The sequence below is a fragment of the Ranitomeya variabilis genome, chromosome 5 (assembly GCF_051348905.1).
Source record: "Ranitomeya variabilis isolate aRanVar5 chromosome 5, aRanVar5.hap1, whole genome shotgun sequence".
Taxonomy (NCBI): Eukaryota; Metazoa; Chordata; class Amphibia; order Anura; family Dendrobatidae; genus Ranitomeya; species Ranitomeya variabilis.
In genome coordinates this window covers 370,330,086-370,402,174 of record NC_135236.1, presented here as the reverse complement: position 1 = coordinate 370,402,174, position 72,089 = coordinate 370,330,086, and positions in this window count along the sequence as shown.

Below are 72,089 nucleotides of genomic sequence, written 5' to 3'. Positions count from 1 at the left end.
CAGTTACAAAAAGTTTGGGTTCAGGTACCAGAACAGTACCCGGACCAGAAACACAACCTGGACCCGATTCACTTGAATGGGAGTCCCAAACATCCAGTGTTTGCTGCACTGTAATGTACAAGACAGTGTAGCAAACACTGCTTCTGATAGGCAGTGAAATTGTCCCACCAATCAGAGAGCCTCAGTTCCCACGCTGTCAAAAGTGTTATGATCCTAGTGGCAAGGATCGCAAATCTGACTAGCTACGAAACTGAACCGACGACTAGCTCTGGGGAAGTGGTAACTGAATTGACCGCAACCTGATCCTATCTGCAAACAACTATAAGTAGCCGTGGAACGTTACCTGGAAATCCTAGACGTCTCGTCACGGCCTGAGAAACTGACTATTCCTAGAGAGAAAGTAAGTCCTCATTTGCCTCAGAGAAATGACCCCCAAAGATATAGAAAAGCCCCCCACAAATATAAACGCTGAGTTAAGGGGAAAGCACATACGCAGAGATGAAATAGATTTAGCAAATGAGGCCCACTAACACTAGATAGCAGAAAATAGGAAGAGAACTGTGCGGTCAATGAAAAACCCTATTCAAAATATCCACGCAGAGATTGCTCGAGCCCCCGCACTGTTGTGAATTTGGATTCTGGGCTCCCCCGGTGGCTACTGGTGGAATTGAACTGGTGTCTTCATCTTCTCTGTTCACCTGTTCCCATCAAGATGTGGGAGTCGCTATATAACCTTGCTGCTCTGTTAGTTGCTTGCCGGTCAACAATGTTATCAGAAGCCTCTCTGTGCTTGTTCCTGCTCCTAGACAACTACTAGATAAGTTGGACTCTTGTCCATGTTTGTTTTTGCATTTTGTTCCAGTTCACAGCTGTAGTTTCGTTACTGTGTCTGGAAAGCTCTTGTGAACGGGAATTGCCACTCTGGTGTTATGAGTTAATGCCAGAGTTTTAAAGTAATTTCTGGATGGTGTTTTTGATAGGGTTTTCAGCTGACCATGAAAGTGTCCTTTCTGTCTTCTGCTATGTAGTAAGTGGACCTCAAATTTGCTAAACCTATTTTCATACTACGTTTGTTATTTCATCTCAACTCACCGCCAATACATGTGGGGGGCCTCTGTCTCCTTTCGGGGTATTTCTCTAGAGGTGAGCTAGGACTAATATTTTCCTCTGCTAGCTTTATTTAGTCCTCCGGCTGGGCTGGGCATCTAGAATCAACGTAGGCATGCTACCCGGCCACTGCTAGTTGTGCGTTAGGTTTAGTTCATGGTCAGCTCAGTTCCCATCTTCCAAGAGCTAGTTCCTATATATGCTTATGCTATGTTCTCTTGCCATTGAGATCATGACAGTTTGACCGGCCCGCAAAGTGTTAATTGTTTGGGCTGAAGCAGGAGAAGAAGAAGTGTTGAAGGGAAATTTTTTTTTTTTTTCCCCTCAGAGTTTTGCTGCCTAGCCCTTAATTGCTGTCTAGCTGCTTCTTACCTCCTCTTAACCCTTGAATGGCTCTGTGTCCACCTGTTTGTAATGGATCTTCAGAGTGTAACTGCAGGTTTGAATAATCTCGCCACGAAGGTACAAAATTTGCAAGATTTTGTTTGTCATGCACCTGTATCTGAGCCGAGAATTCCTTTGCCGGAATTTTTCTCGGGGAATAGATCCGGGTTTCAGAATTTTCGAAATAATTGCAAATTATTTTTGTCTCTGAAATCTCGCTCTGCCGGAGACCCTGCACAGCAGGTCAGGATTGTGATTTCCTTGCTCCGGGGCGACCCTCAAGACTGGGCTTTTTCATTGACACCAGGGGATCCTGCGTTGCTCAATGTGGATGCGTTTTTTCTGGCCTTGGGGTTGCTTTATGACGAACCTCATTTGGAGCTTCAGGCAAAAAAAACTTTGATGTCCCTATCTCAGGGGCAAGATGAAGCGGAAATTTACTGCCAAAGATTCCGTAAATGGTCTGTGCTTACTCAGTGGAATGAGTGCGCCCTGGCGGCGACTTTCAGAGAGGGTCTCTCTGATGCCATTAAGGATGTTATGGTGGGGTTCCCTGTGCCTGCGGGTCTGAATGAGTCCATGACAATGGCTATTCAGATCGATAGGCGTTTGCGGGAGCGCAAACCAGTGCACCATCTGGCGGTGTCCACTGAGAAGTCGCCAGAGAGTATGCAGTGTGATAGAATTCTGTCCCGAAGCGAGCGGCAGAATTTTAGACGGAAAAATGGGTTGTGTTTCTATTGTGGTGATTCTACTCATGTTATATCAGCATGCTCTAAGCGCACTAAAAAGCTTGGTAAATCTGTTTCCATTTGCACCTTACCGTCTAAATTTATTCTATCTGTGACCCTGATTTGCTCTTTGTCATCTATTACCACGGACGCCTATGTCGACTCTGGCGCCGCTTTGAGTCTTATGGATTGGTCCTTTGCCAAACGCTGTGGGTATGATTTAGAGCCTTTGGAGACTCCTATTCCTCTGAAGGGGATTGACTCCACCCCATTGGCTAATAATAAACCACAATACTGGACACAAGTAACTATGCGTATTAATCCGGATCACCAGGAGATTATTCGCTTTCTGGTGCTGTATAATCTACATGATGATTTGGTGCTAGGATTGCCTTGGCTGCAATCTCACAACCCAGTCCTCGACTGGAGAGCTATGTCTGTGTTGAGCTGGGGATGTAAGGGGGCTCATGGGGATGTACCTGTGGTTTCCATTTCATCATCCATTCCCTCTGAAATTCCTGAGTTCCTGTCTGACTATCGTGACGTCTTTGAAGAATCCAAGCTTGGTTCCTTACCTCCGCACCGAGAGTGCGATTGTGCCATAGATTTAATCCCGGGTAGTAAATACCCAAAGGGTCGTTTATTTAATCTGTCTGTGCCTGAACATGCTGCTATGCGAGAATATATAAAGGAGTCCTTGGAAAAGGGACATATTCGTCCATCGTCATCTCCCTTAGGAGCCGGTTTTTTCTTTGTGTCAAAAAAAGACGGCTCTTTGAGACCATGTATTGATTATCGGCTTTTGAATAAAATCACTGTTAAATATCAATACCCATTGCCGTTGCTGACTGATTTGTTTGCTCGCATAAAGGGGGCCAAGTGGTTCTCTAAGATTGACCTTCGTGGGGCGTATAATTTGGTGCGAATCAGGCAGGGGGATGAGTGGAAGACCGCATTTAATACGCCCGAGGGCCACTTTGAGTATTTAGTGATGCCTTTTGGTCTTTCTAATGCTCCGTCAGTTTTCCAGTCCTTTATGCATGATATTTTTCGCGATTATTTGGATAAATTTATGATTGTGTATCTGGATGATATTCTGATTTTTTCGGATGACTGGGACTCTCATGTCCAGCAAGTCAGGAGGGTTTTTCAGGTTTTGCGGTCTAATTCTTTGTGTGTGAAGGGTTCTAAGTGTGTTTTTGGGGTACAGAGGATTTCCTTTTTGGGATATATTTTTTCCCCCTCTTCCATTGAAATGGATCCTGTCAAGGTTCAAGCTATTTGTGATTGGACGCAGCCCTCTTCTCTTAAGAGTCTTCAGAAATTTTTGGGCTTTGCTAACTTTTATCGTCGATTTATTGCTGGTTTTTCGGATATTGCTAAGCCATTGACCGATTTGACTAAGAAGGGTGCTGATGTTGCTGATTGGTCCCCTGATGCTGTGGAGGCCTTTCGGGAGCTTAAGCGCCGTTTTTCCTCTGCCCCTGTGTTGCGTCAGCCTGATGTTGCTCTACCTTTTCAGGTTGAGGTCGACGCTTCTGAGATCGGAGCTGGGGCAGTGTTGTCGCAGAAAAGTTCTGACTGCTCCGTGATGAGGCCTTGTGCCTTCTTTTCCCGTAAATTTTCGCCCGCTGAGCGGAATTATGATGTTGGGAATCGGGAGCTTTTGGCCATGAAGTGGGCTTTTGAGGAGTGGCGCCATTGGCTTGAGGGGGCCAGACATCAGGTGGTGGTATTGACTGACCACAAAAATTTGATTTATCTTGAGACCGCCAGGCGCCTGAATCCTAGACAGGCGCGCTGGTCATTATTTTTCTCTCGGTTTAATTTTGTGGTGTCATACCTACCGGGTTCTAAGAATGTTAAGGCGGATGCCCTTTCTAGGAGTTTTGAGCCTGACTCGCCTGGTAACTCTGAGCCCACAGGTATCCTTAAGGATGGAGTGGTATTGTCAGCCGTTTCTCCAGACCTGCGGCGGGCCTTGCAGGAGTTTCAGGCGGAGAGACCTGATCGTTGCCCACCTGATAAACTGTTTGTTCCTGATGATTGGACCAGTAGAGTCATCTCTGAGGTTCATTCTTCTGCGTTGGCAGGTCATCCTGGCATTTTTGGTACCAGGGATTTGGTGGCAAGGTCCTTCTGGTGGCCTTCCCTGTCACGAGATGTGCGAGGCTTTGTGCAGTCTTGTGACGTTTGTGCTCGGGCCAAGCCTTGTTGTTCTCGGGCTAGTGGATTATTGTTGCCCTTGCCTATTCCTAAGAGGCCTTGGACGCACATCTCGATGGATTTTATTTCAGATCTGCCTGTTTCTCAGAAGATGTCTGTCATCTTGGTGGTGTGTGACCGTTTTTCTAAGATGGTCCATTTGGTTCCTCTGCCCAAGTTGCCTTCTTCTTCCGAGTTGGTTCCTCTGTTTTTTCAAAATGTTGTTCGTTTGCATGGTATTCCTGAGAATATCGTTTCTGACAGAGGGACCCAATTCGTGTCTAGATTTTGGCGGGCATTCTGTGCTAGGATGGGCATAGATTTATCTTTTTCGTCCGCTTTCCATCCTCAGTCGAATGGCCAGACCGAGCGGATTAATCAGACCCTGGAGACATATCTGAGGTGTTTTGTGTCTGCTGACCAGGATGATTGGGTTGCTTTTTTGCCATTGGCGGAGTTCGCTCTCAATAATCGGGCCAGCTCTGCCACTTTGGTGTCCCCGTTTTTCTGTAATTCGGGGTTTCATCCTCGATTTTCCTCTGGTCAGGTGGAATCTTCGGATTGTCCTGGAGTGGATGCTGTGGTGGAGAGATTGCATCAGATCTGGGGGCAGGTGGTGGACAATTTGAGGTTGTCCCAGGAGAAGACTCAGCTTTTTGCCAACCGCCACCGTCGTGTTGGTCCTCGGCTTTCTGTTGGGGATTTGGTGTGGTTGTCTTCTCGTTTTGTCCCTATGAGGGTCTCTTCTCCTAAGTTTAAGCCTCGGTTTATCGGCCCGTATAAGATATTGGAGATTCTTAACCCTGTTTCCTTCCGTTTGGACCTCCCTGCATCCTTTTCTATTCATAACGTTTTTCATCGGTCATTATTGCGCAGGTATGAGGTACCGGTTGTGCCTTCCGTTGAGCCTCCTGCTCCGGTGTTGGTTGAGGGTGAGTTGGAGTACGTTGTGGAGAAAATCTTGGACTCTCGTGTTTCCAGACGGAGACTCCAGTATCTGGTCAAGTGGAAGGGATACGGCCAGGAGGATAATTCTTGGGTGAATGCATCTGATGTTCATGCCTCCGATCTGGTTCGTGCCTTTCATAGGGCCCATCCTGATCGCCCTGGTGGTTCTGGTGAGGGTTCGGTGCCCCCTCCTTGAGGGGGGGGTACTGTTGTGAATTTGGATTCTGGGCTCCCCCGGTGGCTACTGGTGGAATTGAACTGGTGTCTTCATCTTCTCTGTTCACCTGTTCCCATCAAGATGTGGGAGTCGCTATATAACCTTGCTGCTCTGTTAGTTGCTTGCCGGTCAACAATGTTATCAGAAGCCTCTCTGTGCTTGTTCCTGCTCCTAGACAACTACTAGATAAGTTGGACTCTTGTCCATGTTTGTTTTTGCATTTTGTTCCAGTTCACAGCTGTAGTTTCGTTACTGTGTCTGGAAAGCTCTTGTGAACGGGAATTGCCACTCTGGTGTTATGAGTTAATGCCAGAGTTTTAAAGTAATTTCTGGATGGTGTTTTTGATAGGGTTTTCAGCTGACCATGAAAGTGTCCTTTCTGTCTTCTGCTATGTAGTAAGTGGACCTCAAATTTGCTAAACCTATTTTCATACTACGTTTGTTATTTCATCTCAACTCACCGCCAATACATGTGGGGGGCCTCTGTCTCCTTTCGGGGTATTTCTCTAGAGGTGAGCTAGGACTAATATTTTCCTCTGCTAGCTTTATTTAGTCCTCCGGCTGGGCTGGGCATCTAGAATCAACGTAGGCATGCTACCCGGCCACTGCTAGTTGTGCGTTAGGTTTAGTTCATGGTCAGCTCAGTTCCCATCTTCCAAGAGCTAGTTCCTATATATGCTTATGCTATGTTCTCTTGCCATTGAGATCATGACACCGCACCAACTAACGGTGCGGGGAAAGCAACTCCGTACCCCAGAGCTTACCAGCAGCAAGAAATCACATATTAGCAAGCTGGACTAAACTCATCATAAACAGAAATCATATTGCAGACAGATGAGCAAAAAATAATCAAACAGAACTTAGCTTCTCATGAAGAGACAGAAAACCAAGATAGTCAGGAGTAATCAGAATAGTACTGAATACATCGACAGCCGGCAACAAGTGGAGGTGAAGCAGAGCTAAATAGGAACCTCCCTAGAGAATAACGAGGCAGCTGATCCAGCCACAGACCCGCAAGATAATAAACAAAGCCACCAGGGGGAGCCCAAAAATAAAACTCACGCAATACCACCTGTGACCACAAGAGGGAGCCCGAAAACAGAGTTCACAACAGTACCCCCCCCTTGAGGAGGGGTCACCGAACCCTCATCAAAACCCCCAGGGCGATCAGGGTGAGCCACATGGAAGGCATGAACCAAATCGGCCGCATGAACATCAGAGGCGACAACCCAGGAATTATCCTCCTGACCATAGCCCTTCCACTTAACCAAATACTGAAGCCTCCGTCTAGAAACACGAGAATCCAAGATCTTCTCCACCACGTATTCCAATTCACCCTCAACCAGCACAGGGGCAGGAGGCTCAACCGAAGGAACCACAGGCACCACATACCTCCGCAACAACGACCGATGGAACACATTATGAATAGCAAACGATGCTGGGAGGTCCAGACGAAATGACACAGGGTTAAGGACTTCCAAAATCTTATAAGGACCGATAATCCGAGGCTTGAACTTAGGAGAGGAGACCTTCATAGGAACAAAGCGAGAAGACAACCACACCAAGTCCCCAACGTGAAGTCGGGGACCCACACAGCGACGACGGTTGGCAAAGCGCTGAGCCTTCTCTTGTGACAGCTTCAAATTGTCCACCACATGATCCCAAATCTGATGCAAACTATCCACCACAATATCCACTCCAGGACAGTCAGAAGGCTCCACCTGACCCGAGGAAAAACGAGGATGAAACCCCGAATTACAAAAAAAAGGAGAAACCAAAGTAGCAGAACTAGCCCGATTATTAAGGGCAAACTCGGCCAATGGCAAAAAAGTGACCCAGTCGTCCTGATCAGCAGAAACAAAACATCTTAAATAAGTTTCCAAGGTCTGATTAGTTAGCTCGGTTTGGCCATTCGTCTGAGGATGGAAGGCCGACGAAAAAGACAAATCAATGCCCATCTTAGCACAAAAGGTGTTATGACCCCAGTGGACAGGGTCTCAGAGGAACGTGTAAGTCTGCGAGATTCAAAAATCCAGCTCATAGGGCTGTGGTAACTAGGTTGACCAAATAGCTACTCCTAACGGCAACACTAGAAGTAGCCGGGGATCATGCCTACGGTGATCGCTAGATGACTCGCGCCAGCCGGAGAATCTAACTACCCCTAGGAGAAGAAAACAAAGACCTCTCTTGCCTCCAGAGAAAGGGACCCCAAAGCAAGATACAAGCCCCCCACAAATAATAACGGTGAGGTAAGAGGAAATGACAAACACAGAAATGAACCAGGTTCAGCAAAGAGAGGCCAGCTTACTAATAGCAGAATATAGCAAGATAACTTATCTGGTCAACAAAAACCCTATAAAAATCCACGCTGGAGATTCAAGAACCCCCGAACCGTCTAACGGTCCGGGGGGAGAACACCAGCCCCCTAGAGCTTCCAGCAAAGGTCAGGATACAGATTGGAACAAGCTGGACAAAAATACCAAACTAAACAAAAGCAAAAAGCAAGGAAGCAGACTTAGCTTGAAATACAGGAACCAGGATCATAGGACAAGAGCACAACAGATTAGCTCTGATTTCAACGATGCCAGGCATTGAACTGAAGGTCCAGGGAGCTTATATAGCAACGCCCCTGAACTAACGGCCCAGGTGAGGATATAGGAAAAGACAGAAGCTCCAGAGTCAAATCACTAATGACCACTAGAGGGAGCAAAAAGCAAAATCACAACAGTACCCCCCCCTTAGTGAGGGGTCACCGAACCCTCACCACGACCACCAGGGCGATCAGGACGAGCGGCGTGAAAAGCACGAACTAAATCGGCCGCATGAACATCAGAGGCGACCACCCAGGAATTATCTTCCGGACCATAGCCCTTCCACTTGACCAGGTACTGAAGCCCCCGCCTGGAGAGACGAGAATCCAAGATCTTCTCCACCACGTACTCCAACTCGCCCTCAACCAACACCGGAGCAGGAGGCTCAGCAGAAGGAACCACAGGCACAACGTACCGCCGCAACAAGGACCTATGAAACACGTTGTGGATAGCAAACGACACAGGAAGATCCAGGCGAAAGGATACAGGATTAAGGATTTCCAATATCTTGTAAGGACCAATAAAACGAGGTTTAAATTTGGGAGAGGAAACCTTCATAGGAACAAAGCGGGAAGAAAGCCACACCAAATCCCCAACACGTAGTCGGGGACCCACACCGCGGCGGCGGTTGGCAAAGCGCTGAGCCCTCTCCTGTGACAACTTCAAGTTGTCCACCACAAGATTCCAGATCCGCTGCAACCTATCCACCACAGAATCCACCCCAGGGCAGTCAGAAGGTTCCACATGACCCGAAGAAAAACGAGGGTGGAAACCAGAGTTGCAGAAAAACGGCGAAACCAAGGTGGCGGAACTAGCCCGATTATTAAGGGCAAACTCAGCCAACGGCAAGAAGGTCACCCAATCGTCCTGATCAGCAGAGACAAAACACCTCAAATAAGCCTCCAAAGTCTGATTAGTTCACTCCGTCTGTCCATTAGTCTGAGGATGGAAAGCAGACGAAAACGACAAGTCAATGCCCATCCTACTACAAAAGGATCGCCAGAATCTGGAAACGAACTGGGATCCTCTGTCTGACACAATATTCTCAGGGATGCCGTGCAAACGAACCACGTTCTGGAAAAACACAGGAACCAGATCGGAAGAGGAAGGCAGCTTAGGCAAAGGAACCAAATGGACCATCTTGGAGAAGCGATCACATATCACCCAGATAACAGACATGCCTTGAGACACCGGAAGATCAGAAATGAAATCCATGGAGATATGTGTCCAAGGTCTCTTAGGGACAGGCAAGGGCAAGAGCAACCCGCTGGCACGAGAACAGCAAGGCTTAGCTCGAGCACAAGTCCCACAGGACTGTACAAATGACCGCACATCCCTAGACAAGGAAGGCCACCAAAAGGATCTGGCCACCAGATCTCTGGTGCCAAAAATTCCTGGGTGACCTGCCAACACCGAGGAATGAACCTCGGAAATGACTCTGCTGGTCCACTTATCAGGCACAAACAGTCTGTCAGGTGGACAAGAATCAGGCCTATCAGCCTGAAATCTCTGCAACACACGTCGCAGATCTGGAGAAATAGCTGACAAGATAATACCATCCTTAAGAATACCAACAGGTTCAGCGACTCCAGGAGCATCAGGCACAAAGCTCCTGGAAAGAGCATCGGCCTTCACATTTTTTGAACCTGGTAAATACGAGACAACAAAGTCAAAACGGGAGAAAAACAATGACCAGCGGGCCTGTCTAGGATTCAGGCGTTTAGCAGACTCGAGATACATCAGATTTTTGTGATCAGTCAAGACCACCACACGATGCTTAGCACCCTCGAGCCAATGACGCCACTCCTCAAATGCCCATTTCATGGCCAACAACTCCCGATTGCCCACATCATAATTTCGCTCCGCAGGCGAAAACTTCCTAGAGAAAAAGGCGCAAGGTCTCATAACAGAGCAACCAGGGCCTCTCTGCGACAAAACGGCCCCTGCTCCAATCTCTGAAGCATCCACCTCAACCTGAAAGGGAAGCGAGACATCAGGCTGGCACAAAACAGGCGCCGAAGTAAACTGACGTTTCAACTCCTGGAAAGCCTCCACGGCAGCAGGAGCCCAATTAACCACATCGGAGCCCTTCTTGGTCATATCCGTCAAAGGTTTCACAATGCTAGAAAAGTTAGCAATAAAACGACGGTAGAAGTTAGCGAAACCCAAGAACTTCTGAAGACTCTTAACTGACGAGGGCTGAGTCCAATCAAGAATAGCTCGGACCTTGACTGGGTCCATCTCCACAGCAGAAGGGGAAAAAATGAACCCCAAAAAGGGAACCTTCTGTACACCAAAAAGACACTTTGAGCCCTTGACAAACAAAGAATTTTCACGCAAAATTTTAAAGACCATCCTGACCTGCTCCACATGCGAGTCCCAATTATCAGAAAAAACCAGAATATCATCCAGATAAACGATCAAAAATTTATCCAGATAGTTCCGGAAAATGTCATGCATAAAGGACTGAAAAACTGAAGGGGCGTTAGAGAGCCCCAGTACTCAAAATGACCTTCGGGCGTATTGAATGCGGTTTTCCATTCATCCCCTTGCTTAATGCGCACAAGGTTGTACGCACCACGAAGGTCTATCTTGGTAAACCACTTGGCACCTTTAATCCGGGCAAACAAGTCAGACAACAGCGGCAAAGGATACTGAAATTTGACAGTGATCTTATTTAAAAGCCGATAGTCAATACAAGGCCTCAAAGATCCGTCCTTTTTAGCCACAAAAAAGAATCCCGCACCAAGAGGGGAAGAAGACGGACGGATGTGTCCTTTCTCCAGAGACTCCTTGATATATGAACGCATAGCGGTATGTTCAGGTATCGACAGATTAAACAGTCTTCCCTTAGGAAATTTACTGCCTGGAATCAAATCTATTGCACAGTCACATTCCCTATGAGGAGGCAATGCACTGGACCTGGACTCGCTAAAGACATCCTGATAATCAGACAAATACTCCGGAACTTCCGAAGGCGTAGAAGAAGCAATAGACACAGGCAGGGAATCCTCATGAATACCACGACAGCCCCAACTAGACACTGACATAGCCTTCCAGTCAAGGACTGGATTATGGGTCTGTAACCATGGCAGCCCCAAAACAACCAAATCATGCATTTTATGTAGAACGAGAAAACGTATCACCTCGCGGTGTTCAGGAGTCATGCACATGGTAACCTGTGTCCAATACTGCGGTTTATTTTCTGCTAATGGCGTAGCATCAATACCCCTAAGAGGGATAGGATTTTCTAATGGTTCAAGAATAAAACCACAGCGCTTAGCAAATGAGAGATCCATAAGACTCAGGGCAGCACCTGAATCTACAAACGCCATGACAGGATAAGATGACAGTGAGCAAATCAAAGTTACAGACAGACTTAGACTGCAAATTACCAACGGTGACAGGACTAACAACCTTAGATATACGTTTAGAGCATGCTGAGATAACATGTGTAGAATCACCACAGTAGTAGCACAAGCCATTCCGGCGTCTATGAATTTTCCTCTCATTTCTAGTCAGGATTCTATCACATTGCATCAAATCAGGTGTCCGTTCAGACAACAACATGAGGGAATTTGCGGTTTTGCGCTCCCGCAACCGCCGGTCAATTTGAATAGCCAGGGACATGGTATCATTCAGACCTGTGGGAATGGGAAAACCCACCATAACATTCTTAATGGCCTCAGAAAGGCCATTTCTAAAATTAGCGGCCAGTGCACACTCGTTCCAATGTGTCAGCACGGACCATTTCCGAAATTTTTGGCAATACACCTCAGCCTCGTCCTGGCCCTGAGACATAGCCAGCAAGGCTTTCTCTGCCTGAATCTCAAGATTGGGTTCCTCATAAAGTAAACCGAGCGCCAGAAAAAACGCATCAATATCAGCCAATGCCGGATCTCCTGGCGCCAACGAAAAAGCCCAATCTTGAGGGTCACCCCGTAAGAATGAAATAACAATTTTTACTTGTTGAGCAGAGTCTCCAGACGAACAAGGTTTCAGGGACAAAAACAATTTACAATTATTCCTGAAATTCCTAAACTTAAATCGGTCTCCTGAAAACAGTTCAGGAATCGGAATCTTGGGTTCAGACCTAGGATTTCTGGTAACATAATCTTGTATACCCTGCACACGAGCGGCAAGCTGGTCCACACTTGTAATCAAGGTCTGGACATTCATGTCTGCAGCAAGCTTAAGCCACTCTGAGGTAAAGGGGAAAAGAAAAAAAAAAATGAGAGAGGGAAAAAAAAACCTCAAAATTTTCTTTCTTATAATCCCACTTCTGCAATGCATTAAACATTTAATACTGGCCTGGCATACTGTTATGACCCCAGTGGACAGGGTCTCAGAGGAACGTGTAAGTCTGCGAGATTCAAAAATCCAGCTCATAGGGCTGTGGTAACTAGGTTGACCAAATAGCTACTCCTAACGCCAACACTAGAAGTAGCCGGGGATCATGCCTACGGTGATCGCTAGATGACTCGCGCCAGCTGGAGAATCTAACTACCCCTAGGAGAAGAAAACAAAGACCTCTCTTGCCTCCAGAGAAAGGGACCCCAAAGCAAGATACAAGCCCCCCACAAATAATAACGGTGAGGTAAGAGGAAATGACAAACACAGAAATGAACCAGGTTCAGCAAAGAGAGGCCAGCTTACTAATAGCAGAATATAGCAAGATAACTTATCTGGTCAACAAAAACCCTATAAAAATCCACGCTGGAGATTCAAGAACCCCCGAACCGTCTAACGGTCCGGGGGGAGAACACCAGCCCCCTAGAGCTTCCAGCAAAGGTCAGGATACAGATTGGAACAAGCTGGACAAAAATACCAAACTAAACAAAAGCAAAAAGCAAGGAAGCAGACTTAGCTTGAAATACAGGAACCAGGATCATAGGACAAGAGCACAACAGATTAGCTCTGATTTCAACGATGCCAGTCATTGAACTGAAGGTCCAGGGAGCTTATATAGCAACGCCCCTGAACTAACGGCCCAGGTGAGGATATAGGAAAAGACAGAAGCTCCAGAGTCAAATCACTAATGACCACTAGAGGGAGCAAAAAGCAAAATCACAACAAAAAGGTCCGCCAAAATCTAGACACAAACTGGGATCCTCTGTCGGAAACAATATTTTCAGGGATCCCGTGCAAACGAACCACATTTTGAAAAAACAGTGGAACCAACTCGGAGGAGGAAGGCAACTTAGGCAAGGGCACCAAATGGACCATTTTAGAAAAACGATCACACACCACCCAGATGACAGACATTCTCTGAGAGACAGGGAGATCTGAAATAAAATCCATGGAAATGTGCGTCCAAGGCCTCTTCGGGACAGGCAAAGGTAACAACAAACCACTGGCACGAGAACAGCAAGGCTTAGCCCGAGCACAAATTCCACAAGACTGCACAAAGGAACGCACATCCCGCGACAAGGAAGGCCACCAAAAGGACCTGGCCACCAAATCTCTGGAACCAAATATTCCAGGATGGCCCGCCAACACCGAAGAATGAACCTCGGAAATGACTCTACTGGTCCATCTATCTGGGACAAACAGTCTATCCGGTGGACAACGGTCAGGTCTATCCGCCTGAAACTTCTGCAACACTCGACGCAAATCTGGGGAGATGGCGGACAAAATCACCCCTTCTCAGAGGATACAAGCCGGCTCTGAATCTCCAGGAGAGTCAGGCACAAAACTCCTAGAAAGAGCATCAGCCTTCACATTCTTCGAACCAGGCAGGTACGAGACCACGAAATCAAAACGAGAGAAAAACAACGACCAGCGAGCCTGTCTAGGATTCAGCTGCTTGGCCGACTCGAGATAAATCAGATTTTTGTGATCAGTCAAGACCACCACACGATGCTTAGCTCCCTCGAGCCAATGTCGCCACTCCTCAAATGCCCACTTCATAGCCAACAACTCCCGATTACCGACATCATAATTCCGCTCGGCAGGCGAAAACTTTCTTGAAAAGAAAGCACATGGCTTCATCACAGAGCCATCAGAGCTTCTCTGCGACAAAACAGCCCCCGCTCCAATCTCAGAAGCATCAACCTCGACCTGGAAAGGAAGAGAGACATCTGGCTGACATAAGACCGGAGCAGAAGAAAACCGGTGCTTCAGCTCCCGAAAGGCCTCCACAGCCGCAGGAGACCAATTAGTAACATCAGAACCCTTCTTGGTCAAATCCGTCAAAGGCTTAACAACACCAGAAAAATTAGCGATGAAGCGACGGTAAAAATTAGCAAAACCCAAGAACTTCTGAAGACTCTTAACAGATGTAGGCTGAGTCCAGTCATGAATAGCCTGAACCTTGACTGGGTCCATCTCAATAGTAGAAGGAGAAAAAATGAAACCCAAAAAAGAAACCTTCTGGACTCCAAAAAGACATTTTGAGCCCTTCACAAATAAATCATTGGCATGCAGGACCTGAAACACCATCCTGACCTGCTTAACATGGGACTCCCAATCATCAGAAAAAAACAGAATATCATCCAGATACACAATCATAAATTTATCCAGATATTCGCGGAAGATGTCGTGCATGAAGGACTGAAAGACAGAAGGAGCGTTAGAAAGTCCAAAAGGCATCACCAAGTACTCAAAGTGGCCTTCGGGCGTATTAAATGCAGTTTTCCATTCATCACCCTGCTTAATACGCACAAGGTTATAAGCACCACGAAGATCTATCTTGGTGAACCAACTAGACCCCCTAATGCGAGCAAACAGATCAGATAACAATGGCAAAGGATACTGAAATTTGACCGTGATCTTATTTAGAAGGCGATAATCAATACAAGGTCTCAGGGAACCATCCTTCTTAGCCACAAAAAAGAACCCCGCACCAAGAGGGGAGGAGGAGGGGCGAATAAGTCCTTTCTCCAAAGACTCCTTTATATAACTCCGCATAGCAGCATGCTCCGGCCCTGACAAATTGAAGAGTCGTCCCTTAGGAAACTTACTACCAGGAATCAAATTTATAGCACAATCACAATCCCTATGAGGAGGTAGAGAACTGAGTTTGGGCTCATCAAATACATCCTGGTAGTCCGAAAAAAACGCAGGGACTTCAGAAGGAGTGGATGAAGCAATTGACACCACAGGAGCGTCGCCATGAATTCCCTGGCAACCCCAACTTGACACAGACATTGCTTTCCAATCCAGGACTGGATTATGAGTGCAACCATGGCAGACCCAACACGACGACATCATGCAAATTATGCAGTACAAGAAAGCGAATCACCTCCTGATGAACAGGAGTCATGCACATGGTCACTTGCGTCCAGTACTGAGGTTTATTCATAGCCAATGGTGTAGCATCAATTCCCCTTAGTGGAATAGGGAATTTTAAAGGCTCCAAAACAAAACCACAGCGCCTGGCAAATGACAAATCCATCAGACTCAGGGCAGCACCTGAATCCACAAAAGCCATAACCGGGTAAGATGACAGAGAACAAATCAGGGTAACAGACAAAATGAACTTAGGCTGTAAAGTACCGATGGTGACAGACTTATCAATCTTTTTTGTGCGCTTAGAGCATGCTGAGATAACATGAGCTGAGTCACCACAGTAAAAGCACAACCCATTTTGCCGTCTATAATTTTGCCGTTCACTTCTGGTCAGAATTCTATCACATTGCATAGACTCAGGTGTCTGTTCAAAAGACACCGCCAAATGGTGCGCAGGTTTGCGCTCCCACAAACGCCGATCAATCTGAATGGCCAGAGTCATTGACTCATTCAGACCTGCAGGCGTAGGGAACCCCACCATGACATTCTTAATGGCTTCAGAAAGACCTTTTCTGAAATTTGCAGCCAGGGCACACACATTCCATTGAGTAAGCACCGACCATTTCCGTAATTTCTGGCAATACACCTCTGCTTCATCTTGCCCCTGAGAGAGGGCCAACAAAGCTTTTTCAGCCTGGTTCTCAAGATTAGGTTCCTCATAGAGCAATCCAAGGGCCAGAAAAAACGCATCCACACTGAGCAATGCAGGATCCCCTGGCGCCAATGCGAAGGCCCAATCTTGAGGGTCGCCGCGCAAGAAAGAAACAATAATCTTAACTTGCTGAACGGAATCACCAGAGGAATGAGGTTTCAAAGAAAGAAACAACTTGCAATTGTTCTTAAAATTCAGGAACCTAGATCTATCTCCAGAAAAAATCTCCGGAATAGGTATTCTAGGCTCTGACATAGGACTGTGAACAACAAAATCCTGAATACTTTGTACCCTTGCAGCAAAATGATCTACACTGGAGGCCAAACTCTAGATATCCATGTCAGCAGCTGAACTCAGAGCCACACCAAGATTAAGAGGAGGAGAGAGGCTAGACACACAGCAGCTAGACACACAGAAACAAAAAAAAAACAAAAAACTCAAGGCTTCTCTTCTCCTGCTTCTGCCATGCAATTAACACTTTATGGGCCGGCTGTACTGTTATGATCCTAGTGGCAAGGATCGCAAATCTGACTAGCTAAGAAACTGAACCGACGACTAGCTCTGGGGAAGTGGTAACTGAATTGACCGCAACCTGATCCTATCCGCAAACAACTATAAGTAGCCGTGGAACGTTACCTGGAAATCCTAGACGTCTCGTCACGGCCTGAGAAACTGACTATTCCTAGAGAGAAAGTAAGTCCTCACTTGCCTCAGAGAAATGACCCCCAAAGATATAGAAAAGCCCCCCCACAAATATTAACGGTGAGTTAAGGGGAAAGCACATACGCAGAGATGAATTAGATTTAGCAAATGAGGCCCACTAACACTAGATAGCAGAAAATAGGAAGAGAACTGTGCGGTCAATGAAAAACCCTATTCAAAATATTGCTCGAGCCCCCGCACCAACTAACGGTGCGGGGAAAGCAACTCTGTACCCCAGAGCTTACCAGCAGCAAGAAATCACATATTAGCAAGCTGGACTAAACTCATCATAAACAGAAATCATATTGCAGACAGATGAGCAAAAAATAATCAAACAGAACTTAGCTTCTCATGAAGAGACAGAAAACCAAGATAGTCAGGAGTAATCAGAATAGCACTGAATACATCGACAGCCGGCAACAAGTGGAGGTGAAGCAGAGCTAAATAGGAACCTCCCTAGAGAATAACGAGGCAGCTGATCCAGCCACAGACCCGCAAGATAACAAACAAAGCCACCAGGGGGAGCCCAAAAATAAAACTCACGCAATACCACCTGTGACCACAAGAGGGAGCCCGAAAACAGAGTTCACAACACAAAAGACAGCGTGAGCACTCAGCTGTGATAGGAGGTATAAAGTTTACCTCCTGTCACTGGTGTAAGCTGCCAGGACAACTGCTCCCATCATCCCACACTGCCGCTAATAACAGTGTGAGCAGGAGCGGCGGATGGGAGTATTCATCAGCCACTCCTGCGCTATAAATAATTTAAAAAAAAAACTGGTGAGGGTTCCTATGTATTTTTGTTAACCAGCCAGGCAAAACTCAGAGCTGAGTTCTGCAACCCTCAGCTGTCAGCTTCAGCAAGGCTAGTTATCAAGAATAGAGGGGTCCCCATGCCGTATTTATTAATTATTTAACTAAATAAAAAAGTGGAGCTTTGCCCGGTTCTTCCCACTTGCCCTGTAGCGATGACAAGTGGGGTTAATATTTGTGGGGTTGATGTCACTTTTATATTGTCAGGTGACATCAAGCCCACGGCTTAGTAATGGAGAGTTGTCTATAAGACACCTATCCATTACTAATCCTATAGTCATATAGTAAATAAAGACACAGCAAGAATAAAGTCCATTCATTGAAAGAAAGACACAGACTCCTTTAATAATCTTAACTAAACCATACTTATGACCTCAACTAATTTCACTGAAACCCTCGATCTCATGTAATAAAACTAAAATAAAAAAACCCCTGTACGAAGCATTTCCGTGCGAAACGCGCGTCTGGTGTGGTGGGTTCCGGGTCCGCTCCAGTGGTAATTATACTTATATACTGCCAGTCTATTTATGTTCATAGTATGTACACTGTATATTTTCTTCTGTGTTAGAAGTGTTAGCCCAGGGTATAGTACCCTCTTTATATGTGCACTACATTGCACTGGTACAATTTAATTTTGATGCAGTATTTGCACTTAATGCACGTTAGCACTTTATTATCTTCTTAAGATGTATTTTGTGCACAGATATTCACTATGAATAAATCATCCTGGGCAATGCTATAATAGCATTCGTACCACACGGTTTTATATTTTATATACATTGTCTCAGGCTGCATAATAACAGTGTTCATATTACTATTATATATACCATTGTTGAGTTGCATCCGTGTTGTCCCACCTCTTTTTCTCCTGCACTGGTGGCCATTATCATGTTTTTATATTTATGTATGTTTTTCTTCAATAAACTTTGTTACATTTTATCAATATATTTGGTCTCTCAGTGAAGGTTTTTCCTTTGGTTTCTAGTTATGGCACCCTTCATGACCTAATAAGGGATATTATTTGGTGTTTTTTTTTTTTTTTTAAAATAAAAAAACAACAATATACCATACATGTCTGTCATTCTGTCCCACACCTTAATCCATGTCTGGGGGATAAACAGCAGTGTGTATGTGGCTGTTGTTTCACTGGGCCTCATCTTCTAATTTTTTAATCCTATCCACTTCAAAAACTTTTTAGATTCTATGTTGAAGGGATTCTATGTTGTTTTAAGTAATTTTCCTGTCAAAATATGTTTGCAGGACACTGGTCCCACACTTACTGCCATTTAGATTCCATTTGCAACCCCCTCGCCCTTACTATAACTATTTTAAAGCCATTTTGAAATACCAAAGTTTGGGTCGCCATTGACTTCTTTTGGATTTGAGTTTGGGATCAAGTTCGGGGTCATGTTTGGAAACTGAATCAAACTTTTATCTCTAGTTCGGTCTAACCTGACAAACCCGAACATCCACTGGTCCGTTCAACCCTAATAACTCTACCTATGCTTACAATTTCTTTATTACGATATGTCTTACTCTTGTATTCATTTTCTAATGAACTCTAATGTACATAAGCTGCATAGTGTCATCACTGAATTACATTTTCCAGTGCATGGTAGATCACTGGGGAGCTATCAGTGCCGGGCTATGTATTATTCAGTGCGTATATTCAAAGCTTATATTTATTATTTATGTTCATTGTAGATATTCAGATGTGTCCTCCCTTTCATTTCCTCTTGTCTGGACATTTATTTATTTTACTCGCTTATGCAGGATCAATAATTCCACTGCACATTACAGAAATCATCATTATCCTCAATTAAGCGCACAATCTAAATTCCCTATCAGTAAGTGTTTGGATTGTACTGTGTTGTAAAGAAGGCGGTACTGCTCCTTCCCATGATCTCATACCTTGCAGGAGAAGCTCTGTTCTAGATAGTCACTGAGCACAGTCATGCTGGTAGTATGCCAGCTGAGAGAGACTGCACTGCTTACGATAAATCATGAACAAGGCTGAGACGTCACCCTTGAGGGGGTAGTATGTAATAAATGATCTAAGATTTATAAATGAATTATATTTAGGGATGGATGAACCTGAACGGTAAAGTTCAGGTTCTGTATCTGTATCTGTTTGGGTTTGGCAGCCAAAACATCTGGAGTTTCCCATTATGTCATGTGTGACAGCTCGAGAAACACCGGATCTGACTGCCGGTCACAGGCATCAGCTGATGAGAGCATTACTTTCATCATCGCATGCTCAATCTCACTGATAGCAATGAGGGCAGGCATATGATGATGAGAGTATTCATGTCATGTTGGACGCTATTCACACTAGGGCGTCCGACAGACAGCGGTAATTCCACATTCGTCCACTATACGTTCTGTGGCACCGGCTAGACTTTATACAGGTTGTCCGGGGTTAATCTAGCTGGTAATCGGGTTGGAGGCTGGGTCACGCCCGTGGCCTTTAGATAGTCATTCTGGACTTTGGGCATCGCCGATTATAGATTGTGTCTTGTGCCTGGTGATCTCGGTCTGGAGTGGTGGTCTAGGAGAAGAAATATCGTATCTAGTGGTGTATTATCCTTTGTCATATTTCTCCTTCCTATATTTGTATTTGTTTTGCCCTGTGCACATTTTAGTGTTTTCCTGTGTGTCTGCGGCGTGGTGCGTTTTTAGTTTTCCCTGTCTGTGCTTTCTGTAGGGGTTGGTGTGTGGTCTAATCACTGAGTGGTGGGTGGAGGTTTCAGCATAGGACTGAAACAGGAGTCAGGGTCAGGCCTGGTGGCCCAGACAAGCACACCATCAGTGTAAATTCTGGGAGAGGGACAGACAGGGTTTTCCCTAGTCTGAGGGATATCGCAGGGGCCTGGGTAATCAGCTGTATTCTACCCAGTACCTGCATGCCATTATAATCGGCCTGAATACATTTTGGATGCCATGGATCCCATGACTTCCATAACCCAGAAGTTGGAGGCGCTGTCCTTACAGGTCACTGAGTTGAAGGGGGCAGTTCAGCAACAGGGTCTGGTAGTATCTAATGTGCAAGCTGAAAATGCAGGTAGTGTTGCAGAGCCAAAGATTCCATTGCCTGAGAGGTTTGCTGGGGAACGCAGTAAATTTGTTGTTTTTTGTGAAGCTTGCAAATTATATTTTCGTATGTGCCCGGTTTCCTCAGGTAATGAGGCTCAGCGTGTGGGCCTGGTATTGTCATTACTGAATGGAGACCCCCAAGCATGGGCATTTTCATTACCATCTGATTCAGCTGCATTTAACTCAGTGGAGTTTTTCTTTTCTGCTCTTGGGCTCATATATGATGATCCTGACAGATTGGCTCTAGCAGAATCTAAAATATGCGCTCTCCGCCAGGGGGAGCGAATGGCGGAGGATTGCGGTTCTGAATTTCGCCCCTGGGCGGTGGACACACAATGGAATGACCCGACGCTGCGGAGTCAGTTTGTACATGAGGTTTCGAGAAGGGTTAAACAAGCCCTCCTGATGTATGAGACTCCTGCTTCTATAGAGTCTGCTATGAGTCTTGTTGTCCTCATTGATTGCCGTTTGCGTCAGGGGGTGCAAGAGACACCGCTTATGGGGGAGGGCATAGGTGCACTTGAGGTTGCTGCAGGTGAGCCCACGGAGCCTATGCAAATCGCAGTGGTGTCACATCATCGAGCCCCTTCACTCAGGAAACAGGGAGCCTGTTTTGCTGTGTTAAAAAAGGACATTATGTTAATGCTTGTCCTCTGTTTTCTAAGAAAAGCATAATGGCGGAAAACTACTAAGCTCAGAGGGTGTGTAGGAGGCCAATCTGAGCTTATGCATATCCTCCTTGGTGGTCTCTCAATGTATGCTTCCTGCCAGAGTTATGGTCGCTGGCAGAGAGCTGCCAATCACTGTTTTTGTGGATAGTGGGTTGTGTGGATAGTGGTGCTAAGTGGTTTTACAAGCTTGACCTCAGGGGGGCTTACAACCTCATAAGAGTCCGTCAAGGTGATGAGTGGAAGACGGCTTTTAATACTCCTGAGGGTCATTTTGAAAATTTGGTGATGCCATTTGGGTTGACAAACGCGCCTGCTGTATTTCAACATTTCATTAATGATGTGTTCTCACATGTACTGGGGAAATTCGTTATTGTGTACCTAGATGAAATTCTCATTTATTCATGCGACCATGGTACTCATTTAGAGCATGTGAGGCAGGTGTTACAGCTACTCAGAGAAAATAAGCTCTATGCAAAACTGGAGAAATGTGTTTTTTCGGTTCAGGAGTTGCCTTTCTTGGGTTATGTTGTGTCTGCTTCATGGTTTAAAATGGACGCCGCTAAGGTGCAAGCGGTGCTGCATTGGGAACGGCCTGGTAACCTAAAAGCACTCCAGCGGTTCCTTGGATTTTCTAATTATTATAGAAAATTTATCAAAGATTTTTCTACCATTGCTAAACCGCTTACTGACATGATGAAAAAGGGTAGCAATTTCTCTGCCTGGCCTGAGGCTGTTGTGCGCGCATTCGAATTTCTGAAGAACAGTTTTGCTTCGGCCCCCATTCTGTTGCAACCAGACGTATCAAAACCGTTTACCATGGAAGTCGATGCGTCTGAGGTTGGAGTGGGGGCGGTGCTGTCACAAGGCTCATCCTTGGCCGAGTTGCGTCCATGCGCCTAGTTTTCCAAGAAGCTGTCGCCCGCCGAACGTAACTACGATATCGGCAACAGGGAGTTGTTGGCAATCAAGTTGGCTTTTGAGGAATGGTGACACTTCTTGGAGGGGTCGGTCCACCAGGTTACAGCTATCACCGACCATAAAAATCTGCTTTATTTAGAGTCAGCCAAGCGACTGTCCCCCAGGCAGGCTCGCCGGGCATTGTTTTTCACGCAATTCAACTTTTTTGTTACGTACCGACCGGGGTCTAAGAACACTAAGGCAGATGCTTTATCCAGGTGTTTTCTGGGGGAGAACCTCGGGAAGATCCGGTACCCATCCTCCAAAAGGGTGTAGTGGTCTTGGCTCTCACGACAGAGGTTGAGGCTGAGAATGCCGAGGCTCAGGATGAGGTACCACCAGAGCTTCCCATTAACAAATCATTTGTACCGCTTCATCTTCACCTAAAGGTGTTGGGTGAGCATCATGATGCTGTTCGAGCTGGCCATCCAGGGGTTAGGGGTACCTTGGAGTTGGTGTCGCGTCGGTTTTGGTGGCCCAAAATCTGACATGACGTGGTCTCGTACGTGTCAGCATGTACCACGTGTGCTAGGGCTTAGATGCCTCGCTCTCGTCCTGCTGGCTCGTTACATCCTCTAGGGGTACCCAGTAGGCCATGGACGGAGATCTCTATGGATTTTATTACAGGCTTGCCCTTCTCAGCTGGGAACACGGTCATCCTGGTGGTTGTTGATCGGTTCTCAAAGATGTCGCACTTTGTGTCCTTGCCTTCGTTGCCTAACGCGAAGACTCTGGCTCACGTTTTTGTGCAGGAGGTGGTCAGACTTCATGGGGTCCCGTCTGACATAGTGTCGGATAGGGGTACTCAGTTTGTGGCAAAGTTTTGGAGAGCATTTTGCTCATGGCTGGGGATCAAGTTGTCGCATTCTTCGGCGTTTCATCCTCAGCCAGACTGAGAGTATGAACCAGAATTTGGAGCAGTATTTACGCTGCTTTGTTTCTGACAATCAGGAGGAGTGGTCGACGTTCCTTCCTTTGGCTGAGTTTGCCATTAGTAATCACCACCAGGAATCGTCTGGGGAGTCCCCGTTCTTTTATGTTTACAGGTACCATCCTCAATTTTGTACTCTGCGTCAGGGTGGCTCTGTTGGCGTTCTGGAGGAGGACCAGCTAGGAGCACAACTGTCTTCCGTTTGGAGGAGAGTGAAATAGCGCTTGATGAGCATGGGTGCAAGGTACAAACGAGTGGCTGACAGTAGATGTATGCCAGGTCCGGACCTGAGTGTGGGTGATTGGGTTTGGTTGTCCACAAAAAACATAAAACTCAAAGTACCATCCCTGAAATTGGGTCCAAGGTTTATTGGTCCATTTAGGGTCGCCGCCATCATTAACCCGGTAGCCTCCCGATAGGAGCTTCCTACGGTTTATAAGATACACAAGGTGTTTCACAGATCTCTTTTAAAGAAGGTGGTGGGTTCCGTGGATGCGGCGCCGATGCCACCTCCAGTCTTGGTAGATGGCAATTTGGAGTTTGAAGTCTCCAAGGTGGTTGACTCTCGTATAGTGCGCAGCACATTACAGTATCTGGTACACTGGCGTGGTTATTGGCCAGAGGAGAGGTCTTGGGTACCAGCTTCGGACATACATGTGGACCGGCTGGTCAGTATGTTTCACCACCGCCATCCAGACAAGCTGGCTCCTATAAGTCGTGAGGGCCCTGGGGTCCCTCGTAGAAGGCGGGGTACTGTCATGTCAGACGCTATTCACACTAGGGCGTCTGACAGACAGCGGTAATTCCACATTCGTCCACTATACGTTCTGTGGCGCCGGCTAGACTTTATCCAGGTTGTCCGGGGTTAATCTAGCTGGTAATCGGGTTGGAGGCTGGGTCACGCATGTGGCCTTTAAATAGTCATTCTGGACTTTGGGCGTCGCCGATTATAGATTGTGTCTTGTGCCTGGTGATCTCGGTCCGGAAAGGTGGTCTAGGAGAAGAAATATTGTATCTAGTGGTGTATTATCCTTTGTCATATTTCTCCTTCCTATATTTGTATTTGTTTTGCCCTGTGCACATTTTAGTGTTTTCCTGTGTGTCTGCGGCGTGGTGCGTTTTTAGTTTTCCCTGTCTGTGCTTTCTGTAGGGGTTGGTGTGTGGTCTAATCACTGGGTGGCGGGTGGAGGTTTCAGCATAGGACTGAAACAGGAGTCAGGGTCAGGCCTGGCGGCCCAGACAAGCACACCATCAGTGTAAATTCTGGGAGAGGGACAGACAGGGTTTTCCCTAGTCTGAGGGATATCACAGGGGCCCGGGTAATCAGCTGTAGTCTACCCAGTACCCGCATGACAATTCATCAGCTGGCACCTGTGCAATAAATAGACAAAATAAAAGTAGGCATGGGGTCCCCCCATTTTTGCCAACCAGTACAGGCAAAACCAATGTTATCTTGTCTCGTTATCAAAAATAGAGGGGTCCCCATGCCAGTTTTTTTAAATATTTAAAAAAAAATTAAAAAATGGCATTGGGTCCCCCTGATTTGTGACAACCAGCAAAGCTAAAGCAGACAGCTGGTGGCTTGTATTCTCAGACTGGGAAGGTGCCATGGATATTGGCCCTCACCAGCCTAAAAATAGCTGCCCCAGGAAAGGCGCCTCTATTAGAAACACCACTTCTGGAGCTTTGTTTGGGCTCTTCCCACTTGCCCTGGTGTGGTGACAAGTAAGGTAATATTTGTTGCGTTGATGTCAGCTTTGTAATGTCAGCTGATATCAAGCCCACAGTTCAGTAATAGAGAGAGGTCTGTTAGACAAACGCACTCCTAACCCCATAGTCAAATGTAATAACACAGACACGGCGAAAAGTCCTTTATATGAAATAAAAACAGACTCCTTTATTTGAAAGAAACACTCTAAAACCTCTTTCTCTGTAAAATTAAAAATAATAAAACACCATTCCTCATCTGTCCGATGATAATCCATATGCCCCATGATATACTCAAGTCCTGCTACATCTCAATTGCATGGCTTAGCGGTGTCAAGATGCGACCACTCAGCTGTAAATCCAGGAGACAGTGAGCTAAGCCTATAAAGAATTAGCAAACAGCTGTGAGCTAATTTTAAAAACCTGGGAACCTTTGTGTCTATTGGCTCCTTCCCAGAATATTAACATCAGCCCCTAACCATCGTTTTTCCCTCAGCTGGATATAAAAATTACGTGAAACTCCAATTTTTATATATTATTTATTAAAAAGTACAATCAAGTCACCTGAGTATTTATCAGCTAAGATATGTTAAGTTGTGACAATTCTGGAGCTTAGTTTCTGCTTTTCCCACTTGTCCTGGTGCTGTAGCAAGTTGGATAATAGGTTTGGGGTTGATGTCAGCTGTTTTATGGCAACTGACATCAAGCACAAGAGTTAGTAATGGAGAAGCGTCTATAAGACCCCCCCTTAACTAACCCCATAGTCATATTGCAATAAAGACACAGCCAAAATAAAGTCTTTTATTTGGAATAAAATTTACCATTCCATATTTACCCGTTTATTTAAAAAAAAAATTAAAATTAAAAAACACCATATTCCTCTCCTGTCCAATGATAATCCATTTGTCCCACGAAGAACCCAACTGCCAGCTCAGCTACATCTGGATTGCATGCCTGAACGGTGGCATGATGTGACCAGTCAGCCATTAATTCAGGAGACACTTAGCTGAGGCTGAGAACTAATCTAAATAGACACAGAGGAAAAAACAGGTATTATATATAGAAGAATAACTAATGTATAAATAGATATCCCATAATCCAATATCAATAATAATACCGGTCACCACCTGTGTCGAACAATATAGTGAAACCACTAAAAAGACAGAAACAACATGCACCGAGCATGAACCAAACCAGTGAAAGGAAGGATGACAGGGAATATTAAAATATATATCTCTTTTATTTCATAGCAATAGCAGAAGATCAATAAAATTATTAAAATCAACAACTGTGTATATGTATATTTCTTACGTGCACATATCAAAGAGTATATATATATATATATATATATATATATATATATATAGTGTAATATATGGTTGCACAAGGCAGGTCAAAATATATTATATACTGGATACCCCGGTGGGCATAATGAATATCAATATCAAGGTAGAGACCATATGTGACATATAATATAACAGTAAAATAAAAACCAAAAGTGAAAGTGTGTAAAAAAAATATATATATACCTGAGAGATATATAGAAAATGTATATCTCATAAAAAAGTGAAATAATTATATATATTTTAAAATTATATAAAAGCATGCAAAAGGTGCAATCAAAAAAGTGCTATGTGCTGGTTATATAGAGAACAGCTTGCTATTATAAATGCATGTCGTGCATATTACACACAAAAAAGTGCTATATGCACATATGATCGAATGCCACTTACTTATGAGACTAGGGGAAATATTTCCAGGACCGCCAAGTGTTTGATGATGTGCACCCCGACGCGCGTTTCGGACCCAAAGTTCCTTCATCAGGGGATATATTGAGTTGTGACCGAGGGGTTTATATATCATGTTGGACTGAATACAACTGCCGATGTCAGCGTCCACAGCGTGTACGGGGCATGCGCTGCTCAGACAACCCGGAAGTCCAGGACCTAGCACCACGTGACCGGACGCACATGATAGTTCATGGCGTTGCCAAGGACACTGTGGCACCGCAATCTGGACCTCAAAGCGCTGGGCGCGCATGCACACTGCCGCAGGCCCGATATGGGCAAGGGAATGTAAACAAAGATTTTTGCGCCAATGCTTAGTGTCTGCCGTGTAAGCGGCGCATGCGCTGTCCAGACCACCAGAATGCCCGGGATGCAACGTAGAGTGACCACCGCTCAAAAAACGTTGCCATGGCCACCAAGACGTTGTGCCCCAAATAGTATGGCGCCAGGCGCGCACACGCACCACAACAGGCACAACATGGGCTGCAGTAAATGGGAATGAAAATATAATATTGATATTGATATTCATTATGCCCACCGGGGTATCCAGTATATAATATATTTTGACCTGCCTTGTGCAACCATATATTGCACTATATATATATATATATACTCTTTGATATGTGCACGTAAGAAATATACATATACACAGTTGTTGATTTTAATAATTTTATTGATCTTCTGCTATTGCTATGAAATAAAAGAGATATATATTTGAATATTCCCTGTCATCATTCCTTTCACTGGCTTGGTTCATGCTCGGTGCATGTTGTTTCTGAGAACTAATCTGCAGCACCGAGTGGTGACCTCAATAAGATGAACAGAGTTCATAGTCTATGAACTCCGGTGACCTCATTGGCATCAGAACTTGTAACAAAGTTGTCATGCAGCAAGCGCTGACATTAGATTGGCACAAATTAATAAATATATAGTTGCGTGAAAAAATGTTTGTCCCCTTCCTGATTTCCTATTCTTTTGCATATTAATCACACTGACATTTTTCATATCATCAAACAAACTTAAAAATTAGACAAAGATAACACACAGGTAAATACAAAATGCAGTTTTTAAATGAAGGTCTATATTATTATTTGAAAAAGAAATCCAAACCTGCAGGTCCTTGTATGAAAAAGTGATTGCCCCACCCCCAAAAAAAGCCACAACATAAATTTTGTGTGGTTTATCACATCTTTGGGAAGCTGAGCTTAAATTCCCTAGCCACACGCAGGCCTGATTACTGCCACACTTGTTCTCAACCAAGAAATCACTTAAATAGGACCTGCCTGACAAAGTGAAGTAGACCAAAAGACCCTCATACGCTAGACATCATGCCGCAATCCAAACAAATTCTGGAACAAATGAGAAACAATGTAATTGAGATCGACCAGTCTGGAAAAGGTTATAAAGCCATTTCTCAAGCTTTTGGACTGCAGTGAACCACAGTGAGAGCCATTATCCACAAATGGCGAAAACATGGAAGAGTGGTGAACCTTCCCAGATGTGGCTGGCAGACCAAGATGACCCCAAATGTTATGATCTGGTGACCTTGGAGCCGCATGGGACTTTCTCAGGAGAGGTGGAACCTGTACTGACCGCAAACCCTAAACTGACACCGCAACTAGAAGTAGCCGTGGGGTGTACTTAACACATCCTAGACACCTCGACACAGCCGGAGGACTAAATACCCCTATAGATGGAAATGGGAATTCTATCTTGCCTCAGAGCAGAACCCCAAAGGATAGGCAGCCCCCCACAAATATTGACTGTGAGTATTAGAGGACACACGCAGGCAGAAATCAGGATTTAGCAAAAGAGGCCACGCTAGCTAAATAGGATAGGATAGGACAGAATACTAAGCGGTCAGTATTAAAACCCTAAAAATATCCACAGCAGATAATACAAAAATTCCACCATCTAACTAAAGACATGGAATGTATATCTGATTCTCCTGAGAATCCAACTTGACTGAAAATATCCAAACACAGTCTAAGCTGGACAAGAAAAAAACCATGAATAGCACTGAATTGTAAAGCACACAGCAAGTGTGCTGTAGAAACAAAACCCAGACGCTTATCTTTGCAGATTTGGCAGCAGGGCAGGAGGAACCAGACAGAGATGCAAAACCTCCAAGAACAATGGACAACTGGCAAGGACTAATGAATCCTGCACACCTAAATATCCCAGTCAGAGCTGCAATCAGCAGGAACACCTGCCCAGGATTGCAACCCAGGGACAACTGCATTACTATCACTACCACAACAACATCCAAAGAACAGCAGGCGTCGCTTGCCTCAGTTAAGGTCAGTGTTCATGACTCCACCATAAGAAAGAGACTGGACAAAAATGACCCGTATGGTAGAGTTCCAAGACAAAAACAGCTGCTGAGGAATAAGAACATAAAGGCTCATCTCAGTTTTGCCAGAAAACATCTTGATGATCCTCAGGACTTTTGGGAGAAGGTGTATGTCCCATTACATAAGTCATAGAACATAGTATCTCAGAAAAGGAACATCATACCAATAGTAAAATATGGTGGTGTTAGTGTGATGTTCTGGGCTGTTTTGCTTTTTCAGGACCTGTAAGACTTGCTGTTGTAAATGGAACCATGAATTCTGCTGTCTACCAAAAAATTGTGAAGGAAAATGTCCGGCCATCTGTTTGTGACCTCAAGCTGAAGCACACTTGGGTTATGCAGCAGGACAATGATCCAAAACACACCAGCAAGTCCACCTCTGCATGGCTTAAGAAAAGCAAAATTAAGTCTTTGGATGACCTACTCAAAGTCCTGACCTTAATGCAATTGAGATGCTGTGGCATTACCTTAAAAAGGCAGTTTGTGCTCTGAAACTCTCCAATGTGACTGAATTACAACAATTCTGCAAAGATGAGTGGGCCAAAATTCCTCCAGAGCATTGTAAAAGACTCATTGCCAGTTATCACAAACGCTTGATTGCAGCTATTGCTACTGAGGGTGACCCAACTAGTTATTAGTAGTGATGAGTGAATAGTGAAATATTCTGATTTGGGAGAATCGGCACCAATAATTTATAATATCGGTGTATTCGTACCGAATAACGAATCCAATGTAAGTCAATGGAAAGACGAATCTTTTTCTGCTGGACCCAACAAACAGGTCTGGGGGCATAAGAAGAAAGCTTAAATGTTTGAGAAAGAGCTAAAACTAAATAGGAACAGCATGGTGAAGATGCCCAAACGCCTTTCTGACTTACATATGGTATCTGGGAATAATGTTGTCAGACTATTGCGCAGATTTCATGTATTTTTAAAAAGACCTACCAAACAAAACCACATTTTTTTTAAAGTGAAAAATGCTAAGAAACATTTTTTTTCCTTCATAATTACATGTATATAACGCAAAATAAAATGAAAAAAAATTAAATCTCACTTTTAGCATACAGCGCTATATAATTCTATATCTGCGCTGAAGATAATCCCTCACTTGTTGGTATGGGTTAATAGTGAGAGGCACCCACTATATAGTCTACCAGATTTAATCCGGTTCTATAGTAAAATTTACCTTGTGTGCCTCAATTTTATCTTCCAATTCTTCCAACGCCCTATGAACCTTCAGCAATATTAATCAAGTTACCGTATATACTCGAGTATAAGCCGAGATTTTCAGCCCACTTTTTTGGGCTGAAAGTCCCCCTCTCGGCTTATACTCAAGTCATACCCAGAGGTCGGCAGGGGAGGGGGAGCGGGGGCTGTCTAAAAATACTCACCTAGTGCAGGCACGGTCCCTGCAGGTCCCTGGCTTCCCCGGCACTGGCAGCAGCAGCTTCAGCTTCTTCCTGTACTGAGCGGTCACATGGTACCGCTCATTACAGTAAATGAATATGCGGCTCCACCTCCCATAGGGGTGGAGCCGCATATTCATTACTGTATTGAGCAGTAACAGTGACCGCTCAGTACAGTTAGAAGCTACGGCACCAGGGAAGCAGGGACTGCACAGCGCCAGGACCAGGTGAGTATATGGGGAGGGGAGCGTAGCGCTGCGCGATAGTCACCTTTCCTCTTACCGGGCACTGATCTGTCTTCAGCAGTTAAGCTCAGGTCAGAGGGCGCGGTGACGTAGTTAGTGTGCGCCCTCTGCTGAACGTCAGTGCTGAACATGGAGTGGCGCCGGAACGAGGTGCGGGTGACCATTGAAAGTGCCGGGGGCTTGACCGATGGAGAGGTGAGTATGTATTTATTTTTTTTATCGCAGCAAATGGGGCAAATATCTGTATGGGGCATCTATGGGGCCATAATGTTTGTGCAGAACTATATGGGGCCATAACGTTTGTGCAGCACTATATGGGGCCCATAATGTTTGTGCAGCACTATATGGGGCCATAACATTTGTGCAGCTCTATATGGGGCCATAACGTTTGTGCAGCAATATATGGGGCCCATAATGTTTGTGCAGCACTATATGGGGCCATAATGTTTGTGCAGCACTATATGGGGCCATAATGTTTGTGCAGAACTATATGGGGGCCATAACGTTTGTGCAGCACTATATGGGGCCATAACGTTTGTGCAGCACTATATGGGGCCCATAATGTTTGTGCAGCACTATATGGGGCATAACGTTTGTGCAGCACTATATGGGGCCATAACGTTTGTGCAGCACTATATGGGGCCATAACGTTTGTGCAGCACTATATGGGGCCCATAATGTTTCTGCAGCACTATATGGGGCCATAATGTTTGTGCAGCACTATATGGGGCCATAACGTTTTTGCAGCACTATATGGGGCCATAAAATTTGTGCAGTACTATATGGGGCCCATAATGTTTGTGCAGCACTATATGGGGCCCATAATGTTTGTGCAGCACTATATGGATGCCATAATGTTTGTGCAGCACTATATGGGACCCATAATGTTTGTGCAGCACTATATGGGGCCATAACGTTTGTGCAGCACTATATGGGGGCCATAACGTTTATGCAGCACTATATGGGGCCATAACGTTTGTGCAGCACTATATGGGGCAAGTGTCTGTATGGGGCCATAATTAACGTTTGTAGGGCACTACAGTATATGGGGCAAGTGTCTGTATGGAGCATCTTATAGGGCAATAATCAAGGTTTGTGCAGCACTATATGGGGCAAATATCTTTATAGAGCATCTTATGGGGCCATAATCAGCATTTGTGCAGCATTATATTGGGCAAATGTGTCTATGGAACATCTTATGGGGCCTTTATTAACCTTTATGCAGGATTATATGGGGCATATTTTAATATGGAACATCTTATGGGGCCATCATAAACTGCATGGAGCATTATATGGGGCTCCTGATTCAATATGGATATTCAAAAACACTTAACCTACTGATGTCTCAATTAATTTTACTTTTATTGGTATCTATTTTTACTTTTGACATTTACTGGTAGCTGCTGCATTTCCCACCCTAGGCTTATACTCGAGTCATTAAGTTTTCCCAGTTTTTTGTGGCAAAATTAGGGGGGTCGGCTTATACTCGGGTCGGCTTATACTCGAGTATATACGGTATATAAAACAGATACTAAAAAATTGGAAGTGTACTTTGGAATTTTGTTCAAAGATACATAAACGCATGTATATAAAAAATATATAAAATATATATTAAAACCTGAAAGTCACACGGAGGAATCATAAAAAGAAGTCTTCAGGTGTTGCTAGGAGGTATTTACCTGTTGCACCTCAGTATGCTCTTCCCGTTCATCCGCTTCTCTGATAGTAGTCAGTGCAATCCATATTTGGAGATCAGGTACGATATCAAAGAGTGTACAGACTGTGGGAGCTGCCCTGGCAAGCGGCAGAACTCCCCGAAGTCGTTGCTAGTTGTTACCAGCATAAGGTACCAGCACTATCCTTAGCCAGTCACATGTAGAGTTGAGCGACTTTTACTTTTTTTGGATCGAGTCGGGTTTCGCGAAACCCGACTTTGTCAAAAGTTGGGTCGGGTGAAATCGGACGATTATTGCGAAAGGTCGGGGGCCGACTGAAACACGAAACCCAATGCAAGTCAATGGGGAATCAAAGTTGGCAGTGAGTGGAGGACAGGAAAACACCTACAGTGCCCATTTTAATGCCAAAAACATCATTTCTTATTACGTAAGCTTGCCAATCTTAATTTACTTTATAATAATAGTTAGGCATTGAAAACTGGGGGTCATTTGGCTAAAGTTGTGGGGGGTAGGGCTGGCTCAAGATTTTCGTGGGCCCAGGAAACGTGGAATACATCACAGCAGTGGAGCAGGGAGAGGTAAGTATTTCAACTTTGCAAGTGCTGTGATCCCGAGCAAGCAGGGGGGCCCCACTCATTGGCACTGGCACAGAACCCCTCATAGTACGGCGGTGTGTTTGATGGCGGGTGGCGCCTCCCACTGGCAGAGACACTTTTGTGTACTATGAGGGGCCTTGTGCCAGTGACGTCGCCAATGAGTATGCCCCTTCACCTGATGAAGGAACCTGCACTTTCTTCTGCACCTTCCTCTTTGTCCCCGTGTAAGGTGGTATAGTATGCGGGAAGGGGAACCTGACTTTCAGCAGGGTCAGATTCTGGCTGTGTAGAGTGCAAGGGGAATGTAGTGGTCTGGGTCAATGTACCAGCAGACTCATCTAGCAGTGGCTTGACAATGGGCGGGATGAGGAGGAAACACATATATAGGCCCAAATAATAAAGTAGGCTAAATGCAGTTCAAAATTGGTAATGGGACAAAACATGTGGCATTGCTTTGTTCAGTGGAGAAAAACTGTAATGAGTGGCAGACACAGTTAGTAGGAGGCCCAAATAATAAAGTAGGCTAAATGCAGTTCAAATGTGGTAACAAGACTAAACAGGTGGCATTGCTTTGTTCAGTGGAGGAAAACTGTAATGAGTGGCAGACACAGTTGGTAGGCCCAAATAATAAAGTAGGCTAAATGCAGTTCAAATGTGGTAATAGGACAAAACATGCGGCATTGCTTTATTCAGTGGAGAAAAACTGTAATGAGTGGCAGACACAGTTAGTAGGCCCAAATAATAAAGTAGGCTAAATGCAGTTCAAATGTGGTAACAGGACTAAACAGGCGGCATTGCTTTGTTCAGTGGAGGAAAACTGTAATGAGTGGCAGACACAGTTAGTAGGCCCAAATAATAAAGTAGGCTAAATGCAGTTCAAATGTGGTAACAGGACTAAACAGGCGGCATTGCTTTGTTCAGTGGAGGAAAACTGTAATGAGTGGCAGACACAGTTAGTAGGCCCAAATAATAAAGTTGGCTAAATGTCTGCCAAAAAAATTGTTCATAAATAAACAGGCGACATTGCTTTACTCAGTGTCGGAAAATTGTAATGAGTAGCAGACTAAGTTAGTAGGCCCAAATAATGAAGTGGGCTAAATGTCTGCCAAAAAATTGTTCATAAATAAACAGGTGGCATAGCTAGGAACAGGGGTGGGCTCCTCTGCTGAGTAGCAGACAGTGGTAGTAGGCACAAAGTATTAACTGGTCTAAATGGAGGCCAGGGCCCCTGTATATTTTAACTATCATCTATCATTTCAACAAATTTGTATTGGCAGTGCCATTGAAGGATTTAACAGCACAGACTACACAGTGGTGGAGCAGGGAGAGGTAAGTATTGCAAGTGGTAGAGCACTGTTCGAGCTGGGGGGAACACTCTCTCATGGGTGGCGGTACTGGCACAGGGCCCCTCATATTACGACGGTGTGTCTGACATTGGTTGTGCACCACCACCATCAGTACCAGCTGACAACTACCGCCCACGGGCTCTTCCACCAGACTTCCTCATTTTTAGGAAAATCTAACCAAAATAACAACCGTTATATGGTACTGTAAAACAAGGTAGAAGGTGTATATAAACTTGTTGAGAATTTAAATCTCCCTTTTTTGGGGGGGAGACTGAACTAAAGGCCCAGTGTATATAATAACGCAATCTAAGTGGCAGAAAGTGGCTGGCTGACATACGACAAACTAACAGGGCTGAAGTATATCCACTTTGTGAGAATTTGAATCTCACTTTTTTTTTGGAGACTGAACCAAAACTCAGGCCCAGTGTATAAAACAACACAATGTAAGTGGCAGAAAGTGGCTGGAAGATATATGAAAAAATACAAGGACTGTAGTACAATTTCAATCTCCCTACAATGATCTCAGGACAAGTATGGCAGCAATAAAAAGGACTGCTGCACACAAAAGGGTGGACAAATAAACAAGATAACTGTGCAGAAAGGAGCAACAGGATTTTTGCTTTTAAAAAAGCAGTTGGTTTGCACAGTAGCGTGCAAACAGCAATGCAGCTATCAGGGAGCCTTATAAGGCAGCTTAATAAGCTACAGAGCTGATGCACAAAAATATACCCTCCACTGTCCCTGCAAAAAAAAGGTGTTGTTGGACAGTGGAAATTGCTACAGCACAAGCAGTTTGGGGGTTAATCTTCCCTCCCTAACTATATCCCTTCTTCTGATGAAGCTGCAGTAATCTCTCCCTACGCTAAGATCGGCAAAAGTAAGATGGCGGTCGGCGTGCATGCCCCTTTATGGCCCCTGTGACGCTGCAGAAAGCAAGCCAATCACTGTCATGCCCTTCTCTAAGATGGTGGGGACTGAGACCTATGTCATCACGCTGCCCACACTCTGCGTCCTCCTTCATTGGCTGAAAAATGGCGCTGAAAGCGTCATATGAAACGCGACTTTTGCGCGCAGATCGGTGACCTCATGGCCGATCCCACCCTAGGATCGGGTTAAGTTTCATGAAACCCAACTTTGCCGAAAGTCGGCGATTTTTTAATTTGTCCGATCCGTTTCGCTCAACCCTAGTCACATGAGCTATCACTGTCCTGCACTGACAGTGAACCGAGCAGCTATAGACTACAACGTGCATCTACTCCACGCTGGTAACAACTAGCAACGACTTTGGGGAGCAGATTAATCTAGTCTCTTAGATGTTGTTAGGTGTCGAGTTCCCGCCTCTGCACAGGAGGAATCTCAAACCATCTCCGCTGCGGTCTCCCATTCTTCTCCAACTGCAGTGGAGTCTACTCAGCGGAGACGTCGGTCCCAGCATCTAGCTCAGGCTGATACTGGACGACTGGTTACTACTGCCCTTCCTGGCTCTGTCCCTGTAGCCAGCAATGTTCAGCAGCGAGCAGGTCTTTCTGGGGCTAAGTCCTGCTTTTCCCTTACTGAGCATGCCTATGGGATGACCTCCCATTGCAGGTCGGGGGTCACATGCTCAGGTCCTGTTGCGGCTCCTATTGGTCCATCTGGGAGGTCTTGTAGCACTGCCGCTATCAAAGGTTCGCATGGCCATGCGCTAGTGTACACTTGTAAACGTGTGTGTGTTGATGTGTGAAAGTCATTCATTAAATGAGATCATGAGTAAGACTCCATAGTTGAAACACGTTGATCATCCTCACTGGTGTGCCAGGTGTTTGCTATGCAAAGATTTTTTTGAAGAACGTTATACTGTTTCAGTTGTCCAATAAAGTATCACTAAGTTTGAACCACCTCCGCCTTCAGCTGGGTCATTTTTCCTCTTGTTTCATTCATTAATTATCCCCTCCCTTGTTTATGACTGCTCGCATAAGGTGGATGATTGCTATCTAGCGCCCGACTTAGCTATCAGCACGTGACACACAAAACAGCGTCAAATTGCTGTAACCACCAGTGCTTTCCTTACCCAAGCCTGGGTGGTTAGTGGCATCCACCAGAGCGGCACAGCACGCACTCCCGTGCATCTAAATTATTATTTTGGTTACGCTGACACCCCAGCTGTGGTGTCGAGCGCAAGAGGTCTAGTTGTACTCTAATCCCGAGTCTAGGGGTAGAGTTCTGTGAATCCTTGCTTGTGCTCTTTGTGCTGTACCGCGGCCCTGTGACGCAACTGGGTGCGCTTTCTTCATACTGGGTGAAGTTAATCCATATTGTACCACCATATAGTCCATCATTAATTAGCAGCAGGATCCATTTCTGCACAGCCCTGGGCTGAAAATGCACCTTACTCTATCTTTCTAATTATTTGGTGCGTTCCGCTAGCTCTAACAGATGTGCTTAAAATGTACAGATGCTGGTCAAAACATAACATAAGGGAAGCAACAGTTTAATAAAGAGACAGAAGTCTCATTTAGGATCCTGGAAAAGTCAGCAATGGTCTTTGTCCAGCACTGGACAATGTTAATTGCTAGCGAATATACAGGTCCTTCTCAAAAAATTAGCATATAGTGTTAAATTTCATTATTTACCATAATGTAATGATTACAATTAAACTTTCATATATTATAGATTCATTATCCACCAACTGAAATTTGTCAGGTCTTTTATTGTTTTAATACTGATGATTTTGGCCCACAACTCCTGATAACCCAAAAAACCTGTCTCAATAAATTAGCATATCAAGAAAAGGTTCTCTAAACGACCTATTACCCTAATCTTCTGAATCAACTAATTAACTCTAAACACATGCAAAAGATACCTGAGGCTTTTAAAAACTCCCTGCCTGGTTCATTACTCAAAACCCCCATCATGGGTAAGACTAGCGACCTGACAGATGTCAAGAAGGCCATCATTGACACCCTCAAGCAAGAGGGTAAGACCCAGAAAGAAATTTCTCAACAAATAGGCTGTTCCCAGAGTGCTGTATCAAGGCACCTCAATGGTAAGTCTGTTGGAAGGAAACAATGTGGCAGAAAACGCTGTACAACGAGAAGAGGTGACCGGACCCTGAGGAAGATTGTGGAGAAGGACCGATTCCAGACCTTGGGGAACCTGAGGAAGCAGTGGACTGAGTCTGGTGTGGAAACATCCAGAGCCACCGTGCACAGGCGTGTGCAGGAAATGGGCTACAGGTGCCGCATTCCCCAGGTAAAGCCACTTTTGAACCATAAACAGCGGCAGAAGCACCTGACCTGGGCTACAGAGAAGCAGCACTGGACTGTTGCTAAGTGGTCCCAAGTACTTTTTTCTGATGAAAGCAAATTTTGCATGTCATTCGGAAATCAAGGTGCCAGAGTCTGGAGGAAGACTGGGGAGAAGGAAATGCCAAAGTGATGGTGTGGGGTGCCATGTCAGCTGCTGGTGTTGGTCCACTGTGTTTCATCAAGGGCAGGGTCAATGCAGCTAGCTATCAGGAGATTTTGGAGCACTTCATGCTTCCTGGCACCTGCTCACAGTGCCAAAACCACTGGTAAATGGTTTACTGACCATGGTATTACTGTGCTCAATTGGCCTGCCAACTCTCCTGACCTGAACCCCATAGAGAATCTGTGGGATATTGTGAAGAGAAAGTTGAGAGACGCAAGACCCAACACTCTGGATGATCTTAAGGCCGCTATTGAAGCATCCTGGGCCTCCATAACATCTCAGCAGTGTCACAGGCTGATTGCCTCCATGCCACGCCGCATTGAAGCAGTCATTTCTGCCAAAGGATTCCCGACCAAGTATTGAGTGCATAACTGAACATTATTATTTGATGGTTTTTTTGTTTGTTATTAAAAAACACTTTTATTTGATTGGACGGTTGAAATATGCTAATTTATTGAGACAGGTTTTTTGGGTTATCAGGAGTTGTAGGCCAAAATCATCAGTATTAAAACAATAAAAGACCTGACAAATTTCAGTTGGTGGATAATGAATCTATAATATATGAAAGTTTAATTGTAATCATTACATTATGGTAAATAATGAAATTTAACACTATATGCTAATTTTTTGAGAAGGACCTGTATATGCCCTATAGTGATGAGCGAGTATGCTCGTTACTCCTGTTTTTCCGAGCATGCTCCGGTGGTCTCCAAGTATTTTGGGAGTGCTCTGAGATTTAGTTTTTGTCTCCGCAGCTATATGATTTGAGGCTGCTAGACAGCCTGAGCACATGCAAAGATTGCCTCTATCAGAGCAGCTGAAAGAGGCCATGATGGGGACATCACAATACACTTTGCAGTTATTACAAGAGGTAGAGATAGGGAGTAAAAGATTCACCATTGCACTTTAGAAGAGTCAGCCTGTCTGCACTTTCTGTTGACAGGCGTGTGCACCTATCCGTTATCATTGCACTGGCTGAACTAAAAGCCCGCTGTTAGGGCTAGCGGAATGCACCAAATAATTAGAGAAAAGGAATAAGGTGTGTTCGCAGCCCGGGGTCCACCGTGCAGAGATGGAACCTGCTGCTAAGCAATGACGGATTATATGGCGGTACAATGAGGATACACACGAGTTAGCTTCACCCTGTGTGAAATAAGCAAACCCTGTTGCGTCACAGCGCCGCAGTACCGCACGTAACAAAACTAATAATTAAATAGCATGAGAGTGCATGCGATGCCGCACTGGCAGACGCCACTAACCACCCAGACTTGGGTTTGGAAAGCGCGGTGATAGCGCACGGCGCCGCACTGGCGGTCACAGCAATAGATGCTGTTTGTGTACCAGTGTTGGTTACAAGTCGGGCGCTAGATTACAATCATCCTCCTTATGCGAGCATTCAAACACAAGGGAGGGGATGATTAATGAGTGACTTTCACTCACAACACACACACATAAACAAGAGTATACTAGCGCATGGCCATGCGGCCATGCAAACCATTTATAGCTGCAGCATGTACAGGACCTTCCCAGAAGGACCAATGGGAGGCTGCCACAGAAGTTGAGCACCTTCAGGACCTTCCTGGAGGACCAATGGGATCTGCTGCAGTATCTGAGCATGTGACCCTCGATCTCCAATGGGAGATCTTGCCCTGGGCATGCTCGGAAGGGGAAAAGCAGGACTTAGTCCCAAAAGCGTCTGCTCACCGCTGCCCAGCACTGGCTTCAATGGCAGAAGCTGGAAAAGCAGCAGTAATCCTTTGCACAGAGTGAGACTGAGCAAGATGCTGGGACCGATGTCTCCGCTGAGCAGACTCCACTGCGGCTGGAGAAGAATGGGAAACCGCAGCAGACATGGTTCGAGATTCCCCCTGTGCAGCAGCGGGAACTCGACTCCTAACACCTGCTAAGACAACACACTTGCAGCAGGGCATGACAGCGCATCCAAGGAGTACAGTGAGAGGTTGGGCCAAGTGTGCAGCTTGGACAACCAGTAGTTAAAGGGCACTGAAAAACCAGGAAGGACGCTGGTATGTTCACTTAAGTAGTCTTTCACCATCTTGGTCCTTATCATAATTACACCCACAGATAGCCCTTGCTGTTGTGATGGTCTCATGAAAATGGCCCAGTTTGTAGACATTCTCCCAAGTTGCACCTGGAGTGTGTGGCCTTCCTCTGTAATCCTTGTGGGTGAAAAGAGCTGGTACCTCTGCCAGCAGTGCTGTCTGATGGTAATCTTTTAGCAAGTATTCCACAACAGCCCTCTGGCATGCATGCACTGAAATTGGCACATCTGCCTCCTACATGAGAGCAGCAAATTTCTCCTTGTACCGTGGGTCAAGAATGGTGCACAGCCAGTACTTCATGTTGGACAAAATGTGTTTCACATGAGGGTCTTGGGAAAGGCATCTGGACATGAACCCTGCCATGTGTAGCAGACTACAAAGAGTAAAATTTTCAGTGTCCTCACCTGGAAGAACACTAACCATCCTCTCCTCCTCATAACACATAGCCTCCTCCTTCTGCTCTTTAGGCCATCCATGCTGGACAGGCATGAAGCTGGGATTGGGAGTCCCCTCTGTAGCGCAGGTCAAAAACTCCTGTGTACTCCTCATCCTCCTCCTTCTCCTGTTCCTCATCATGACCTAATGTGGCCTGAGAATATTGTGTGAGGTTGGGCTGTGTGGTATCAGCCACTGTAAAATCTTGCTCCATAGCCACCAGCTCGGCATTCAAAGCTTCCTCTTTGAGATTTTACAGCAAATGCTTTAATAAACAGAGCAGTGGAATGGTTATGCTCAGAATAGCATCATCAGCGCTCACCTTCTTGGTGCAGTACTCAAAGCTTTGAAGAACCTCACATATGTCAGTGATCTACACCCACTCGGCAGTTGTTATGTATGGAGCTGTGTGTTAATCTGACGTGCATTGAAAAGCTGGAATTCAGAGACTGCCCTCTGCTGCTCACTAAGCCTTGCCAACATATGGAAGGTGGAATTCCAGTGTGCAGGCAGGTCACAAATCAGTCAGTGACGAGGTAAAGCTAGATCTGCGAAAGCCTGAGATGACTTTTGGAAATGTGCGCTGACACTGCTTACCTTGGCAAGTAGGTGAGGCAAGTCAAGAGATGTGTTTAAAAACCACTGTACAACCAAGTTCAACACGTGGGCCATGCATGGAACATGTACCAGCTTGCCGAGCTTTAAAGTCGCCATCAAGTTACGACCGTTATCGCACACAAACAGACTTATTTGGAGGTTCAGTGGGGAGAGCTACTGATCGGTCTGGTCTTTTATCCCTTTCAACAGCTCGGCTGCATTGTGAGCTTTATCACCTAAACAGATGAGCTTCAGCAAAGCATGCTGCCGCTTCGCCAAGGCAGTGCTGTAGACATGCCAGTTGGGGAGTGATGGGAAGGCTAATTCCACTCAGGATGAGGAGGAGGAGAGAAAGGAAGTGTAATATGAAGAGCCGGAAATCCTGATGGAAGTTGGGCCCGCTATTCTTGGTGTGGGTAACATATGTGATGTCCCAGCCTCTGAATCTGTCCCAGACTCCACCAGGTTAACCCAGTGTGCCATCAGGGAAATGTATTATCCCTGTCCACAAGAACTTGTCCACGTGTCTCTGGTTCGGTGGACCTTCCCTGTGACTGCGTTGGCCAGAGCATGGCTGCTATTGTGTAATACGTACTTATGCAATGAGGGGATGGCACACCTGGAAAAATAGTGTCGGCTGGGAATCGAGTACCATGGGCCTGCCACCACCAAGAGGTTGCGGAAAGACTCAGTTCCTACAAGTCAAAGCGGCAACATTTCCAGGGCTAGCAATCTGGCAATGTGAGTGCTTAGTACTTGGGCCTGTGGGTGAGTGGCTGGATATTTCTGCTTTCTGATAAACATCTGGGGCAGGGACAACTGAACGATGCGCTGGGACAATGAACTAGTGGCTGCTGACTGTTGTGTGTGTGCAACTGCTGGCTGTGGGCAGGATGCATCAGCTTCATAATCAGCAGATTGGGAAGTGGTTAGGGGTGTGGTTAGGGTTACAGTTGAGATTAGGGTTAGGGGTGTGTTTGGATTAGGGTTTCAGTTATAATTGGGGGTTTCCACTGTTTAGGCACATCAGGGGCTCTCCAAACGCGACATTGCATCCAATCTCAATTCCAGCCAATTCTGCGTTGAAAAAGTAAAACAGTGCTCCTTCCCTTGTGAGCGCACACAAACAGGGGTTAACCCCAACATATGGGGCATCACCATACTCAGGACACATTGGACAACAACTTTTGGGGTCCAATTTCTCCTGTTACCCTTGGGAAAATACAAAACTGGGGGCTAAAAAACAATTTTTGTGTAAAAAAAAAAAAGGATTTTTTATTTTCACGGCTCTGCGTTATAAACTGTAGTGAAACACTTGGGGGTTCAAAGTTCTCACAAAACATCTAGATAAGTTCCTTGGGGGATCTAGTTTCCAATATGGGGTCAATATGGTACATTAGGGGCTCTGCAAATGCAACATGACGCCTGCAGATCATTCCGTTTAAGTCTGCATTCCAAATGGCGCTCCTTCCCTTCCGAGCTCTACCATGCGCCCAAACTGTGGTTCCCCCCCCACATATGGAGTATCAGCGTACTCAGGACACATTGGACAACAACTTTTGGGGTCCAATTTCTCCTGTTACCCTTGGGAAAATACAAAACTGGGGGCTAAAAAATAATTTTTGTGGGGAAATTTTTTTTTTTTCACGGCTCTGCGTTATAAACTGTAGTGAAACACTTGGGGGTTCAAAGCTCTCACAACACATCTAGATGAGTTCCTTAGGGGGTCTACTTTCCAAAATGTTGTCACTAGTGGGGGGTTTCAATGTTTAGGCACATCAGTGGCTCTCCAAACGCAACATGGCATCCCATCTCAATTCCAGTCAATTTTGCATTGAAAAGTAAAATGGCGCTCCTTCCCTTCCGAGCTCTGCCATGCACCCAAACAGTGGTTTACCCCCACATATTGGGTATCAGCGTACTCAGGACACATTGGACAACAGCTTTTGGGGTCCAATTTCTCCTGTTACCCTTGGGAAAATACAAAACTGGGGGCTAAAAATATTTTTTGTGGGGAAATTTTTTTTTTTTATTTTCACGGCTCTGCGTTATAAACTGTAGTGAAACACTTGGGGGATCAAAGCTCTCACAACACATCTAGATGAGTTCCTTAGGGGGTCTACTTTCCAAAATGGTGTCACTTGTGGGGGGTTTCAATGTTTAGGCACATCAGTGGCTCTCCAAACGCAACATGGCATCCCATCTCAATTCCAGTCAATTTTGCATTGAAAAGTAAAATGGCGCTCCTTCCCTTCCGAGCTCTGCCATGCACCCAAACAGTGGTTTACCCCCACATATGAGGTATCAGCATACTTAAAAACAAATTGTACAACAACTTTTGGGGTCCAATTTCTTCTTTTACCCTTGGGAAAATAAAAAATTGGGGGTGAAAAGATCATTTTTGTGAAAAAATATGATTTTTTATTTTTATGGCTCTGCATTATAAACTTCTGTGAAGCACTTGGTGAGTCAAAGTGCTCACCACACATCTAGATAAGTTCCTTAGGGGGTCTACTTTCCAAAATGGTGTCACTTGTGGGGGGTTTCAATGTTTAGGCACATCAGGGGCTCTCCAAACGCAACACGGCGTCCCATCTGAATTCCAGTCAATTTTGCATTGAAAAGTCAAATGGCGCTCCTTCGCTTCCGAGCTCTGCCATGCGCCCAAACAGTGGTTTACCCCCACATATGGGGTATCGGCGTACTCAGGACAAATTGTACAACAACTTTTGGGGTCCATTTTCTCCTGTTTCCCTTGGTAAAATAAAACAAATTGGAGCTGAAATAATTTTTTTGTGTAAAAAAGTTAAATGTTCTTTTTTATTTAAACATTCCAAAAATTCCTGTGAAATACCTGAAGGGTTAATAAACTTCTTGAATGTGGTTTTGAGCACCTTGAGGGGTGCAGTTTTTAGAATGGTGTCACACTTGGGTATTTTCTCTCATATAGACCCCTCAAAATGACTTCAAATGAGATGTGGTCCCTAAAAAAAATGGTGTTGTAAAAATGAGAAATTGCTGGTCAACTTTTAACCCTTATAACTCCCTGACAAAAAAAATTTTGGTTCCAAAATTGTGCTGATGTAAAGTAGACATGTGGGAAATGTTACTTATCCCCTTCATGACCCAGCCTATTTTGACCTTAATGACCTGGCCGTTTTTTGCAATTCTGACCAGTGTCCCTTTATGAGGTAATATCTCAGGAACGCTTCAACAGATCCTAGCATGTTTTTTCATGACATATTGGGCTTCATGTTATTGGTAAATTTAGGTCGATAATTTTTGCATTTATCTGTGAAAAAATGGAAAATTAGAGAAAAATTTGAAGATTTCAAATTTTGAATTTTTATTCTGTTAAACGAGAGAGTTATGTGACACAAAATAGTTAATAAATATCATTACCCACATGTCTACTTTACATCAGCACAATTTTTGAAAAAAAAATTTTTGCTAGGAAGTTATAAGGGTTAAAATTTGACCAGCAATTTCTCATTTTTACAACGAATTTACAAAACCATTTTTTTTAGGGACCACCTCACATTTGAAGTCAGTTTGAGGGGTCTATATGGCTGAAAATACCCAAAAGTGACAGAATTCTAAAAACTGCACCCCTCAAGGTGCTCAAAATCACATTCAAAAAGTTTATTAACCCTTCAGGTGCTTCACAGCAGCAGAAGCAACATGGAAGGAAAAAATGAACATTTAACTTTTTAGTCACAAAAATTATCTTTTAGCAACAATTTTTTTATTTTCCCAAGGGTAAAAAGAGAAACTGGAACCCAAAAGTTATTGTACAATATGTCCTGAGTACGCTGATACCCCATATGGGGGGAACCACTTTTTGGGCGCACAACAGGGCTCGGAAGGAAAGAGCGCCATTTGACTTTTTCAATGAAAAATTGGCTCCAATCTTTAGCGGACACCATGTTGCGTTTGGAGAGCCCTGTGTGCCTAAACATTGGAGCTCCCCCACAAGTAACCCCATTTTGGAAACTAAACCCCCCAAGGAGCTTATCTAGATGCATAGTGAGCACTTTGAACCCCCAGGTGATTCACAAATTGATCTGCAAAAATGAAAAAGTACTTTTTTTCACAAAAAATTTCTTTTAGCCTCAATTTGTTCATTTCCACATGGACAACATGATAAAATGGATCCTAAAATGTGTTGTGAAATTTCTCCTGAGTACACTGATACCTCACATGTGGGGGTCAACCACTGTTTGGGCACACGGCAGGGCTTGGAAGTGAAGGAACGCCATTTGACTTTTTGAATGAAAAATTAGCTCCAATCGTTAGCGGACACCATGTCGTGTTTGGAGAGCCCCTGTGTGCCTAAACATTGGGGCTCCCCCACATGTGACCCCATTTTGGAAACTAACCTACTGTGGAACTAATCTAGATGTGCGGTGACCACTTTAAACCCCCAAGTGCTTCACAGAAGTTTATAACGCAGAGCCGTGAAAATAAAAAAATCATTTTTCTTTCTTCAAAAATTATGTTTCAGCAAGCATTTTTTTATTTTCACAAGGGTAACAGGAGAAATTAGACCCCAAAAGTTGTTGTCCAGTTTGTCCTGAGTACACTGATATGCCACATGAGGGGGTAAACCACTGTTTGGGCACACGTCAAGGCTCAGATGGGAAGTAGTGAAGTTTTGAAATGCAGACTTTGATGGAATGGTCTGCGGGCGTCACGTTGTGTTTTCAGAGCCCCTGATGTGCCTAAACAGTAGAAACCCCCCACAAGTGACCCCATTTTGGAAACCAGACCCCCCATGGAACTTATCTAGACATGTGCTTCACAGAAGTTTACAATGCAGAGCCGTGAAAATAAAAAATCATTTTTCTTTCCTCAAAAATTATGTTTTAGCAAGCAATTTTTTATTTTTGCAAGGGTAACAGGAGAAATTGGACCCCAATATTTGTTGCCCAGTTTGTCCTGAGTATGCTGGTACCCCATATGTGGGGGTAAACCATTGTTTGGGCGCACGTCAGGGCTCGGAAGGGAGGGAGCACCATTTGACTTTTTGAACGCAAGATTGGCTGGAATCAATGGTGGCGCCATGTTGCGTTTGGAGACCCCTGATGTGCCTAAACAGTGGAAACCCCTCAATTCTAACTCCAACACTAACCCCAACACACCCCTAACCCTAATCCCAACTCTAGCCATAACCCTAATCACAACCCTAACCCCAACACACCCCTAACCACAACCCTAACCCTGACACACAACTAACCCTAATTCCAACCCTAATCCTAACCCTAATCCCAACCCTAACCACAACCCTAACCCCAACACACCCCTAACCATAACCCTAACCCTAACCACAAGCCTAATCTTAACCCTATTTCCAACCCTAGCCCTAATTCCAACCCTAACTCTAATTCCAACCCTAACCCTAAGGCTATGTGCCCACGTTGCGGATTCGTGTGAGATTTTTCCGCACCATTTTTAAAAAATCCGCAGGTAAAATGCGCTGCATTTTACCTGCGGATTTACCGCAAATTTCCAGTGTTTTTTGTGCGGATTTCACCTGCGGATTCCTGTTGAGGAACAGGTGTAAAACGCTGCGGAATCAGCACAAAGAATTGACATTCTACGGAAAATACAATGCAGCGTTTCCGCGCGGTATTTTCCGCACCATGGGCACAGCGGATTTGATTTTCCATAGGTTTACATGGTACTGTAAACCTGATGGAAAACTGCTACGAATCTGCAGCAGCCAATCCACCACAGATCCGCAGCCAAATCCGCACCGTGTGCACATATTCCATTGTGGAATTTTCTGCAGCGGAATTGATAAATCCGCAGTGCAAAACCGCTGCGGTTTTTACTGCAGATTTATTGCGGTTTCTAGTGCGGTTTCTGCTGCGGGTTTACACCTGCAGTTTTCTATTGGAGCAGGTGTAAATCCGCAGCTGAATCCGCACAAAGAATTGACATGCTGCGGAATATAAGCCGCTGCGTTTCCGCATGTTTTTTTCCACAGCATGTGCACTGCGGATTTAGATTCCCATAGGTTTACATTGTACTGTATACTTATGGGAAACTGCTGCGGACCCGCAACTGCGGAAACACTGCGGTTCCACAGCAAAATCCGCAACATGTGCACATACCCTAATTCTAACCCTAACCCTAATTCTAACCCTAGCCCTAACCCTAGCCCTATCCCTGGCCCTAACCCTAACCCTAACCCTAGTGTAAAACTAAAAGTAAATATATTTTCTTTATTTTTATTATTGTCCCTACCTATGGGGGTGATAAAGGGGGGGGGGTCATTTACTATTTTTTTATTTTGATCACTGTGATAGGTTTTATCACAGTGATCAAAATGTACCTAAAATGAATCTGCTGTCGCATGCACCCGCCATTTTGGAAGATGGCGGCGCCCATGGAGCAGACTGACGGACACCGGGAGGCTTGGTAAGTATGAGGGGGGATCGGAGCACAGGGTGGATCGGAGCATGGGGGGTGGGATCGGAGCACGGGGGGAGCGGACAGGAGGACGGAGGGGAGTGGAGCACAGGACGGAGGACTGGGGAGGCGATCGGTGGCAGTGGGGGGGCAGATAAGGGCTTCCAGCCATGGCCAATGATATTGCAGCATCGGTCGGACAGGTCGGATTGGCACCAACTTTCATGATGCCTACATGGCATCACAGGTCGGGAAGGGGTTATTAAGTATTTTGTGTGACATCTCTGTGATTTAATTGTATAAAAATTCAAAGTTGGAAAATTGCGAAAGTTTCAAAATTTTTGCCAAATTTCTGTTTTTTTCACAAATAAACGCAGGTAAAATCAAAGAAATTTTACCACTATCATGAAGTACAATATGTCATGAGAAAACAGTGTCAGAATCACCGGGATCCGTTGAAGTGTTCCAGAGTTATAACCTCATAAAGGGACAGTGGTCAGAATTGTAAAAATTGGCCTGGTCATTAACGTGCAAACCACCCTTGGGGGTAAAGGGGTTAAACCAATAGAAAATTAAGATTTTTTTTTAGATTTCCTTGCTGACACATTCCAACAGCAGAGTTATGAAAATTATTGCCACTGCTAAATTGTCACGTTTGATTCTCTATACCCGGATTGCGCCAGTTGCATAACTGCTAGATAAAGATAAGCAATTTATTAAACCAATAGAAAATTATGAATTTGTTTTAGATTATCTTGCTGACAGACTCCAACAGCGAAGTTCTGAAAATAATTGCCGCTACTAAATTGTCACTTTTGATTATCTCTACCCGGATTGCGCCAGTCAGACAACTGCTAGATGAAAATACACTATTTATTAAACCAATAGAAGATTTTGATTTTTTTCACAGTGCCTTGCTGATATACTCCAACAGCGGAGTTCTGAAACTTATTGCCACTGCTAAATTGTGACGTTTGATTATCTCTGCATGGATTGTAGGAGCTACACAGCTGCTAGATAAAGACACACTATTTTTTTAACAAATAAAAGTTTTTTGGGGATTTTTTTTACATCACCTTTGTGAGACATGCCAACAGCAGACTCAGAGAAATTAATGGTAAATAGTGATATTTACGTAGCTCAAGAGGTTTTTCGCCAGTCGCACAACTGCTATTAAAATATTAGGTATTTAAGCAATAGACGAGGAATATTATTTAGCAATCAACTTTTAAAATGGATGTTACTATATGCTGGCAGTGAAGAATATTATTTTGCAGGAAAAAATGCATAGACTGCTACACAGGAATATTATGCAGCTCCAAAGAAATGTTTTTGTATATGCTGGTACTACCTAATATTGTTTGCCTCTACAAATTGCTGATTTGTATATTTTGGTAGTGGATGATACCCTCCTTATTTCTCCCTAATCACACAGTCTGTTCCTAATAGTAACTGCTATACAATACAATGGAAAATAGCTGAGATGTGTAGCATGTACTTGCAATGATGATAAAACACCCAGGTGCCTGCCTTTCACCCCTCCTCCTGTTAAATCTCTCCCTAACCTATACCCACCTAACAAACAACAAATTCTCACAAACTTCAGCTCTTAAAAGAGCCTTTTGCAATGAATAACACTCACTATATAAGCTCCTATCACTCTCCCTAAGCTCAAACTACACTATCCCAATGCGGTTTCCGGCTTCAAAGTGCGTAAGATGGCACCAGCAGTCTTTAAATATCCCCTATGATGCTGGAAGGCCAGTCAATCACAGTAATGCCGCACCACATTGCCAAACATGCTGGGCAGGTCACTTTAAATTTGAGACTAATTGATTGTTCGTGAATCAAAAGTACTGCAAAACATCTAGTTACCTTGCAGAGATGTGTATTTCACTCTGAGGTCGAGCCAAACATGCTGGGCGGGTCACTCGAATATACCAAGGCAAATACCTAATTATTCGCCGAGTAACGAATAGCCCAAATACCGTACTATTCGTGCAAGTAACAAATAGTGCCGAATGTATTTGCTCATCACTATTTGTGACGAGTGCGTGATGCCGCAGCTCATCCAATTCATGACAGTCATCAGACATTCCTGATTCATGAAGAAGCTTGCATTTCTGACTCATGCCCCATCACCAGTCTTGATGAATCAGGGCCATTGTCTGTAGGGGACCAATAGCAATAAAAATGTTCTACTTTGTCTTATGAATATTATATCTGGAAATCATTAAACATGTATGTCAGTATGTTACTGTGTAATTTTATTATAAACATTTTACCAGCGCAAAAATTAAAACATCGGATTTTTAATATAAAAGTATAGAAAAGTCTATTATCAAGTCAAATTTATTATCGAAACTCTGTGATTGCTGAACAAGTAAGCAAAAATCCCAGGCAATCACTCACACGGAGTATACTCCGGATGCTGTTGGCATTCAGATTGAAGAATGGGCAAGCAGGTTCTGCATAAATAATTCAAACCAAATGTATGTTATCTGGTCCTTTCATTGAATCCTAAACTAAAGATGCCACTGCACAATTAATTAATTGTGACTTATTGTCTTAGAAATAAGCGTGTTCACTTAACAGCATTCTCATCTGAAATGATTTGAAATGCCTTAAATAAGTGTGCAAGCATTATCCTATTTTAAAGAGGACTTGTCACCATGAAAATGCAGTCCAATATGTTATAAAGCAGAAGGAACTGAGCAGATGGATATATAACTTAGGGATAAAAGACTCAGTATAATTTGTGTTTTTTTCGTTTAAACCTCTGCTCTTTCTTGGATTTTTGGTTCAGTGGGCGGTCCTATCAGTGACTGACAGCTATCTGTGTTCACACTTGTAAGGAGGTGGTGGATGACCTCATTGCCTCCCCTCCCTCTTTTACTGTATGTCAGTTTCCTTGTATGTAACCTGTTGATGTGTATTGTTTTGTAATGTATGTACTGTAAAATGTGTTGTACCTGCTATGTACATGTTAGAGGAAGGGACAGAAGCGGTTAATCCAGGAGGTTGGGCTAACAGCCCCAAAAGGAGCAGGAAGTTCCTGCTTCTTAGTCAGTGCCTCGGGCAGGCTTGCCTGGGCAGGTGCCAATACCTGGGAGGGGGACAGAAAACTGCAAACTCAGACCCACGGGCTATGAAACGGGCATCGGGGCTGAGTAGTGCCAAACCGAGGACTATAAGCGTCCAAAAATCGGCTTGAGGACTGAGATTGTAGCTGTTGATGCTGCTAATACGGCAGTACTGGACACTAGGGAAAGAGCAGGAAGTTTATTTCCTTTTCCTGCATCCACTTTTTCTACCTCTTTTATTCTACAATAAATTGTTTCCCTGTTGGATTACAACTGTGTTCCTGGACCCTGATTGCCTGTGCTGCAGTGTCGGTGGAGAAGAGGTAAATCACCTGGTGTTGCATCTGTCCTGTCTGTTTTATGTACAAGGGGCAGGGGTGCTTATGGACTGTTGCTTTAAGTGGACTCGGTCATGACTACCACCCAGTGCCATCTTGTTTACACAGTCATGCAAAGAAAACTGTCAGTCACTGGTATGACCGCTCACTGGACCAAAAGTCCCAGAAAGAGCTGAGGTATAAATGAGTAAAGCATAGGTTATACTTTTCTCACAAAACAAAGCTATATACTGTATTACATTTCTCAGATCTTCCTGCTCTCTAACATAGTGAATGCACTTCATGGTGACAGTTTCCCTTTAACTACCGGTGTTTGTTTTTTGTTTGGCTCACAGCATACTTGGTCCTGTAATCTTCTTAATATGAGAGCAACCAAATTTTGAGCTTTATGAGGGCTTGTGGGAATAACTTCTACTTACTCGACTGGAAGGGATGAGAATCTAAGAAGTGGTGCTGGCTCTTTTGTCTAATAATGACTTAACTGGGAGGTACCTCTACTTAAAGATGAGTTACTGCTATGCACTTGTCCTAGTTGGCCTCTACCCCTAAACCGATAATTGCTAATATAGTACAGATATATAACACAACTAGATGGTGGCCCGATTCTAATGCATTGGGTATTCTAGAATATGTATGTAGTTTATTTATGAAGATTTTAGAATAATACAATGAATACACAGAATTCGGCTGGCCTGCGCGACCAATTAGTGAATCGTGGTTCAAATCCCGCGCCAATTCGCGGCCGGAGTGCACCTGTCGCTGATTGTTCATGGCCGGCCATGTAGTATATAGCACAGCCATGTAGTATATAGCACAGCCACGTAGTATATAGCAGCCCACATAGCATATAACACAGCCACGTAGTATATACACAGCTCACCTAGTATATAACAGCCCACGTAGTGTACAACACTGCCGACAGTGTATAACACAGCCCACGTACTGTATACCACAGCCACGTGGTATATAACACAGCCCATGTAGTATATTGCACAGCCCACGAAGTATGTTGCAGAGCCCACGTAGTATATTGCACAGCCATGTAGTATATTGCACAGCCATGTAGTATATTGCACAGCCCACATAGTATATAGCACAGCCCACATTGTATATAGCACAGCCACATAGTACATAGCACAGCCACATAGTATATTGCAAAGCCCATGCAGTATATTACACAGCCACATAGTATATTACACAGCCCACGTAGTATATAGCACAGCGACGTAGTATATAACAGCCCACGCAGTATATAACACAGCCCACGTAGTGTATAACACAGCCTCATAGTATATAACACAGCCCACATAGTATATTGCACAGCCACGTAGTATGTAGCACAGCCCACATAGTATATTGAGCAGCCCAGGTAGTATATTACACAGCCACATAGTATATTGCACAGCCCACATAGTATATTGCACAGCCCACATAGTATATTGCACAGCCACATAGTATATTGCAAAGCTACATAGTATATTGCACAGCCATGTAGTATATTGCACAGCCCACGTAGTATATTGCACAGCCCACGTAGTATATTGCACAGCCACATAGTATATATCACAGCCACATAGTATATTGCACAGCCCACACAGTATATTACACAGCCCACATAGTATATAGCACAGCAACATAGTATATAACACAGCCCATGCAGTATATAACACCGACATGTAGACCCACATAGTATATAGCACAGCCCAGTAGTATATAGCACAGCCACATAGTATATTGCACAGGCACGTAGTATATTGCACAGCCACGTAGTATATTGCGCAGTCCATGTAGTATATAGCACAGCCCACGTAGTATATAACACAGCCACATAGTATATTGCACAGCCACATAGTATATAACACAGCCCATGCACATAGTATATAGCACAGCCACGTAGTATATTGCACAGCCACATAGTATATTGCACAGGCACGTAGTATATTGCACAGCCACGTAGTATATTGCGCAGTCCATGTAGTATATAGCACAGCCCACGTAGTATATAACACAGCCACGTAGTATATTACACAGGCCACATACTATATAGCACAGCCACATAGTATATTGCACAGCCGACGCAGTATATTACACAGCCCACGCAGTATATAGCACAGCCCACGCAGTATATTACAGCCACGTAATATATTACACAGCCCACATAGTATATTGCACAGAGACGTAGTATATAACACAGCCCATGCAGTATATAACACAGTCCATGTAGTCCCACATAGTATATAGCACAGCCAAGTAGTATATTGCACAGCCACAAAGTATATTGCACAGCCACGTAGTATATTTCACAGTCCACATAGTATATAGCACAGCCCACGTAGTATATAGCACAGCCCACATAGTATATAGCACCGCCACGTAGTATATTGCACAGCCTATGCAGTATATTGCTGAGCCGACGCAGTATATAACACAGCTCACGCATTATATAGCACAGGCCACGCAGTATATTACACAGCCATGTAGTATATTACACAGCCTACGTAGTATATAGCACAGCCACGTATTATATTGCACAGCCGACGTACTATTTAACACAGCCTATGCAGTATATAACACAGCCCACATAGTATATAACACAGCCCACGCAGTATATAACACTGCCCACGTAATATATAACACAGCCCACACAGCATATAACAATGTGGGCACCATATCCCTGTTAAAAAAAAGAATTAAAATAAAAAATAGTTATATACTCACCCTCCGACGGCCCCGGATCCATCCCAGGCCTTTCCCGCTCCTCGCATGCCGCTCTGGTCCTAAGCGGCAATAACACGTGATGATGTGTCTTGCGAGACCGCTACGTCATCTCCGGTCATTATTGCAATGCATTATTGTGACCGGAGCGGCGCGCGAGGAGCAGGAAAGGCCTGGGCTGGATTCGGGGGCCTTCGGAGGGTGAGTATATAATGATTTTTTTTTTTTTTTTTTATAATTTTTAACATTATATGTTTTTACTATTGATGCTGCATAGGCAGCATCAATAGTAAAAAGTTGGTCACACAGAGGGTTAATGGCAGCGTTAACGGACTGCCTTACACCGCATTATGCCGCGGTGTAAGGCAGTCCTTTTAACGCTATGTGGGCACTGACTGGGGGGAGTATGGAGGGGGCACTGACTGCAGGAGAGTAGGGAGCGGCTATTTCGCGGCCGGACTGTGCCCGTCGCTGAAGCAGGATTTCCGTGACAGACAGACAGACAGAAAGACGTACAGGCAGAAAGACAGACAGAAAGACAGAAGTGACCCTTAGACAATTATATAATAGATGGCTAGGAAGATGTGTGGCTGTGTTATAGTAGTGGTAGCAAATGCACATTAAACAACCTAATGGATAGGCAGGAATTGTATGACTGTATATGGTCAGCATTAGCAGCTGTAGAACAGCTGAGTAAGTCAGTCAATCAGTCTGTCTAGATATATACTGGTGCATCTCACAAAATTAGAATATCATCAAAAAGTTAATTTATTTCAGTTCTTCAATACAAAAAATGAAACTCATATATTATATAGAGTCATTACAAACCGAGTAATCTATTTCAAGTGTTTATTTCTACTAAGGTTGATGATTATGGCTTATAGCCAATGAAAATTCAAAAGTCATTATCTCAGTAAAATAGAATACTTTATAACCCCAGCTTGAAAAAATGATTTTAACATCCGAAATGTTGGCCTACTGAAATGTATGTTCAGTAAATGCACTCAATACTTGGTCAGGGCTCCTTTTGCATCAATTACTGCATCAATGCGGCATGGAAAGGAGGTGATCAGTCTGAAGCACTGCTGAGATATAATGGAAGCCCAGGTTGCTTTGATAGCAGCCTTGCCCTCGTCTGCATTGTTGGGTCTGGTGTCTCTCATCTTCCTCTTGACAATACCCCATAGATTCTCTATGGGGATAAGGTCAGGCGAGTTTGCTGGCCAATCAAGCACAGTGATACTGTTGTTTTTAAACCAGGTATTGGTACTTTTTGCAGTGTGGACAGGTGCCAAGTCCTGCTGGAGAAAGAAATTTACATATCCAAAAAGCTTGTCAGCAGAAGGAAGCATGAAGTGCTCTAAAATTTCCTGGTAGACGGCTGCGCTGACTTTCCTCTTGGTAAAACACAGTGAACCTACACCAGCAGGTGACATGGCTCCCCAAACCATCACTGATTGTGGAAACTTCACACTAGACCCCAAGCAGCTTGGAATGTCTGTCTCTCCACTCTTCCTCTAGACTCTGTGACTTGTACTGTAAATCACATGACATTCTGCAGCGTTTCTGCACGGAAAAAAACTCGGCGGATCCGCAGTAAATCTGCAACGTGTGAACATAGCCTTAGAAACATATAAAAAAATGTACATGAAAGAAGACTTAAATGCCACAAATTTTGTTTGAAGAGGATGTTTGTAAGTGTTTCTCAGGAGTTAGAGTACATTTAATGTCACACTGTACAACAGCAGGAGGTCAGAGACAGATGAATAGTGCAGTTCTGTAGAAGAAAGACCATTAATATTTCAATAAGACTGCAATTGCAAGAAAAAAAGGTAAAATTGTCTTGCAAATTTCTGTTCTTTCTTGATGAAATGTGCAGCTGACCTTCTATAATTTAGTTCTGTTTAATCAAAGGTATTGTTCAATCTGTGAATAGCATTAAGCAGGAGTATGGCTATAGGGCAAGCACAGGTTGTGGTTGAATCCAGGGCCCAGAGTTTGAGGGTTTAAAAGATCAAGCGGTCCTATGTGAGCATGCCACTACTACAAATTATATCCTAGCTAGGGGGCTGTGTTTCGCACTGGGTCCAAGTGCATCAAAGTATGACTGGTGTTTTTGGAATTCTTTTATTTAGTTCAGATTGTTTGCACAACGTGTCATCAGTAGCGGTTTTCCAACTTTGTGGACTCTTTTTTCTTACTTAAATGCATACAATTGTGGTTAAAAAATATTGTTGAAATTGGGTTTAATTGCAAAATATGCACTGCTTGCCTCCTAAAATCACTGTATTACACTGTCTATTGCTGGCTGCAGAGTGAGTTAATGGGGTTGTCCGCATTATCTTTACTTAGCAGGTGTTGAGGACATGATTTTGTGGCACTTACTATTACATTCAGTCGATATGACAGGTTCTTATCTTGCAGATTTTTATCTTATCTTATAGTTCAGATTTCATCACAAACTGCACAGATCTCCAGTCAAAAAAAATAAGTGCTGGTAGAGGCATATGTGACCAGACCACTCTATCAGCCTTGTTCAATTGAAAACCTCACATGAGAGAAATGATGGATAAGTCTGACTACATGCTCCCTCACCAGAAGCCATTTTAAGAACTGTAGAGCTTTGCAGTCTGTGAGGAAAACTGCTCTAACAAGAGGAGAAGAACCTGTCATTCCTAAATAATAAGAAGTGCCATAAAATCATGTTCTGAATACATCTGTTAAATAAAGATAATGTAGCCAACCCCATTAACTCACTCTGCAGCCAGCAATTATTATTATTATTATACATTTTTATAGCGCCATTTATTCCATGGCGCTTTACATGTGAACGGGGCAAATATAGACAAGTACAATAAACAGGAGTAAAACAAGGCACACACAAGTACAGGAGGAGAGAGGACCCTGCCCGCGAGGGCTCACAGTCTACAGGGGATGGGTGAGGATACACTAGGAAAGGGTAGAGCTGGTCATGCGGTGGTTCAGTAGACTGGGGATCACTGCAGGTTGTAGGCTTGTCGGAAGAGGTGGGTCTTCAGGTTCCTATAGCAATAGACAGTGTGAGGCCAGAATCACACTACCGTATAACACGGCCGAGTGCTATGTGATCAAACATCACATAGCACTCGTCCCAATGTTATACTATGGAACAGCTCAGATCTGCAATTATTTTCCCATGTCGATTCGGCATTAGAAACAATCACAGCATGCTGAAATTAACATCAAGACTCGGATCACTCGCACCCATACAAGTCTATGGGTGCGAGTGAAACATCTCCGCCGACACCGACAGCAGAGGAGATAGCGAAATTACTTTCTCTGTCTCCTCTACAGCTGTGCTGTGATTCTGTCATGCAAGAGGATCGGAGCACAGTGTACCAACACTCGGCTACCACTTGGTCATTAGAATATGGCATCCGAAGGCACATAAGGGGCTCTCCAAACATGTAGAAAAACCATAAGAAAAAATCCTATAAAATATAACTTTTATTACTACTTTTAAAAGGACTGTACAAAAGACCACACAATCACTACAATAATCATATCAAAAGCAGGAATGGGATATAAATAGTAATTCCAATTTAGATCTGAGCCTCCTACTCACTCCATTTCTGCATATTGTTGAAGCCCAAAATGTGAGAATAGTGCAAAAATATTGCAATAAAACAATAGCCAATTGGGTTGTTATAGGCACATATATGAGCATACTTTATGAATGCTGAATCAACACCAGGGAGAGATAGGGGCCTATATTACCCTAATGTACCCTATTAGCAGTCCCAACCTGACTGTGGAGGTTGGCACCCTACTGTGAAATGATATGGCGCCCCCGCTCAACGTCGGCAAACCTAAATACCCTAGTTCAACCATAAACAAATATTTACACACTGGTACAACCAGGGGAGGAGTCCTGAGGAGAGAATTTGCATATTCCCAGTCCATTCTGGGATAAGTGAAGAGTCTCCGCGAGCTCAAATCTTGGATTTTGGCTGTTGCAGCTGAAAGGAGGACATCGTAAGAACATGGAAGAGGCCAGGAACCATTTGGTGAGCTACATTTCTTGCTTCAAGTTCACAGACTTACCAGTGGAAAAACCAAACTTCACATGCCAAAAATGCAAGCTTGTGTCCCTGTTGTAGGAAAAGTTGCAAAATCTAGAAGAGAGATTAGCTACATTGAAAACCATTAAGGAAGGTAAAGAGTTCTTAGACAGAGCAGAATTATCTCTTCATGTTACAGAAAGAGAAGAAATTCGAAGTGCACCTGAAGAAACAGAGAAGTGGAAGAATGTGACACAGAGAAGCAGGGGGATCGAGAGGCAGTCAGCACCCATACGGCTCAGGAACCAGTACCAGGCTCTCACGCTGGGGAACAATGAAGAAATACATCAAAATAATACTTTACCCACAAAGAACAACCTTGCATGCCCTCAGAGTCCTCCTGGATGGAGAAAGAAAAATTTTGTGAAGAAGAAATGGAGAGTTGTTATCATGGGGGATTCCCTATTGAGAGGAACAGAGGCCGCTATCTGCAGACCGGATATAACCTCAAGAGAAATGTGCTGTCTCCCAGGTGCAAAAATTAAAGATGTGTCTGACAGGATATCAGGACTCTTCAGATCTTCAGATGACCACCCATTCCTGCCAATACATGTGGGGACAAATGACACTGAAAGAAAGGACCTGGAAACCATCTGCAGTGACTTTGAATACTTAGGTAAGAAAGTGAAAGAACTGAGAGTGCAGGTGGTCTTCTCCTCCATCCTCCCAGTGGATGGCCATGGAGCAAGGAGGTGGAATAAAATTCTGCAGGTGAACAACTAGCTACATCGATGGTGCCATCAGCAAGGATTTGGATTTCTGGATCACGGAGTGAATTACCTATACGATGGACTGCTTGCTAGAGATGGGGTGCACTTTACAAAGACTGGAAAACATGTATTTGGAAGTCGCCTTGCTACACTCATCAGGAGAGCTTTAAACTAGAACAATATGGGAAGGAAAGCAAAAGGCCAGAAAAGCCATACACCTGACAACTACTATTGAGAACTCTGCTATTAGAAGTGGAAAGGAAGAACAAAGACGAAAAAATCTAAATAATAAAAATATTGGAGGAAGAGAAACCAATCACAAACTAAAATGTTTCTATACAAATGCATAAAGCATGGGCAACAAACAAGGAGAATTGGAACTACTAACACAGGAGAAGAAATATGATGTTATTGGAATAACTGAAACTTGGTGGGACAATACACATGATTGGAATACAAGACTAGAAGGATACAACTTATTTGCAAGAAACAGACTTGATAAACAAGGAGCAGGTGTCTCATTGTATGTTAGAAAAGCATATATATGCACAGAGATTGAAGCTTCAGAGACTGGGAGTTCTGTGGAAACTGTTTGGGTAAGAATACAAGGAGAGAACAACAGAGAACAACAGAAAGGACACCATTGTAGGCATTTACTACAGGCCGCCTGTGCAAGCTGAAGATAATGATGAACTCTTTATGCATCAAATGGCTAAGTTCTCCAAAAAATATGACATAGTGGTCATGGGAAATTTCTGTTAGAATCTGTTTAGTTTGGTTCTATCCGCCATTTTCTTGTGGAGTTCTGGCTGCTGGTCTTTTTCCTATGGTGCTGGGTTTGTCTTGGGTCAGGTGTTTGTTTCACTCTTTATTAACAAGCACCTGCCTCCCAGTCCTTGCTGGGCAACAGTGTTAATCTGCTTGAGCTCTAGCTTGGTGCTTTGCTTAGTGTTCTGTGTGTGTTATTTGTGCAGTACTGGTACCTCTAGTTCTGCTAGCCTTAGTTACTGTTTTCTATTGGTTTCAGCAGCCTTCTCTGTGTTTTCCACTAGGAGGTGACTCGTTTTTGTACCGAGTCCTTAGTGTTTTTAGGGTACTCCTTACCCTTATCTATAGGTCTTCTCTTGAGATTAATCTAGGATCTTTGGTGGGTCTATTTGCAAGGAATGGGTCTCCCATTCCATCGTAGGGTTTCAGCTTAGTCATAGTGCAGGGTCAGTTTTCCCCTTTCTACCTTAGTCCTGTGTTGCAGATCCGTATCAGTATGTCCAGCCAGAAAGAAGTATATATATATATATATATATATATAAAAAAAACCTCCTGGATTTCTGCAACATGAACAGCGTTCAAGATCTTGTTCAGCGCCCGCAATGGTTAACGCTGGAAGCTGCCAGCTTACAGCAGCACCTGAGTAATTGCCCTGGAATCCACTCTGAAGAACCAAAGGTGGCTTTGCCTGAATGTTTTTCTGGTAAAAGGCAGAATTTTTTTTCATTTAAAAATGCATGTTTGCTTTATTTTCGGCTTTGACCCAGGTCTTCAGGGGCTGAATTACAGCGTGTGGGGATTATTATGTCGTTATTGCGAGGTGAACCCTGTTGTGATCCGGTGACCTTGGAGCCGCATGAGAGACTTTCTCAGGAGTAGGTGGTACCTCTACTGACCGCAAACCCTAAACTAACACCGCAACTAGAAGTAGCCGTGGGATTTACCTAACACGTCCTAGACACCTCGACACAGCCGGAGGACTAAATACCCCTATAGAAGGAAATGGGAATTCTATCTTGCCTCAGAGCAGAACCCCAAAGGATAGGCAGCCCCCCACAAATATTGACTGTGAGTATAAGAGGAAAAACACACGCAGGCACAAAAACAGGATTTAGCAAAAGAGGCACTTCTAGCTAAATAGAAAAGGATAGGACAGAATTCTAAGCGGTCAGTATTAAAATCCTAAAAATATCCACAGCAGATAATACAAATATTTTACATCTAACTAAAGACATAGAAAGTATATCTGCATCTCCTGAGAATCCAGCATGACTGAAAAATCCAAACAAAGTCTAAGCTGGACAAAAACACAATGAATTGCACTGAATTGCAAAGCACACTGCATGTGTGCACAGAGACAAAAAAACCAGACACTTATCTTAGCTGAATTGGCAGCAGGGCATGAGGAGCCAGAGAGAGATGCAATCCCTCCAAGTACAATGGACAACTGGCATGGACTCATGGATCCTGCACACCTAAATACCTAATAGAGCTGCAATCAGCAGAAACACCTGCCCGGATTACAACCCCAAGACAACTGCACTACCACCAACAACCACCGGAGGGAGCCCAAGAGCAGAATTCACAACGGTACCCCCCCTTGAAGAGGGGTCACTGAACCCTCACCAGAGCCCCCAGGCCGATCAGGACGAGCCAGATGAAAGGCACGGACCAAATCAGCAGCATGGACATCAGAGGCAAAAACCCAAGAATTATCCTCCTGGCCATAACCCTTCCATTTGACAAGGTACTGAAGCCTCCTCCTCGAAAAGCGAGAATCCAAAATCTTCTCAACCACATACTCCAACTCCCCATCAACCAACACAGGAGCAGGAGGATCAACCGAGGGAACAACGGGCACCACATATTTCCACAATAAAGATCTATGGAAAACATTATGGATGGCAAAAGAGGCCGGAAGGGCCAAACGAAAAGACACCGGAATGATAATCTCAGAAATCCTATAAGGACCAATAAACCGAGGCTTAAACTTAGGGGAAGAAACCTTCATAGGAACATGACGGGAAGACAACCAGACCAGATCCCCAACCTGAAGCAGGGAACCAACACACAGACGACGGTTAGTAAAATGTTGAGCCTCCTCCTGAGACAACACCAAATTGTCCACCACATGAGCCCAAATCTGCTGCAACCTGTCAACCACAGAATCCACACCAGGACAGTCAGAAGGCTCAACCTGCCCCGAAGAAAAACGAGGATGAAAACCAAAATTACAAAAGAAGGGCGAAACCAAAGTAGCCGAACTAGCCCGATTATTAAGGGCAAACTCGGCCAATGGCAAGAAAGCCACCCAATCATCCTGATCAGCAGACACAAAGCATCTCAAATAAGTTTCCAAAGTCTGATTAGTTCGCTCGGTCTGGCCATTTGTCTGAGGATGAAATGCGGAAGAAAAAGACAAATCAATGCCCAGCCTAGCACAAAAGGCCCGTCAAAACCTAGAAACAAACTGGGAACCTCTGTCGGACACAATATTCTCCGGAATACCATGCAAACGAACCACATGCTGAAAAAACAACGGAACCAAATCAGAAGAGGAAGGCAATTTAGGCAAAGGCACAAAATGAACCATCTTAGAAAACCGGTCACAAACCACCCAGATAACCGACATCCTCTGGGAAACCGGAAGATCTGAAATAAAATCCATAGAAATATGCGTCCACGGCCTCTCAGGGACCGGCAAAGGCAAAAGCAACCCACTAGCATGGGAACAACAAGGCTTGGCCCGCACACAAGTCCCACAGGACTGCACAAAAGAACGCACATCATGTGACAAAGAAGGCCACCAAAAGGACCTACCAACCAAATCTCTGGTACCAAAAATACCAGGATGACCAGCCAACACAGAACAGTGAACCTCAGAAATCACTCTACTTGTCCATCTATCAGGAACAAACAGTTTCCCCACTGGACAGCGGTCAGGTTTGTCAGCCTGAAATTCCTGCAGAACCCGTCGCAAATCAGGGGAAATAGCAGAAAGGACCACCCCTTCCTTCAGAATGCCGACCGGCTCAAATACCTCAGGAGAATCCGGCAAAAAACTCCTAGAGAGGGCATCAGCCTTAACATTCTTAGAACCCGGAAGATACGAGACCACGAAATCAAAACGGGAGAAAAACAGGGACCATCGAGCCTGTCTAGGATTCAGCCGCTTGGCAGATTCGAGGTAAATCAGATTTTTATGATCGGTCAAGACCACAATACGGTGCTTGGCTCCCTCAAGCCAATGTCGCCATTCCTCAAACGCCCACTTCATAACCAACAACTCCCGATTGCCGACATCATAATTGCGTTCAGCAGGTGAAAACTTACGGGAAAAGAAGGCACACGGTTTCATCAAGGAACCATCAGAATTCCTCTGAGACAAAACGGCCCCTGCCCCAATCTCAGAAGTGTCAGCCTCAACCTGAAACGGAAGAGAAACATCTGGCTGACACAACACAGGGGCAGAAGTAAATCAGCGTTTAAGCTCCTGAAAGGCAGAGACAGCCACAGGGCACCAATTCGTTACATCATCGCCTTTCTTCGTCAAATCGGTCAGGGGTTTAACCACACTGGAGAAGTTAGCAATGAAACGGCGATAAAAATTAGCAAAGCCCAAAAATTTCTGAAGGCTCTTCACAGATGTGGGTTGAATCCAATCATGAATGGCCTGAACCTTAACCGGTTCCATCTCTATAGATGAGGGAGAAAAAATAAAGCCCAAAAAAGAAACCTTCTGCACTCCAAAGAGACACTTAGACCCCTTCACAAACAAAGTATTATCACGAAGGATCTGAAATACCATCCTGACCTGTTTCACATGAGACTCCCAATCATCGGAAAAAATTAAGATGTCATCCAAATATACAATCATGAATTTACCAAGATAATTCCGGAAGATATCATGCATGAAGGACTGAAAAACAGATGGAGCATTAGAGAGCCCGAATGGCATCACAAAGTATTCAAAATGGCCTTCGGGCGTATTAAACGCAGTTTTCCATTCGTCACCCTGCTTAATACGAACAAGATTATATGCCCCCCGAAGGTCAATTTTAGTAAACCAACTAGCCCCCTTAATCCTGGCAAACAAATCGGAAAGCAAAGGTAAAGGGTATTGAAACTTGACCGTGATCTTATTCAAGAGGCGATAATCAATACAGGGTCTCAAGGAGCCATCCTTCTTAGCAACAAAAAAAAATCCAGCTCCCAACGGTGAAGAGGATGGCCGAATATGCCCTTTCTCCAAAGACTCCTTAACATAACTCCGCATGGCGGTATGTTCCGGCACAGACAGGTTGAAAAGTCGGCCCTTAGGAAACTTACAGCCTGGAATCAAGTCAATAGCACAATCACAGTCCCTATGCGGTGGAAGGGAACTGGACTTGGGCTCATCGAATACATCCTGAAAATCAGACAAAAACTCTGGAACTTCAGAAGAGGAAGAAGAGGTGATTGACATCACAGGAACGTCATTATGAACCCCCTGACAACCCCAACTAGTCACAGACATAGACTTCCAATCCAACACAGGATTATGTATCTGCAACCATGGAAAACCCAGCACAATAGCATCATGCAAATTATGCAACACCAGAAAACGACAATCTTCCTGATGGGCTGGCACCATGCACATGGTCACCTGTGTCCAAAACTGGGGTTTATTTTTAGCCAAAGGTGTAGCTTCAATGCCCCTTAAAGGAATAGGGTTCTGCAAAGACTGCAAGGGGAAACCACAACGCCTGGCAAATTCAAAGTCCATTAAGTTCAAAGCGGCGCCTGAATCCACAAACGCCATGACAGAAAATGACGACAATGAGCAGATCAAGGTCACAGATAACAGAAATTTAGGTTGTACAGTTCCGATGGTAACTGAACTAGCAATTCTCTTTGTACGCTTTGCTCAGACGGAAATGACATGAGAAGCATCACCACAATAAAAACACAACCTATTCTGACGTCTGAATCCTTGTTGTTCCGTTCTAGACAGAATCCTATCACACTGCATAGGCTCAGGCATCTACTCTGAGGACAACGCCACAGCACGCACAGTTCTGCGCTCCCGCAAACGCCAATCAATCTGAATGGCCAGAGACATAGAATCACTCAGACCAACAGGCGTGGGAAACCCCACCATAACATCTTTAACAGATTCAGAAAGACCCTTTCTGAAAATTGCCGCCAAAGCATCCTCATTCCATTTAGTCAGCACAGACCATTTTCTAAATTTCTGACAATACAATTCTGCCGCTTCTTGACCCTGAGACAGGGCCAACAAGGTCTTCTCCGCTTGATCCACAGAATTTGGTTCATCATATAATAATCCTAAAGCCTGAAAAAAGGCATCATACATTAAGCAAGGCTGGATTCCCAGATTCCAGGGAAAATGCCCAATCCTGAGGGTCGCCACGCAGCAGGGAGATGACAATTTTTACCTGCTGAATGGGATCACCAGAGGAACGAGGCTTCAGAGCAAAAAGCAGTTTACAATTGTTTTTAAAACTCAAAAATTTGGACCTGTCCCCAAAAAACAAATCAGGAGTAGGAATCCTAGGTTCTAAAAGCGGAGTCTGAACAATATAATCAGAAATACCCTGTACCTTAGCAGCAAGCTGGTCTATACGAGAAACTAATCCCTGAACATCCATGCTAGCACATGACTCCTCAGTCACCCAGAGGAAAAGAGGGAAGAAATGACAAAGCAGGCTACAGAAAAAAAATGGCTCTTTCTTCCCTTCTTCTGAGATGCATTTAACTAATTGTTGGCCAGTTGTACTGTTGTGATCCGGTGACCTTGGAGCCGCATGAGAGACTTTCTCAGGAGTAGGTGGTACCTGTACTGACCGCAAACCCTAAACTAACAACGCAACTAGAAGTAGCCGTGGGATGTACCTAAAACGTCCTAGACACCTCGACACAGCCGGAGGACTAAATACCCCTATAGATGGAAATGGGAATTCTATCTTGCCTCAGAGCAGAACCCCAAAGGATAGGCAGCCCCCCACAAATATTGACTGTGAGTATAAGAGGAAAAACACACACAGGCAGAAAAACAGGATTTAGCAAAAGAGGCACTTCTAGCTAAATAGAAAAGGATAGGACAGAATTCTAAGCGGTCAGTATTAAAATCCTAAAAATATCCACAGCAGATAATACAAATATTTTACATCTAACTAAAGACATAGAAAGTATATCTGCATCTCCTGAGAATCCAGCATGACTGAAAAATCCAAACAAAGTCTAAGCTGGACAAAAACACAATGAATTGCACTGAATTGCAAAGCACACTGCATGTGTGCACAGAGACAAAAAAACCAGACACTTATCTTAGCTGAATTGGCAGCAGGGCATGAGGAGCCAGAGAGAGATGCAATCCCTCCAAGTACAATGGACAACTGGCATGGACTCATGGATCCTGCACACCTAAATACCTAATAGAGCTGCAATCAGCAGAAACACCTGCCCGGATTACAATCCCAAGACAACTGCACTACCACCAACAACCACCGGAGGGAGCCCAAGAGCAGAATTCACAACAGAACCCCAAGTTTGGCCATTTTCATTGCGTCTGGATGACCCTTGTTTGATGTCTGTAGAAGTGTTTTTATATTTGCTATGGGGGTGTTATATGATGATCCTACAGCCGAGGCAGAACTCAGGCAGCTGAAACAGGGTTCTGGTGACGCTGAGAGATATTGTACCCAGTTCAGATGATGGTCTGCAGAGGTCAGATGGAATGATACAGCACTCAAAAGAGTCAGTTTTTAGCAGGTTTGAATGACAGGGTTATAGATTTGCTCATTGCATATCCTGCACCTGCTACGCTTGAGGCTGCTATGCAATTAGCTATCCAGGTGGATAAAAGATTAAAAAGTACACAGAATGAGGAGAAGTTTTCAATTTTGCTGGAGAGTCCCGTTGACTATGGGGAGCTGATGCAACTTGGGGCGATGTCCTCTCATTCCCAGGAAATAGAGTTGAGCGACTTTTACTTCTTTAGGATCGAGTCGGGTTTCGTGAAACCCGACTTTCTCAAAAGTCGGGTCGGGTGAAATCGGCCAATTATTGCATAAAGTCGGGGGCCAACCGAAACACGAAACCCAATGCAAGTCAATGGGGAATCAAAGTCGGCAGTGAGTGGAGGACAGGAAAACATCTACAGTGCCCATTTTAATGCCAAAAACATCAATTCTTGTTACTTAAGCTTGTCAATCTTAATTTACCTTATAATAATAGTTAGTCATTGAATATTGGGGGTCATTTGGCTAAAGTTGTGGGGGGGTAGGGCTGGTTCAAGTTTTTTGTGCGCCCAGGAAACGCGGACTACGTCACGGCGGTGGAGCAGGGAGAGGTAAGTATTTAAACTTTGCAAGTGCTGTGACCCTGAGCAAGCAGGGGGCCCACTCGTTCACATTGGCACTGGCACAGGGCCCCTCAAAGTACGGTGGTGTGTTTGACGGCGGGGGCACCTACCACCGGCAGAGACACTTTTGCATACTATGAGGGGCCCTGTCATGATCTCAATGGCAAGAGAACATAGCATAAGCATATATAGGAACTAGCTCTTGGAAGATGGGAACTGAGCTGACCATGAACTAAACCTAACACACAACTAGCAGTGGCCGGGTAGCATGCCTACGTTGATTCTAGATGCCCAGCACCAGCCGGAGGACTAAATAATGCTAGCAGAGGAAAATATCAGTCCTAGCTCACCTCTAGAGAAATACCCCGAAAGGAGACAGAGGCCCCCCACATGTATTGGCGGTGAATTAAGATGAAATAACAAACGTAGTATGAAAATAGGTTTAGCAAATTTGAGGTCCACTTACTACATAGCAGAAGACAGAAAGGACACTTTCATGGTCAGCTGAAAACCCTATCAAAACACCATCCAGAAATTACTTTAAAACTCTGGCATTAACTCATAACACCAGAGTGGCAATTCCTGTTCACAAGAGCTTTCCAGACACAGTAACGAAACTACAGCTGTGAACTGGAACAAAAATGCAAAAACAAACATGGACAAGAGTCCAACTTATCTAGTAGTTGTCTAGGAGCAGGAACAAGCACAGAGAGGCTTCTGATAACATTGTTGACCGGCAAGCAACTAACAGAGCAGCAAGGTTATATAGCGACTCCCACATCTTGATGGGAACAGGTGAACAGAGAAGATGAAAACACCAGTTCAATTCCACCAGTAGCCACCGGGGGAGCCCAGAATCCAAATTCACAACAGTACCCCCCCCTCAAGGAGGGGGCACCGAACCCTCACCAGAACCACCAGGGCGATCAGGATGGGCCCTATGAAAGGCACGAACCAGATCAGAGGCATGAACATCAGATGCATTCACCCAAGAATTATCCTCCTGGCCGTATCCCTTCCACTTGACCAGATACTGGAGTCTCCGTCTGGAAACACGAGAGTCTAAGATTTTCTCCACAACGTACTCCAACTCACCCTCAACCAACACCGGAGCAGGAGGCTCAACGGAAGGCACAACCGGTACCTCATACCTGCGCAATAATGACCGATGAAAAACGTTATGAATAGAAAAGGATGCAGGGAGGTCCAAACGGAAGGAAACAGGGTTAAGAATCTCCAATATCTTATACGGGCCGATGAACCGAGGCTTAAACTTAGGAGAAGAGACCCTCATAGGGACAAAACGAGAAGACAACCACACCAAATCCCCAACACAAAGCCGAGGACCAACACGACGGTGGCGGTTGGCAAAAAGCTGAGTCTTCTCCTGGGACAACCTCAAATTGTCCACCACCTGCCCCCAGATCCGATGCAATCTCTCCACCACAGCATCCACTCCAGGACAATCCGAAGATTCCACCTGACCAGAGGAAAATCGAGGATGAAACCCCGAATTACAGAAAAACGGGGACACCAAAGTGGCAGAGCTGGCCCGATTATTGAGAGCGAACTCTGCCAATGGCAAAAAAGCAACCCAATCATCCTGGTCAGCAGACACAAAACACCTCAGATATGTCTCCAGGGTCTGATTAGTCCGCTCGGTCTGGCCATTCGTCTGAGGATGGAAAGCGGACGAAAAAGATAAATCTATGCCCATCCTAGCACAGAATGCCCGCCAAAATCTAGACACGAATTGGGTCCCTCTGTCAGAAATGATATTCTCAGGAATACCATGCAAACGAACAACATTTTGAAAAAACAGAGGAACCAACTCTGAAGAAGGCAACTTGGGCAGAGGAACCAAATGGACCATCTTAGAGAAACGGTCACACACCACCCAGATGACAGACATCTTCTGAGAAACAGGCAGATCTGAAATAAAATCCATCGAGATGTGCGTCCAAGGCCTCTTAGGAATAGGCAAGGGCAACAATAATCCACTAGCCCGAGAGCAACAAGGCTTGGCCCGAGCACAAACGTCACAAGACTGCACAAAGCCTCGCACATCTCGTGACAGGGAAGGCCACCAGAAGGACCTTGCCACCAAATCCCTGGTACCAAAAATGCCAGGATGACCTGCCAACGCAGAAGAATGAACCTCAGAGATGACTCTACTGGTCCAATCATCAGGAACAAACAGTTTATCCGGTGGGCAACGATCCGGTCTATCTGCCTGAAACTCCTGCAAGGCCCGCCGCAGGTCTGGAGAAACGGCTGACAATACCACTCCATCCTTAAGGATACCTGTGGGCTCAGAGTTACCAGGCGAGTCAGGCTCAAAACTCCTAGAAAGGGCATCCGCCTTAACATTCTTAGACCCCGGTAGGTATGACACCACAAAATTAAACCGAGAGAAAAATAATGACCAGCGCGCCTGTCTAGGATTCAGGCGCCTGGCGGTCTCAAGATAAATCAAGTTTTTGTGGTCAGTCAATACCACCACCTGATGTCTGGCCCCCTCAAGCCAATGGCGCCACTCCTCAAAAGCCCACTTCATGGCCAAAAGCTCCCGATTCCCAACATCATAATTCCGCTCAGCGGGCGAAAATTTACGGGAAAAGAAGGCACAAGGCCTCATCACGGAGCAGTCAGAACTTTTCTGCGACAACACTGCCCCAGCTCCGATCTCAGAAGCGTCGACCTCAACCTGAAAAGGTAGAGCAACATCAGGCTGACGCAACACAGGGGCAGAGGAAAAACGGCGCTTAAGCTCCCGAAAGGCCTCCACAGCGTCAGGGGACCAATCAGCAACATCAGCACCCTTCTTAGTCAAATCGGTCAATGGCTTAGCAATATCCGAAAAACCAGCAATAAATCGACGATAAAAGTTAGCAAAGCCCAAAAATTTCTGAAGACTCTTAAGAGAAGAGGGCTGCGTCCAATCACAAATAGCTTGAACCTTGACAGGATCCATTTCAATGGAAGAGGGAGAAAAAATATATCCCAAAAAGGAAATCCTCTGTACCCCAAAAACACACTTAGAACCCTTCACACACAAAGAATTAGACCGCAAAACCTGAAAAACCCTCCTGACTTGCTGGACATGAGAGTCCCAGTCATCCGAAAAAATCAGAATATCATCCAGATACACAATCATAAATTTATCCAAATAATCGCGAAAAATATCATGCATAAAGGACTGGAAAACTGACGGAGCATTTGAAAGACCAAAAGGCATCACTAAATACTCAAAGTGGCCCTCGGGCGTATTAAATGCGGTTTTCCACTCATCCCCCTGCCTGATTCGCACCAAATTATACGCCCCACGAAGGTCAATCTTAGAGAACCACTTGGCCCCCTTTATGCGAGCAAACAAATCAGTCAGCAACGGCAATGGGTATTGATATTTTACAGTGATTTTATTCAAAAGCCGATAATCGATACATGGTCTCAAAGAGCCGTCTTTTTTTGACACAAAGAAAAAACCGGCTCCTAAGGGAGATGACGATGGACGAATATGTCCCTTTTCCAAGGACTCTTTTATATATTCTCGCATAGCAGCATGTTCAGGCACAGACAGATTAAATAAACGACCCTTTGGGTATTTACTACCCGGGATTAAATCTATGGCACAATCGCACTCTCGGTGCGGAGGTAATGAACCAAGCTTGGATTCTTCAAAGACGTCACGATAGTCAGACAGGAACTCAGGAATTTCAGAGGGAATAGATGATGAAATGGAAACCACAGGTACATCCCCATGAGCCCGCTTACATCCCCAGCTCAACACAGACATAGCTCTCCAGTCGAGGACTGGGTTGTGAGATTGCAGCCAAGGCAATCCTAGCACCAAATTATCATGTAGATTATACAGCACCAGAAAGCGAATAATCTCCTGGTGATCCGGATTAATACGCATAGTTACTTGTGTCCAGTATTGTGGTTTATTATTAGCCAATGGGGTGGAGTCAATCCCCTTCAGAGGAATAAGAGTCTCCAAAGGCTCTAAATCATACCCACAGCGTTTGGCAAAGGACCAATCCATAAGACTCAAAGCGGCGCCAGAGTCGACATAGGCGTCCGTGGTAATAGATGACAAAGAGCAAATCAGGGTCACAGATAGAATAAACTTAGATGGTAAGGTGCAAATGGAAACAGATTTATCAAGCTTTTTATTTACTGTTGTGAATTTGGATTCTGGGCTCCCCCGGTGGCTACTGGTGGAATTGAACTGGTGTTTTCATCTTCTCTGTTCACCTGTTCCCATCAAGATGTGGGAGTCGCTATATAACCTTGCTGCTCTGTTAGTTGCTGGCCGGTCAAACTGTCATGATCTCAATGGCAAGAGAACATAGCATAAGCATATATAGGAACTAGCTCTTGGAAGATGGGAACTGAGCTGACCATGAACTAAACCTAACACACAACTAGCAGTGGCCGGGTAGCATGCCTACGTTGATTCTAGATGCCCAGCACCAGCCGGAGGACTAAATAATGCTAGCAGAGGAAAATATCAGTCCTAGCTCACCTCTAGAGAAATACCCCGAAAGGAGACAGAGGCCCCCCACATGTATTGGCGGTGAATTAAGATGAAATAACAAACGTAGTATGAAAATAGGTTTAGCAAATTTGAGGTCCACTTACTACATAGCAGAAGACAGAAAGGACACTTTCATGGTCAGCTGAAAACCCTATCAAAACACCATCCAGAAATTACTTTAAAACTCTGGCATTAACTCATAACACCAGAGTGGCAATTCCTGTTCACAAGAGCTTTCCAGACACAGTAACGAAACTACAGCTGTGAACTGGAACAAAAATGCAAAAACAAACATGGACAAGAGTCCAACTTATCTAGTAGTTGTCTAGGAGCAGGAACAAGCACAGAGAGGCTTCTGATAACATTGTTGACCGGCAAGCAACTAACAGAGCAGCAAGGTTATATAGCGACTCCCACATCTTGATGGGAACAGGTGAACAGAGAAGATGAAAACACCAGTTCAATTCCACCAGTAGCCACCGGGGGAGCCCAGAATCCAAATTCACAACAGGGCCCTGTGCCAGTGACGTCGCCAACGAGTATGCCCCCCCACCTGATGAAGGAACCTGCACTTTCATCTGCACCTTCCTCTTTGTCCCCGTGTAAGGTGGTATAGTATGCGGGAAGGGGAACCTGACTTTCAGCAGGGTCAGATTCTGGCTGTGTAGAATGCAAGGGGAATGTAGTGGTCTGGGTCAATGTACCAGCAGACTCATCTAGCAGTGGCTGGGCAATGGGCAGGATGAGAAGGAAACACAGTTAGTAGGCCCAAATAATAAAGTAGGGTAAATGCAGTTCAAATGTCGTAACAGGACTAAACAGGCGGCATTGCTTTGTTCAGTGGAGGACAACTGTAATGAGTGGCAGACACAGTTAGTAGGCCCAAGTAATAAAGTGGGCCAAATGCAGTTCAAAATTGGTAACAGGAGTAAACAGGCGGTACTGCATTGTTCAGTGGAGGAGAGCAACAAGCAGCGGCAGACACCGTCAGTAGGCCCAACCAAACAAGTAGGCCAAATGCAGTTTAATATCCAAAACAGGATGAAAATTGAGGCTCAGCTTTGTTCAGTGGAGGAGAACAACAAGCAGCGGCAGACACCGTT